We start from the raw sequence: 72089 nt of genomic DNA on the forward strand, positions 1-72089 counted from the left end.
ATGCCTCCCCAACACCAACACTTATTTGTGCACCACTTGATTACGTTTTCACAATTCAATATGTTCACAACAGCGAGATTCTGCAGTTAAAACCTGGTGTGAGAAATTGGGTTGTTGGTTGACTGGGGTGTGAACCCTGGTCAAGCAGCATCCACAATCCTGGTCAGGGTGAGGCACAAGCCAACCCAATATTAACCTGTGCTCAACCATTTGATAGCTTGGCACAGAGCAGTCAGCTTAACTTAGAGAAAATGTGTAAAGTATTTGTGCACTTCAAACAGCAACAGTGAAAGAACACCACAATAGGATCCCACCCCGTTTTAGAAGAATTTCATAAATAAACAATACCAAACAGAGAAAAAAAACACTCACAGATGGTAGAATCCAGGTGCTGGGTTCAAGGTTGTTGGAAGCCTGTAATGTCCCTGAGGCTTTGGATCAGGAGGCCCGCACTCTAACCTTTGGTCACAATGAGTGCATTGGGTTCAGAGATGCAGGTCTAGTCCTTCTCACCCAAGCCAGCACAGTGGCAGTCCTTTCATCAGCACAGCAGTCCTTGCAGCAGAAAAGCAGTCCTTCTTCCTGGCAGAGAAGTCCAATATTTACACCCAGTTGTGCCTCTGAAGTGGGGAGAAGCTTCTAGAGCAGGGGTACTCACAAACTTTTTCTTGGGGGCTAAATTTACAGTGTGGTTTGTGGCCGAGGGCCGCACCTTGGGGGCGGGGTCATTGGGGGAGGGGGCGGGGCTAGAGCAACAAAAAAAAACTGTGACCATGAGGGGGAACACAGGTCCCTGCAGCGGACGCCTTCGTCCACTGAGCCACCGGACCCGGCAAACACATATCTCTCTCTCTCTATCTCCCTCCCTCCTCCGTCTCCCTCCCTCCTCCATCGTCTCCCTCCCTCTCTCCTTCTATCCGTCTCTCTCCCTCTCCGTCTCCCCCCTCTGTCTCCCTACCCCCTCTGTCTCCCTCCCTCTCTCCCCCTCCCTGTCTCCCCCCTCTCTGTCTCCCTCCCCCTCTGTCTCCCTCCCTGTATCCCTCCCTCTCTCTCTCCCCCTCTCCCTCTCCGTCTCCCTCCCTCTCCGTCTCCCTCCCTCTCCCTCCCCCCATCCCTCCCCCTCTCCCCCTCCCTCTCCGTCTCCCTCCCTCTCCCCGTCTCCCTCCCTCTCAGTCATGGTTACCTTTTTCCTTTTACACTCATTATTCTGAAATTAGTGAGTGCTTTTGCATGAAAAGGTAAGGCCATGACTACAGGGCCCGGAAGGGACCCGTTTCAGTGCCCATTGCTTATATTCTTTCAAAACATAGGTAGTATGGTATAAAAAGACCACATTCGTAAACACACAGTCGCTGTACACATTTTGTTTTCCAATTCACCCATCAAGCAGGTATTTCAGTACCTCCAGGCAAGGTGCACTTTCCCACACAGGGAAAACTATGTTGTTCAAAGAGAGAGGAGTAAACAAAAGTATCACTTCAATGGCAAACACTGTAAAGTGGCACTAATGTGTTTAGGTGTAAATAAATCAATCTGGCAACCACTCTGTCTTGCTTTAATTAGTTATTTATTTTTCACATTTGGAATGTTTTATTTCTCTCCACCCGGAGGCTGCACTTGTGTCAGAGAAAGACAACGTTTCCAGCAAAAATGTTATTCTTTTTTGGATCCATTTCACAGGGGAGCAAATAAACGAAAGGAGGAAATAGAGGGTGATATCCATTTCTTGAAGTCTCGGTTTTCATTAAGGAGCGAGATAGAATGAGAGGGAAGACTCGGAGGCTTAGATGTTGTCACCGTGGCGTGTGCGCGCAGAGCTTAATTTATGGGGACTTGGGGAGGCTGAAGAGGATTGCTTCAAGGCGCAGCTGTCTCCCTCCCTTAGAGTGAGGGGGCCCCTGGAGCGTGGGGGCCCCCCCGCACCACGGGGGCTGTGTTATGCCCCTGGCAGCTGAGGCAGCTTCCCTTCCAGGGCACACACACAGCCCCACCCGAGTACTTCACAGGTCTTTAAGAGACCATTTGCATGATAACGAGGCGTTGTTGTATTTCACCTCTTAGCGCCCCAGCAGCTCCACTCTGACTATCGCTTGAATCCCTGGGCCCCCACAGAGCAGAGTCTGTGTTTGCTGACACTGTTAAACAAACACCGTATGATGTCGGCAAGGTCGGCGGGCCGCCAGGAAAGGCTTGCCGGGCCGCTGGCGGCCCGTGGGCCGTACCAGGAGTACCCCTGTTCTAGAGGCATGCCTTTGAAGTGCACAGGTGCCCTGCCTTGGCTCCAATCTAACCACAGCTGTTATGCAGCTCTTTGTGTGGAGACAGGACACAGCCTATTCAAGTGCAAGAGGGGCTGTGCCCAGCTTTCCCTCTCCACCCTGCCAGTGATAGCCCATCCAGGCATATCCAAGCTCCCAATTGTGTGTGGCTGTCTAGGAGGAATACACAAAGCAAAACTGTAAACTACACCCAGTCATGTGACCCAGAGACAGGCTGCAGGCACCAAATGACTAAGGCTGGAAAATGCCAGCTTTCTTTATGAGTGTGACAGTTTCAAAATTGTAATTTAAAATCCATCTTCACCCTAAGTTAGGATTTTTCATTACAGTTCCAAAGACCCCAAACATGAATTAATTACCTGCTCCCATTTGGAAATTACAGCTTATTAAATGTAATAAGCTTACTCCAATGTTGTCCTATGGGAGAGGTAGACATTGCAGTAGTGAAATCGAATTTATGGGTGTTTCACTCCCAGGACACGTAAACCTTCAAAGTACATGTCTGAGCTTTCCAGGGCCTACCCTACGGGTGACATATGTATTAAAAAGGAAGGACTGAGCCTGGCAAAAAGGCTTATTTTACCAGGTCAAAATGGCAGTTTAAAACTGCACACACTGGCTGCAATGGAAGGCTTGAGACATGTTTAAAGTGCAGCTTAAGATGGTGACACAATCAGGGCTACAGGCCCACTAGTAGCATTTTAATTTACAGACCCTGGGCCCTAACCTGCAGATCTTCAGGAAGGACCTCAAGACCCCCACCCCCCCCCTTCCCCAGCGCCTTGAGACCCTCACAGGTGAGTAGTGCGCTTTATAAACCCTTGATTGATTGACAGGTAGTACCACTTGACTAGGGACTTACAAATTAAATAAAATAGGCCAATTGAGTATGAAGCAATTCTATCTTGTTTTAAAGAGAGAGCACAGGCACTTTAGCATAGGTCGCTACTGTCTGGGTTGGAACTTGCTCAAAGTTTATTCCACACAAAAGATTCTCTGGACAACACATGAGTGATTGGGATGCATGTGGAAAAAGCATGTTTGTCTTCCCATCTGCCTCAGAACTGACACCACTGATCTTACAGGCATTATTGTATTGGTCTCATATAGATGGGCTTTCGGAACTAAGAAGTAGGATCTCATTGAGTTTAAGAGAGATGTTATTTGCCTTGGGATCGGATTGGTTGTGGTCAGGAGTTTGCAACCTCTCAGATGGATAAAGAAGAGTCTCTCCTGTGAAGGATACACTTTTATCGTCAGTGTCTACTACTGCTATAGCTAATGAAATGATTATTCCGAAGGTGATGTTGATTTCTTGTGATTGATGTATAATTCCAATAGGGTGAGAATAGAGACGCATTTCGAAATGCTGACAATCTTACTGAGATGTTGAGATCGATTATCTAGATGAAGCTGGATCTTCTTATTCCTGGTGTACGCTGCACCAGCAGCTATGCATTTTGCAAATGTCCTTGGTGCAGACTTGAGGCCGAACAGAGGAAAATTCTACTTAAAATGATGTGTTCTGACCACAAACCTCAGCGTCATAAACTTTTCCTTCTATATCCATTTGCTTGCCAGTTTGTAGCCTAGAATGTTTCTGAATTCATTCATGGATTCCTTCTTTTTCACCCAAAACAAATGGGAATAAATACCCAATCTTTTTTGGAAAGAGGGATCCCTCTCCCAGTCTTGTTTCTCCAAGATGACTTCTTGATATAACTTGCCTAGATGTTGAAGACAAATCCAGTGGAATCACAAAGTGGAGAATAATAGAATCCAAGGCAGCAGCCGTGATGAATAATATTGTGCAGCCAGTGGTCACCTGTGATGGATTTAGACTCTTCAATGAAATTTGCAACGCTTCCCCCTACTGGATTGGGTAAGAGAACGGTGACTCACAAATTGTCCCATGTGGTAAGTTGACCCACTGCCACGAGCACTTGATGACCGTTTACATATTTGGCGTTGAAAAGGCCTCTGGTTGTAGCTGGCTCGGGGGCCACTGAAGGGATTGAACCCTCTGCACCTTCACCATCTCGATATCTGCATTGAAGCAGTTTCATCATCAGTTTGGCTGCCAAATAATGCGTTTCCACAGAATGGAATATTTTAAATCTTCTGTACAGATCATGACAATATTTGTGTGGCTAGTAAAAATGTGTCCACCCCTGCAGCACAGATGATTTGATACCATCATGTCTTCATTAACGATTTTCATGAAATCTTGTCGTTCTCTGGGAAGAACATTTGCTAGTTCATGTAGTGAGTTCCACAATGAACCCCTATAGCTGCCTAACAAACCACTGACCCTGGTAGTCCTCATAATGGTAGAAGACATTTGGCACATTTTTCTCGCTATCAAATCCAGTTTCTTACTCCCACTGTCTAATAGGTCAGTGGATAAAGGAGCAGTGGCATATTTCCCCCCCAGCAGACATATTTACTAAGTCCAGTGGAGCAACCATTGTAAGAAACAGAAAATCCTTCTCTGGATACTTGTATTTCTTTTGTAACCTAGGAGAGCTCCTTTCGTTGAGGCTGGTGCAAAGAACAGTTCCAGCAAGGTTCAAGGAAACCCAGGACCAGAGGATGGTGGTAGTCTTGTGGTAATATTTTGGTGAAGGGCATCAAAGATCACATAGTATTGGAAGTTACGGCCAGTATGGGGTGCTTAGCTTATTAGCTTCTCTAATAAGGACCACTTGGAAGCAGTCCTCGGTGGAGGAGACTCGGAGCATTGACAATTATCTTCCTTAAGAAGAAGTCCAATAGGAGGATAAGAGAGTTCTAAATGATTTCCTTGCTGAAGAGGTATGCCAAGACCTTGAGTGACAGGAGCAGCACCAAGACTTTGTATAGACTTTTTTGTGTCTTTTTTCCGGTTTGTGAGAGACATCCACCATTTACAGATTTCAGCCCCAGAAACCCTTTCAGATGGTCACCATCGTCAAATTCATTTTTCCCCTTGGGCGACTTCATTTGTGCGTTTTGTTGTATCTTAATTTTTATATCTTCGCTTTGCAAATGCACCTCCTCCTGGGGAGATGGGATAATCATGTGAATATAAATAAAAGAAATTTACAAAAAAAAAAAAACAAGCTGCAAAACTACTCCTTCCAGCAAGTGACCTTTACATTTTGCAGCATTAATCTTTTCTGGGTTCACATGCTGAGCACGAATTTTGTAGCAGTCTCTTGGGAGGCTGGGATTGTTTGTGTGTATTTGCAAACAAGTGTCCTAACGCCTGTTGCATGGCCTTCTTGGGCCCACTTTAGTTTTACATCAAGTTTTAGGTTGACATCGTTTCAGCAAAGGGGCTCCTTACTGGCTTGAATGTCTACTCAGTAATGTTTTTCGTAAGAATGCAGACAACTATGTGGCTGCTACGCAAATATTGCTTAGCGACACATTCCTTAACCTCTTCAGTGCCCATGACGAGATAGTATGGTCATGGAGCACGGTTGCGCTGTGCCCATGACGAGACTATCTCGTCATGAACCCCACCCACTAGTGCAACGCCCGGCACAGGAGGGGGAAGGACATGGCACTGAAGGGGTTAAGTAGACCTTTTTCCTTGTTGAGCAGGCTCTTGGCTACTCCTTATCCTGCAGTTGTGTGTCAGAGCGGAGTTATTTGCAGTCCATCCTTCAATAGTCACCTTTGTAACTGGAGAGCCATTGTTACGCAATCGATTGCAGAAGGCTAAATCAATTAATGCATAACTACCCATCCCACATATAGGGCATTTTAGCTTGCTGTTAGACCTGACCATCTTTGGTGAGTTATTCCTCAACACTTTTTGCTTTCTCTACCCTATGCCTGCTCAACTTCTTTTAGTAGGCACTTTACGTGGTAAAATTGGTATTCACCCAATAGGCCCATTTACTTGGCACACTCCTCATTGTGCACTTATTAAAGTAGCACTGTAATACACGGCTTTGGAAGCCGTGCTATTTCAAATTGCCATTCAGACCTAGCAAATTAAAACCTTCCGCAAGGCCTAAACCTTCTCTAATGCTTAGAAATCACACCTAAGGTAGGCCCCTAAACTCTCACATGGCAGGCTCAGGTTATTTATTAATCCTGGGCAGAGTTTGCGAGTTCTGTGAAACTCCCCTGCACTATGCTGAGCTCCGCAAGCGGCGGAGTTTCTTTAGAGAAATGCAGTTTGCGGTGATTCAGTGCCAGGTGCTTGTCCACACTGTGCAATCATTGCGAACGACATCATGCACAGCACAAGCGGGCACTGCTTCCTTTCTGCCACTATAGTAGATTTTTACTCGAGTAGCAGCTTTCTCAACGCGAGCAGTCTGGAGCATACACAATCTCTCACTGAGAAATATAACCACCTGTGTTGAGACATCGCCCCAAAAGATGGATTTTCCACGGGGGAGACCTGGAGCTCCAAAATAGGAGACGAGTAGTTCAGTTTTACATGCCTTGCCAGGGGAAAAACCTTGTTTTTCACTGCAGCAAGGCCATCTCCCCCACAGACTAACATGGAGTTACCTTATTACACTTTAGTGATAACTTTAGTTTGGGACCAGATCAGAAAATATTGCTTCCACCAATGTAAATTGTAATGTAAAATACTCTACAATTGTAAAGTTGGATTTTTAATTACTAAGCTGAAAATACCACATTCATAAAGTTTGCATTTTTCTTCCTTAACCAAATGTGCCTTTATCCCAGCATCACACCTGTTTGTGGCTCTCCTGATGTGGTGATTTGCATTTCTTCCAAGCAGGGGACAAAAGGCCCTTGGATGCGGGAGGGGGGCATACCTCTCCTTAACTGGATGGGGGGGTACCCAGCCCTTCCTGAACTTCAAAGGGTAACATTTGAGCTGTGCCTGCCCAACTTCTAAAGCTGCCTGCCCTGTCACTAGTAAATACAGCACACAGACCTACCTGTGTGGGTCCCTCTGTAGACTAGTGTTAAACCCAGGAAGGTTAGACAAATGAGGCATCCCCTACAGATCGGCTGGCACCGGGTATAAAAGTGGCACCCTCAGACCAGCAGTACTCTCCTGGACCTATGAGGAAGAAAGACTGCCTGCTGTCTGAAGGAGGAAGACTTGCCCCCTTAAACTAATGAACCCATTACTTAGTTGTTGAAAGTAAAGAACGGACTGATCACACTTAATAAAAAACTGAATTTGCTCTCATTACTACCTTTTACTTGTGGATTCGTAGGTATGGCTGCTGTGAAACAAGTGCCTGTATTTTGCTAACCCTCCTTAATAATGCCAATTAGGAAGGTTGTTTTCAGTGTTGCGTTGTGCATTGGTTTATATGGCGTTTATTAGTTGTGTTCGTGCTAGATTAAGGTTCCACATAGGTATGGGTGCAATCCTTCGTGCCTCTTCCAGAATTTTTTTTCTAACCGATGTGTTACAGATTATTCGATTACTCCCCTTATTTTTTCCTCCCCATAGTTTTATATAGCGCAAACTTACCCCAAGGTATCACAGCGCTTTACACAAGCACCAGTTACATTACACAAGGACACATTAATTTTTTTTGTTGGGCACAGGGAGATTACGCGATTGGCCTAGAATCACAGGATGTTGAGCATCATTGCAGAGATTCGAACCTGGCTCCCCAGAATTGGGATAGATCACCCTAGCCACATCCTCTCCACTATGTGAACCTTCAGTAAGACAGCCGTTTAAATAAGGAGTAAAATACCTTTGTGTTGTGTTCAGCCCTTGAAATAGTGTTACACTAGTTCATAGATATTCATAAACATTTACATCTTCCCAGGGCCAAAATGTATGGCCAGTGATGTGGCCATGGACTGTATGCGTGCTAGACCGGGGGGGGCGCAGGGGGGGTAGAGGAAGATTATACATGTGGTAGCTGAACAGCACAACATGACACTAGAAAACCCAGAACTAATCCAAGCTTCCCCACTTAACCAAAATGTGTGATCCTAGGCAAATGTTTTATTTTTCTTTCCCTCCCTTCTTCATAATCACATAAGAGAACCGTGAAGCACACAACTTCAGGGTGTGCTGTACAAAATTTTCTTCAGTGTTTGATTTAACTATGATGTTCGTGTATAAGAGGAACACAGGCCACACAAAGTGCACATTGCAGCCGATTTATCTTAGTTCACTATTGGCATGGGGGTGGGAGAACGAACACATAGTTGTATTATTTAACATCTTACTAATGTTCGTGCAGTGTTAACAGCAGCCTAGGGCTGCTGTTGACCAGGGCCCTGCAGTCCCCAGGCCATACACTGCACAAGCCTGTACACGACTAACCTTGTGATATTAAGTATCACCATGGTGCCTGGCAGCAGATTTAAATGCCCAAAGTCTATGCCATCAGGAGCTAGTTTCAGACTGACTACTACATTGTTTATTAATAGGCCCCAATGTTATGGGAGCTCTCAGACCTCTCCCTGCAACATGTCCATAAAGCTGAGAAACCTGCTGATCTTGCCCAGAGGAGCTATGAAGAGGTCATGTGTGCTTTTGTGCATCTCTGTATTAACAGTAATGGCAGAAAGGCGCAAACAAAAATCCATGCACATTTTAACAGAACATTCGACTGCGGTGGTAAATCTGGAGAAGTTGTAGGCATTTTTTTCTGTTGCAGGCAAGTCTAATTGTGGTGTGCCCCACCTTTGAAAAACGCCCTTTACTGCCCATTCTTTTAGCCCCCACTTGTGTGCAATGCTTGCCTGCTTCTGGTAGAGCTCCCTGGGAAGTAGCACCATAGCTAGCGTTAGCCTTCTCTCCGTGTGCCTTCTGGTCAGCACGTGAGACTTTGTTCCTCCTTGTACGTTTATGAAGAACAGTATATTTTGAAAAATGCGTAATATCCACGGGAGGGAAAAACAGGAAAACCTATGTCTAGATTACCCCGATTACTGTAACTATCACTTTATACAAGGTTTGCGGAAGTTTTCAAATCTTAATTTCTCATTTCTGCATTTTTTTTATTACACAAATAGAACTTAACAGAACAGTTTGCAGGCCTTTTCAAAATAGAGATTTAATACAAATATACACTTGGGAAAAGTGCTCCAGGACATCCGTATGTAGGCGGGACTATTCAGTGCTTATGATCAAGAGATCCCCTAAAGGAGAAGCAAGGTATACTAAAGCACTGCCAAAGTAGGACAGCGTAGTCCAAGTGGAACTGTGGCACGATACAATGCCCAAACACAGGCAGCGCTAGTGGATATAGGCAGGAATGCATACCCACTACACCCCGAGCTCTAGCGTCTGTTGGCTGTGGAAGCAATTTACAGGCCTAGAGGCCAAACAAATGGTCCAGAGGAGCATACTATGCCTACTGCAGGGAGCATCCACACACTAACACTTACAGCTCACTAACAAAGAGGCAAGTCTCCTTACGCTCAGTATGAACTACTGCCTCATACGATTTGGCAACAGCAGCAACCCAGTAAAGGTTTCTTCTCAGAGTTGAACATGCTGCTCTATGGACATGCCAACACCCTTTGCAATTCATAAGCGCACAGTTCCAGGAAACCGCTCTTTCCACACCAGAAAGAGCAGATGAACAGGGCTTCCTCCCCCAGGTTGCTAGTTATTCACACACCTCAAAAGCCTCCTCCGTTACATAATCGTTCTAGCTTTTGAATACTTACCTCACCAAAAGACTATTCTTCTTTGGAACAATGATAAAGGATGAGGGCTCACCACCACAGTCAAACAGGTTAAATCCTTTGGTGTCAAAGATTCTGGGGCTTTGTGCCCATCGCGAGCTGCATAAACGGAATGCTATATTTAATCTGGAACGTATACATACAAATCTGTGCCAAGGAAGATCGATGTGAGCTCCACTAAAATGGGCATTTTCCATGGTTGTACCACCCTTTTGCTTACATGCCATCTTGTCCAAATCCTTCACAGTTTCTTGAAAACTCCCATCAAGCTTAACCTCTCCTGCTCAACTGTGAACTATGAGCTAAGCCCTAAAGCCCCTCTAGCCCTCATTGAACCACTACCAGTGGCCCAATGTTCAGTCACCCACCATCAGGCTGCCACCCACCTAAAGCAATGATGCATAACCAACTAAGAAAAACCCGCAGGGAAACCAAAGAAAAAGATCCATGATGTTTATTCTGGTTTTCAAACGGCACTGTGAGGGATTACACCCTCTCCACATTTAGGCAGCATGAAGGGCACGCCATCTGTTCAAGGGGCCTTTGGTCGGGATGTACTTCACACCACAGCCATCGGGCACAAGGCGCTTCTCTGCACACATGCTCTCGAACTCATCTGCATTGAATTTGGTGAAACCCCATTTCTTGGAGATGTGAATCTGGGTTAAAAAAATATAAAAAAGGTAGTTTCAGGAAAAAGCTCACGTTCATGAAAAAGTATTAAACAAGACTTTGAAGTATTACTCAAGTAAGAGGATCCGTCCTACATAAGTGATAGAGGACCCATCACAATTATGTGCACTAACTTGTCTCAGGGGTCCCTTAGAGCACTCCATACAAGAGATGGAGCACATACACAACCCCAGATGTCACTGTATGCAGACATTGCACACCACCTCCCCACAGTAAAGGGAGCTGGTCGGCTTAATTGACTGCAAAATGAAATAGACAATACTACCCTGGCATTGAGAGCATGCAAAATACTCTTCTTGGCGAAGATCATGCATAGTATAAATACTATCTATACGAATCTCCAATAGTCGCACAAGTACTAGTTGACTCACCTTTTGGCGCCCGGGGAACTTGAACTTGGCTCTACGCAGAGCTTCAATCACATGTTCCTTGTTGGACGCCTTGGTGCGGACAGACATGATCACCTGCCCGATGTTCACACGGGCTACAGTGCCCTGGGGTTTGCCAAAGGCTCCACGCATTCCGGTCTGAAGTCTGGAAGGAAAGAATAGCACTTGGTTAGCCATGTCCAATTGCCGCTATATGGAAAGTGCCCCACTTCGGCTCCTTTCAAGTCCCCTCCGGTTCAGCAATAAACTCAAACAACCAGAGCTATGAAGTGTGCAGGGAAGAAAAATGTTACTTACCCAGTAGGCATCCGTTTGTGGCATGTAGTGTTGTAGATTCACATGTCGGCCATCTATTGTTAGTCTCAGAAAGGTGACATTTTTTCCTCTGAAGAAGTCTTACAAGTCACAAGGCATGTGGACTCTTGCTTGCAATGTGCATGGCCTTCGACTCCACTGTTAGATTGTACAGATGTTTACTGGGCAAGCAGTACCGTTTGAGGCACGTGTGGCTGTAGTTAAACAAGACTGCAAAGCAGTTTTCTTCCATACGCGGAGGCTAATCTGTGTGGGTTGCAGACTGAAATAAGGTTTTTAGAACCGCTTTACCCACATTGGCTTGCTGTCGTGCCAGGACTACACAGTAATGTTTTGGAAATGTGTTGCCAGAGGTTAGGAAATGTGCCTTTTTCTTGCTGTTGCACCCACGAGTCAGGTGGTTAGTGGACCCTTTGTTGGGTCGGTAGAGAACAGCTTATTTTTGTATCTAACCAGGGTGTAATGACAAGTCCTTTAATGGGTCCTTAAAAATATCTGTTGTGTGTCTAAGCATAACTTTAAGCACCAACATGCACTGTGCCGAGCATGGAGGGGATGACTGTCTCCTATAGGAAATCATCCTCCACTGGTTCAGTGTGGATTAAACCTTATGATAACTAGCTGCCCCACCTATGTCATAATATGTAGAGGTATCATCTGGAGGGGAAGTTTTTGCCAGATGCAGGTTCGGGTCTGTCTGCAGGTGGATCTGTGGTAAGTGTCTCACAAGTCATCTTGAGGTGGAGGTAGAACATTGGTCCCATCATTTCATTGGTCTTCAAAATAATTAATAGAACCATCTGGGGAATAGTGTGGGTCTGCAGGAGGTGATAGTTCTGGAGTGCGCTCCCTTGCTGCCTGTGGTGGACTGGTGGCCTTGTCCACCCTCTGTGCTTTGGTGGACAGAAGCTTCCCAGAGTTTCCTCAATAGTTAATGGTCTTTGGCTGGCTTCTATTTTGTGTGGAGGTGTAGTGGGGATGGGACCGATGGAAGAGCGAATCACCAGCTGCTTGTCTGGATTCGAGATGCTCTTACAATCCTTTAGTACAGATTCCACAGTTTCGGAGCGACCTTTTGTTTGGCAAAATCAATTCTTTGGTTCCAAAGCTGCTAACAGCACAGAGGGTTTGGATGTTGAGTGCCTCTGGTCCAATGTACTTGGTTTTGGTGCCACAGCAGAGCGAGGTATCTGCGCTAGGGCTATCGATTCAGAGTTTTGCTCATGGTCAATGGGAATGGGCCTTGTGCTGCTCTTTTGGCTCCTGGCCTAGGTGTCAGGTACAGTTACTCAGGGCAGACGATAGCCCAAAGGCAGTGGTGGCCCGTGCGAAGGCTTCAGTCAGGCAAACGCCGATGGCCGACCCTGTGAGATGGTTTGTTGAGGCTGTGGCCGGGATGGATGGAGAACAGTACTTAGTTTGTCCCAGTCGAAGGTTTTTGATTGAACTTCGACACTGAACTGTCACCATGAGAAGGGAGCCCTCATCCCCTGCCGAGGCCTGGGTGTGAGCCCTGTGGCGAACTACTTCGGATCCAAAGATGTCCTGAGTGTGAACTGTGCGTCTTGACATTGAGTCTTGCGCGTCAATGTAGTGTAGTCTTCGAACTGAAGAATTTACACAGACTTCTGATGACCTGGGGAAAGGCACGCGTTACATACCAGGTGTAGAAAATTGGCATGGGCAAAATAGAGAGGCATCCATCCCATCACCAGAAGGGATGGGAAATAAGGACTTGCTCCGAAGGCCTACTGGGCCTTGGTCGGCTGGTACATCTGGACGAGCGACCAATGTAGGCTATGAATAACCACAATCAATAAACACTTACAGTAAAGCCTAGATTCTGGTTTCGACGAGGTCTAGTTTGGAGCAGGAGTATACGACTTGACCAAACAGCAGAGAAAAAAAAAAAACATGGAGTTGAAGACCATGCACATTGCAAGCAAGAGTCGTCAACGTGACTCGAATGACTTCAAAAACACACTTCTGAGCCCAATACTAGATGGCGGAGTTATGCCAAGGATGTGTAACTACAGCCACACATGCTTCAAACCAAACGTTTCCCTGCATTTGTCTCCAAGGTCCCTTCAAGCTCTCCATACCAGAGATGGAGCACATACACATACCCAGGATGTCACTGTATGCAGCCATTGCACACCACCTACTGATTGCGGCAGGAGCTGGTCGGCTTAATTGACTGCAAATATCAAAACTGTCTCCACATTGAGGAAAGTGCACAACTGAATAACGAACTCCACTGAGAATGGACAGGTCAATTCAATGTGAGTACCATGTACAAGTCTTTCCAGTGGTAGACTAAACTAGAACAAATCTGGCACACTAGATCACATTTAAAACCCTAAGCTATTATTTACACCGCTAGTCTAATGAGAAAATGTTGCCATGTGTGCCACAATCATGAATACCTCATAGCACATTCACATGCTGAAGCGGTCCTCACCTATCAGCACCGGCACAGGACAACATTTTGTTGATGCGGATGACGTGGAACGGATGCAGGCGCACTCTGATGTGGAAGCCATCCTTACCACAGCTCTTCACCATGTACTTGTTGCAACAAATACGGGCAGCTTCCAGTGCTAGGATTCAAAGGAGGAAAGAATAGTTCAGGCAAAAAAAAAAAACTGACTGAAACTTCAAAGTGATCAAACCCACAATGGCAAATGATGTTAGCATACATCAAAACATACTCTGCCCTCAATAGTTAGGCACGTACCATTAATCGTGAACACACTAAACATGCCATGTGGCGGCCTACCTTAAACTAACTAGGTACTGCTGTAGCACACTACGCCTGCTGCATGTTAATGAACCCTTTTGCTCACTAGACTGCACCCAAAACACGACAGTCCGATGAAGCAGATTAACCGAGTTAGACAAGCAGCAAGCTGTGGGAGCCACAGAAAACGAGTACTACAGCAAACAAAACTTTAACCTGTATAACAGGGAAGTGTGCAACAAATGTCCACTGGCACTCAAACCAGAGGAAACCAGCTGGCTGGATCCTGTGCTTACCTTCAGAGGACAGCTGCTCACATTCATCAGACACCATGTGGCCGCATAGAGGGAACTCGTCCACCTTTGCCTTCTTTCTGCCCAAATCGAAAATCCTAATCTTGGGATCTAAAAGACAAAGCGAGACCACAATTACACCTGTACTTAAAACCACCACAAATCAGTTGATATTTAGAAACGAAAAACATGACAGCTACCCTAACAAGATCACAAGCATTTCACTTTCAAGAGGCACTAGTATTCTAGAGATCCAATGTGTGCAAACCATCTAGAATAGAATTATGCTCTCACGGATGTGCATTGCAGCCCACCCTAGCAGTTGTTGGAACCCACTGCCAAGGAACAGTCCGGATTGATAGAGTCCAACGGAAACTACGTCAAAGATACACCCTTTCTAAATGTATAGGTTAGTGAGTACATTGTGATATACTCGAGCAACACTATCAGATACAAGTTATTTTCAAACTTGATATGTCCAGTCATCAAGAATGGACCAACATTAAACTTATTTCTTTGGGAACTAAGTCAGATCCATCACTATGACAAGCGGAACTTCAGTGTACGGCAGGACTGCACAAACTTCCGAGTATCACAAAGATGCATAAACTACATTATTTCAGAAGAAGGTTCGAACAGGTTAAGTAAACTATTTTAGGACTCACATTAAATTGATTACTGGAAAACTTTGAAGGAAAAAAATAGCTTACCAGGAACACCCCTGCAGAAACGGGATTTGGGGTAGGGCTTGTTTTTGCAGTATCTGTAACTGGATAACATTTTAACTAATTACTTGTTTGATCCAAAACAGTAAAAGTACAATGATTTAATTCCTGTGATGCAGTTAGCTCGATTTTCTATAGCCCAGTTCCCACACAACCACCAACGTGTTTACCTAGTTCTGTTTTTAAACATGTACGACTTTAAAACCAAAATCATGCTCCTCTAAAGGAAGACTACAGCTTTCAGTTTCTTCACTGTATACAACATCCCACCGACACTGTACATGTCGACATAGGTCACTGGTACGGACTTTAGAACTGAAAACAAGTATGGCAAGAGCCTAAAGGAGGCGTGTAAACAAATAAAGGTAAATGGAGGGGAAATTGGGAGCTTGGCAGGTCCTGCAATCAGTATATGTACTCTGGGAAGGGAGAGGTTTTACCCATGTTTCATATAATTTTATTTTCCAAGTCTTCCCTGTAACCTTTTCCCGATTGGGGGGTGTACTATACCATTCGGTCCATGGGCAAATCCTTGTGGGTCGCAGACCCAGCACGTTACTATTCACATTAGGTGTCCAGTGACTGCCACTCCTCCCTGCGGCACCTCCCTCTTCGTCCGATGACCCAGACATTCTGTGCATCCCCATCCTTTTGAATGAGATGGAAAACATCTTGCTCTTCTCTCCTTTCTCAGAGATAACTGAGAATTATCCAATGGTGAAAATCTGCTTTATTTAACCCCCAAATCCATACGGGATTAGATCACCCATCTCAACATTGGGCAAGGGAGAGTCTGCCTGCCATTAGACAGTGTGATGTTCATATACATTATCTTCACCTGGTAAACCCAAATATTAGTTCGGTCCATGGAAAACCATAATCAAATCGAAGTACTAAAACCCTGTTGGGTGTAGCCTTCGGATATCGCCAAACATGGAAGTGGGACCTTCAAGTTGCAGCCCAAAGGTCTGAGTGCTCAAACATTGCCCCAAGTCTATTTGGGGATAAATACTAGTCTGGTTAGTTTAAAGCCGTTTGAGTACAGGTGGAGATTTTCATTGGCCTTAACCAGATCTTATACTAATATATAGAAAATTCACGGCCCAAGTCTCCCTCCCATAAAGTTGCATAGCTATGCCCTTTCACATGGGAGAAGTTTCGATACTCTACGTATCTGGGGGCCTTAGAGGCTACCTTCTCCAACAGTTAACTCCCCTGATGCACAAATGAGCCCCCCCCCCCTTTTTTTTTTTTAGAAATAACGACTGTTGTGGGCTCCTTAATTCAGGGTAAAGAAAGCATGGGTCTCCACCTAGTTCCAAGCCCGTAGAAATGTATTTATTAGTTAGGGAATAGTTTAGGCAGTGGCTCTATACTGACAACTCAGCAGGCAGATTTGAAATTGCTCACTTTTCGGAGGGGCTGGACATAGACTGCCAGCTGAAATTTTGAATATTTATAATTCTCTGAATTTTGATGTCCTGAATGTGGGCTCCACAGCTGCCTTGGGTAGAATTCAGATGCCCCACTTAGGACTACTGTAATTGTATACATCCTGGTTTCCCAGTGCCTTCCAATATTGACACCCTCCAACAGCTGCTGGTCAAATAATCAAATGTATGGCTCTATTATACCCACTAGGAATTCTACAAAGCTGGAACCATCATGAAATCAGGTTACATGCAGATAAGAAGTCTTCTGCTAAGAGTCCCGCTTTAAATGATTCAGATTATACAACTGACTGGAACCATCAAGTGTTCACGGCAACAAACCTTAACAAATGTGTCTCCAAGGTCCCTTCAAGCTCTCCATACAAGAGATGGAGCACATACACAGGATGTCACTGTATGCAGCCATTGCACACCACCTACTGATAGCAGCAGAAGCTGGTCGGCTTAATTGACTGCAAATATCAAAACTGTCCCCACACTGGGGTAAGCGCACAACAGTAAAAATGAACTCTACTAACGAGAATGGACAACAAGTCAATTCAAATCTGGTTTACCATGTAGAAATAATCATTGTAATGGTAGATTCTAAATTGGAGTAAAATCGGGCACACTAGCTATGCCAGGGGTATTCAATCTGTGGGGTGCAAGCCGGGGAGGGAGTCATTGGAATGGGAGCGAATATTCCTCAACTACAGTGTCGTTCAGGGACTCGTGAGCTGTAAAAGCGAAACCTGTCAGACTGCTTAATGAGCCTTTTTGCCAGCGTGCTACTTGTCCGAAAGAAATGCAAATGTGGTACTGGCTTTAATTGATCAAATCACTTGATGCTTCGTTTTGCGTGGTAGTGCAGAGTTAACAACCGAGTTGTTGAGAATCAGCATGAAACGGGTTTAAGTCCCCTGCCCTAAGCTAATACTCTAACGATAGTGGACAAGTCACACAATGCGATACTAAGACGTTCATTTAAAGGCACGTGGTGGCAGCTGCATCACGACGGTGCTTATATGTGAAGGCCCCATAAGGTCGTGACAAACAGACATGGATGCTCGCCTAAATTGCGCACAGAAAACAGATTTGAATCTGCAATTATTTCATATTCAGCACGTCACAAAAAGTAGGCTGTCAGAAAGGGGAAGCTACTTTTAATTAAAGCGTGATTAGCACGCATCTTTTTTCTACCGACACACAAGCCCAAAACTCCTATGTCACGAGAGCAGTAGTGGTCTTAAGGGTCTGTGCCATCGACAGGCACGGGCCACCCTGGCACGACTGGTGCCGTGACAGATGGCTCCTGCACACACTGCTAATGGTACCGTGTCCGGTTCAACTTAAAGAGCTTCTGGGGGTGGGGGCTTTCTGGGGGTGGGGGCTTTAAAACCCGGGCCCGGGGTCACCTCTGCAGGGCTGACTGGGACTTTGTGCATCCTAGGCCAATAATATTGCGTTCCTATGACACCTTCTAAACACATACTTGTACCCCGAGACTAACACCCTCCACCCCTTCATAGACTCACCCAGAACAGTCCCCCAAACCCTCCCTTACCCGCCCGCCTCGCACAAAATGGGTCTCCACCCTTCCCTGGCAACGCGTAAATTACTCCCCGCTCAAGACAGAGTCCCTCCAAGGACCACCACCTCTTACCCTCCCCGCGAGCAGCACATGGTACACCCAGGGCTTGTCACTTACCATCGCGCGGGACGGCGACCCATGGCGGCTGCTGCTGGTCACCTGGGAAGTAAGAGAGAGAACCGTTAGCAGAGTGCGTGAGGGGTCTGGACGGTGCACAGATGATGAAGCAGGGGACTGAACCCCGACAAGGCCGGGCCAGCTCAGCTCAGCCGCCGCCATTTCACTCACCTCGCCGAGCGGAAAGAGAAAGGTCCCGCGCAGGCGCACTGCATATAAGTCTGGGCCTGTCCCATTGGCATCCACATCCGGCGTGGCGGACATGTTTGAACGGGATCGCTGCAACTAGCAACAAAACGTGGGTGTGAATCTAACAGCCATCTTTCCACGGGCAACTTCTCTTATAATAAATGTAATGCGTGACGCTGCACCTTAAAAACAGACTTGCTGAGGGAGTTCTTAACACCAGACACAGGAGCGGCGTCCATGTTAGAACGGGAACCTTCCCGTTAAATCAGGTCTGAATGCAAACACTTTCAATGAGACTATTGGGTCTCTAGCATTTACCATGTAAGGACGTGGCTGTTTCATTTAGAAAGACGGTCTGCATTTAAACTAGAAGAAAGAACAAAATAAAAGTGTCGCGAGGACCTCCGGCTCACTTCTTAAACATATAGGGGACGTTATTATTATTAGTAAAAATAATTATTAGTATTCTTGTTATTATTATTTAATTTTATGCAACTACAGGACCAAACAACTAAACACATTTTACACATTTGGTTTTTAAAGTTTACAACCAAAAACTGCATCAATTCTTTTTGTTTAAAGAGTTTCTGAAGCAATTTGGCAGTTGAAACTTTAAATTTTAGGAGCAGTAAAGTCCTCCCCAGCCCGGATGTATGCAACTGAATACGCCACACACGACACGAGGCTCTGGATTGTACCTCTTTATTACTCAGCATACAATCAAACTCTGGTCTCTGATTACATCATAACCATTAATACCCACACCATAACACCTTCCAGCAAGTTCCGTACTTCTTTATTAAGTCTGCCCAGAACCACAAGGGTCCTAGCACACATAGTCTCACGACACTACAGGAGCCTCCCTATTTTATTTTACCGACATATGACATTATTTTACCTTTCAGCGCGTATGTGCACCAGCCTGCCAAGTACCACGCATCAAGCGTTAGAATAATGCATTTTAGTGCTGGTGTCTGCATCAGCGCACTAAATGCATTAGTCACGCATACTTAAGGACCTCAGACCACCCCAGGCGTGTCGTAACAAGGAGCAGCATTAAACGAGCAGTGGTTCTGCCACAAAGCGAAATTTAAACCATTTCTTATTTTGTCCTCTGGTGCAGGAAACCAGGGTTCGAGCCTCGAGGTCGCGTCCACATCATGTGATTCTGGGCAAATCACTTAATCTCCCCGTGCCTGAATGTGTAATGTAAATACGGTGCTATGTAAAGCGCTCCAATACCTTCGGGTCGAGTTCGCGCTATATATAAATGTGCAAAAAAAAAAACAAAAAAAAAAAACAATGGTACAGTAAGTCACAACATTGATTCTTTGAAAAACAAACAAGTCCACTAAATTCAATGTGGTTAATTGTTATATTAGTAAATCATATTTGTTTAAGGATTAGTGATACAACCCAGGACATATACACAAAAAACATAACTACCAAACATAGTTTATCACAATGGTGAAACACAGGGGAAGTGAATACACTGGTGTTTTACACATATATCAATGTACAAAATATACATAACCAATGATACATGTACAACATAGTTAGTTACCACAGCGTAATGGGCTTTAGCTCTGACAGCTCGAGCAGCCAATGCACCCTAGGTCTCACAACGTAACGGAAACAAGGAAAGAATAGGGGAATTGCACTCTTTATACAATCTCAAATGGTTAATGCAATCACTACAGTTGTAATATGTGTAATCAGAGAGAACTAGAATTCAGTCCTGGCGAGGAGCAAGGCCCAATGAAGAAGCATGACATCCTCCGGGGTGTGTGAGGGTATCACAAAGAAAGACCTCCCTTTCCTCTTTCCCACACGTGTAGTTAGGAACTGTACACCTTGCTGATCCACAGTACCACTCGGGAGCCTGTGTACAGGACCTCTTTCTAACCTAGCTCCCAGTCTCTCTCAATTTTTGGATATATTAAGCACGGTTGCTCAGCCGTGGGACATATATTGCCCATAACCCTACAGCGGCAATCACTCTCCTTTCACTATGGAACACAACCAAGGTTTGTCTTTCGGAGACGACTGTGTCTCCGAAATACTGAGAGCACCATCAATACTCGATCATGAGGGAGGAGTGGCCAACAGCAGGTCCAACGAAGATTGGACCTCAATTACTAACATGAAGCGCCAATTGATGAAGATCATGATGCATGGGGCTATAATGACTGAATACCTACGTGCCAACATAGCCCCCAACAGACTTATAGTCACCAACACACCAAGGATATTTTTTTAGGATAAACAGTTCAAGGAAGAATGGTTGCTTGTGGCTTGGAAGTGTACCAGAGATCTCCTGGTCCTCATTATCAAGACCGCCAAAAGACTGGCAGACGAACTTATAATGAAGATCACCATTGCAGAAGGGGCTTTAAAAGCAAGCATTACCAACGCAGCCTTCAAAGCCAAATTGGCAGAGATCACAAGAGAAATCAACGATAATAAGGACTACTTAATGCGGCAAAAAGTTGTCAAACTCCAAAAGGACATAACACAGTTTAGTAAGGAAAAAATCTATCCTTACCTCAAGGAGGACTACAAACCCCCGGGAGATGACTACTCCTCGGATGACAGCAATAATTCCCACAGAAGAACTTTCTCCTCAGGAAGCAACTCCAGCTCCGATAGTCGCGGTGGACGCCAATATAACCAACAACAAAGACCGCCTCCGAACACAATGTACAGTTATGGCCCACACCCTACCAAGGTCCTATACCTTTTCAAGGACCCCAGATGTGGCAATACCCCAACTATCCACAAGGGCCTCCTCCACTATTTGCCCCCTTCCAACCACAACCTTTTTTAGGCAGAAGTTGGGGCAGAGGGCGCAGCAGAAAAAGAAGAGGAATGCAGAACCAACCCAAACAAGTGCAATGGCAAGACCAGAAACAGCAAATGCACATGGAACTGAGGAGCCATCAGGAGAAGAGAAACTGATCGTGAACCTCTCGGACCACCCTCTTTCCACCGCAGAAACTACCGTACTCAAACAAGGCTTGGGCTTCGTCCCTACTCCTAAGATTGATCACTTCCGCACCAATTGCGAAGTACAAAACCTATTCAGGAAAATCTGCCTCAAAGCTTACTTTGGGAACCAACCCGAATATACACCTACTGATTCCGGCTTACGCAAACCCTCGACCTTCATGCCCAATTCTAGCATGGTTCCACCAGAGGTGCTCACCTTTGAGAGAGCTGTCCTGAAGGAAATATCAGACAAACGGTCTCACCCACCATTTTTCAACACCTCCAAAATAGAAGCTGAGGCTATTAAAACCTTAGCCAACAACCCTACCATCACCATCAAGGAGGCTGACAAAGGTGGAGCGATTGTTATTATGGCCACAACGGACTATCGCACTGAATGCCTATGCCAACTCAATAACCATAGGTACTACACCCCACTCAGACAAGATCCTACCCCACGTCTACTCACACGCATCACCTCCATGGTTACAGCGGCACTCAAACAAGGTTGGATAACCAAAAATGAGGCAGATTTCCTGATCAACCAAAATCCAAGACCGCCCTATTTCTACACACTGCCCAAAATTCACAAAGGGGTCTCACCTTCCCCTGGGAGACCAATCGTCTCGGGCATAGGGTCAGTCTTGGAACCCCAATCAAAATTCTGTGACCACTTCTTTCAACCGTTGGTCTGCACTACACCCACCTTTTTACAAGACACCAGAGACGTTCTCAAATTAATTGAGGCGACCAACCAGAAGGGCACCCAATCCGATGTCCTACTGACACTAGATGTAGAGGCCCTCTACACCAACATACCTCAACAGAACACTCTTGAGGTTGTGGAAGAGATACTGCACAGCAACACCTGGTCCTCCCCTTCCCCCATCAGCTTCATCATGGAATGCGGACACATCGCATTAAGTGAAAATTTCTTTCAGTTCGAGGACCTCCTCTTCCACCAGATCCAGGGCACGTCCATGGGTAGTACTTTTGCCCCTAGTCTGGAATGTCTCTATATGTCAGACTTCGAGGCTAGGCACGTGCTCACGGACTCCAAACCCTTTTCAGACAATGTCCAACTGTGGCGTCATTACATCGACAACATTTTAGTCTTCTGGAAGGGCCAGATCAATGAGATTCCTGCCTTCCTTACATGGATCAATAGCCTCAACCCCTAACTTAAGTTCACTGCCAACAGCTCTGAGCAGGAACTCCATTTTCTTGACTTAATGATCCTCAAAAAACCAGACAAACTCGAGACCGTTACATATAAAAAAACAACTGACAGCCATTATCCGCTCCCCTACCACGGCTTCCACCCAAAGGCTCTGAGAGAAAATCTGCCATATGGCCAGTTTTTGCGTATTTGCGGAAACTGCAGCAATGTAGATGACTACAAAAGACAAGCGTCAGAATTAAGTACCCACTTAGCCAAAAGACCCTCTTCGCACTATAAACAATACCCAGAAATGAGCCCGTAATATACATAGGCTGACTCTCTTGGAAACACATGGAAACACATGCTAAACCTGACAATGACCTCATCACATGTGTTACCACCTACACCTCTGAATCCAACATGCTGAAAAGGGTGATTAACAAACACTGGAGAATACTTAGATGGGAGAACTCTCCCTGCAGAAACCAGGGTTCACATTCAATATCAAAGACCTACTCATTAATACTAGACCCAAACAAACAACTCAACCAGTCACTAACACACTTTGGAGTCTTCCACCAGTAATAGGACACTACCCGTGTGGACACTGTTTTGTCTTCCCCCTCACACGAGCTACCAAGTCCATTCAACTGTCCAGTAATTGGACATGGACGCAGAACAAGCACACTAACTACAACACACGCAACTGTGTATTCTTGATCACGTGCCCATGTAACATGCAGTATATAGGTATGACCACCCGCCCTGTAAAAACAAGAATCACCGAACACAGGAGTAATTTCCGATGCAAAAAGACCAACACCAAAATGTGCGCTCACTACGTAGAGCAGAACCACACAACCAACGATATGCAATGGACCATACTTGAAGCTTTCCCAAACATCACTACAGAAGCACTGTTTAGGAAAGAACAATGCTGGGTTTTTAACCTGGGGGGACACACCAGGGGCCTCAACGATGACATTCCATGGGCTGAATTGAACCATTAGGGTGGACCAAAAAAAAAACCCTTCTAGCACTCTGGGGGTTTCACCTTTACCCCCGCATCTCCTTGATCCCCGCCCTACTACCCAGACAGGCACATTACCCACAGTACCCAGCCACTAGGAGCCCCATCGGCAGTGACTGCATCACCATCACTAGTTCCAACTATCCCATTATCCAGGTGATGTTGACACTTTCATACACTGCCAAGGATCGTGCTTTCCAATACTCCAGCACTCCTGCCTTACCAGACTTACCACAACTAGCCCACAATTTTTTTGGCTCACCTAGAACTTAGCCTCACTTTTGTCCCTGTGGCCAGTCAGGATCGTCTCAATAAAGTTACCACGATCCTCACCCAAGATGGTCGCCGCGGTTTACATACTAGCATGTCCACGCTCCCCACATCCCTATAAAAAGCTAGCACCCGGGAGCGAGCGCTACGGGGCCTGGAGCACAGGGTAGGAGAACAGCAAGTTGCCAGCATCCCACTGTAAGTATTTGGAGGTACGGAGGGTCCAGCCTTTCTGGTAAGCGTAAGACCTCTGACACAATCGGGCACTGACACCCATTATTTCCTGCAGCTACAGAGCAATGACATGCTCTGCCTCCCCCGTCGGCCTTAGGCTTGGAATCTAGGGGTGAGTACCTACAGCAATGTTGTTTGCATACCAGTATTGGCGCCTTGGTGATTTTTGTTTAGTTTTTTGCCTTGACCTTTCTCATGGCTACTTTGGCGCGAGTTGTTCCTTTTAGCCGACATAGCGATACCACATGCACGCTAGCCAGTACGCCGCTTCAATGTCCTCATAACAAGTCCTAGGCAGGGCATTTAGGTCTGTCTACCTCCAGGCGCATTTTCTGGAAATCACTTGAGCACTTGGCGACAACTATCTTAGATAACTAAACCAGGTGCATGCACCGGCTTCTACTCTATAGCCGGCCACATGCACTCATTTAATGTACACTTTGGTAACACTAACCACGGCGTCAACGGCTTACACCACCTGGTAACGTTGCCACGCTATACTAGTCCACGCCATGGCGCTACCATATCACTTCGCCCCGGCGAACCACACGCGCACCTCTTGGCGTTAACCAGTGACTCAATATGCACAATCTGGCAAAGAAGTGCACCATGGCCCTGTAGCACGACGGTCTTGGCATACCCGAGACCCAAGCACGGACGCATGTCATGTCCACCATTAGTTCTGACGGGTGACCTTGCCTCCCATATGTTCACTTATGCCATCATCGGTGGGCAACCACTAGCATGACCCCGCACGTCACTCTGTGTGTACCACCATGGGCCTCTACAGTTTTTCACCCCTACGAAGGCAACGCAGTTTACCTCTTATACTCGCTGACTAGGGCCACATGCCCATTATTGTTTAGTTGCCAGCGTTCTTAGGGCACACGATATTCTATGATCGCCCACACTCCACGTATCAGGCACTGTGCTTCGTAACTAACGCACTATAACCCACCATAGTGCCCTTTTAATGTCCGACTGTAATTTTAACCATATGCTTGTCTTCTTTGTTGCTCTCCTAGTTTATAAGCTTGTTTTTAATTCTCACTTGGTTGTCCCATTTTCCCTTTCTCCCCTTTCCATCCAGGTCTACTCATCACCCCAGTACAAGTCTACTAGGGTATTCCCTGCCAGATCTGGTTACTAGCCACCAATTTAGCAGAACCAGATGGTAGTGCACCACTCACATTTTAGTTTTTTAGTCCTGACAAAGTGCCATTAGACCCGTTAGGGGCTTAAGAGGCACGAAACATGTTGACCTATTTGCATCTTAGCAGCCCTTGAGGAACATCAGATCCATGTAAGGGCCCACACACCATCTTTTAATAAGGCTTGAGCTACCTAAACCAATAAACCTGACCAGAGTAGGACTGCTCCTGACCTTTTTTATCTCGCCTACCTGTGCACTACCCAGCCCTCACACCCGCACGCACCCTACGGCTTCTTCAAAAGACCTCCGACAAAGAGCCCTGTTCATGGGAGCCCGTCAGGCATTGCAGCGCCGGCCCGACGAGAAGCAAGGCCCAATGATGAAGCATGACATCCTCTGGGATGTGTGAGGGCATCACAAAGAAAGACCTCCCTTTCCCCACATGTCCAGTTAAGAAACTGTACACCTTGCTGATCCACAGGGGGAATAGTGACATGTGTATTACAGTGCTATGACATCCCAGCCTGTAACTGAAACCACTGTCAATATGCATATTATTGTTTTAAAATTGTATTGCACACAGTATACAAGAGAAGTTGCACTGTACGACCATCCATTTCAGAGGTTTTGCAGCATTAAAATTATTTTTAGAGCTTCTCATTGCTCAAAAGTGTATACTTTCTGGTATTTATCTCTTTCCATGCACTGTTTGCTTGGTTTTACTAGCAAGAAGGTATCACACAAAGGATAACACATGTGACAGTTGAATGGCACTCGTAAGTGTACAGAAACCATGGAAATGTCACAGATAGGCAATCTGAAAATGTGGGAGCTATTGCCTTTAATTTCTGATATTTAGAATTTCTCTCGTCTTCATTGCTTGATTTTGCTTGCGAGAAAGTGTCACTCATAGTCGTTGAATGTCACTCATACTAACACTGAAATTACGAAAATGTCGCACATAATAAGCAACCTGAAACCTTGGCAGCTATGGTGCACCCCTGTGTCACATGCCAACATTTTGAGCCAAGTAAGGGGAAGATTTTGAAAACAAAATCAGGTGAAATGATTTTTCCCATTGGCATCATTGACGCTGAGGAGATTTGAGGCAGGAGACACCTAAAATTAAGCCATTTTGGGCTTAAGAAATCAGGGGTCTCTTGCCAAAATTGGGTCTGTGGCATGTATGCTGTGTTAAAGCACACAGGACAAAGATTGATTTAAGTGCATGCCATATTAATGCGTGCCAACATTTGGGAAGCAGAAAGAGGGAGATTTAAAAATAAATAAATAAATGGAATGTAATATCCCCATTGGCTTATACTGAATTGGGGACAATTTCAGGTTGGAAAACTCTAAATTAAAGCCATTTTTGGCATTAAAATTCAAGAGTCTACCACCAGAACCATGTCTGTTGGTATGCATGTATTTTTATTGATTAATTTTATACATGAGCTTCGTCATGCTACATTCTTCTCCCGGCTGTGAAACATGCATGTCAACCTCTTGAATAAATAATGCGGGTGAAGTCAGGCCCGTAACATGGAATAAAAACGTGTGACACCCTCCAAATGTAGGTGACCTGCCAGGTATGGTGAAACTTTTGTCATCATGTTGTAGGGTGAGCTCCATGAGTTTAATTTTTGTGACTTGTACAGAGCGGCGAGCAGTAGGTCACAATTTTGAATCCTGGCAAGGCGACTGAAACCCGCTTCTCTTTCGTGTCTGACAGTACAGTCAGTGATGGATTGGTGGACTCCTTATTTTAAACTAACTGCCCTGGATGGAGAGTTACCAATTTTAACCACATGGGGCCTGTAGGAGTGGTGCGAGCAACTGATTTAAGTACGACACCTGCAATAGCCGCTCTGTCTTTGTTATGTCTTTAAGAATGGTAATCAACTACGCATTCACCGAGTGGGTTTACGTTCTGACTCGTCTTGCGCTAGGTGCGGCCAGGCCACAGCAGATTTTTTCCACGTGGTCTGGACCTGTCCCCAGCTGGCAAATGTTTGGGAAGCGACTGAAGAAGAACTTACGGAGGTCTTGGGGTGGACAGTTCCTCACAATCCACGGCACTCACTACTGGGGATAACAGATGGGCTAGACAGGTCCCGGAATGACAAGACCTTCTTTAACACAGCTATGATAGTTGCCAAGCGCGACATAGCGGCAGCATGGATTTGTCCCAATCCACCAGCCCTGGGAAAGTGGCGCAAGGGAGTGGACTGGTGCGCGATACAAGAGAAAACTCTATGCGCGGCACGCGGATGCTCCAAGAAATACCGGAGGGTGTGGGGTAAATGGATGGAAACTGTCGAAGAAAGCGAATGATACTCTAACTCTTTCTGTGGTTGTACGCCCCACGGGGTGCAGAACTGGGGTCATATAGACTTTGATGATGTAACTGAATATCTACTACCCGTGATTTTGCTGATTTGTTTATGTGTGTTGAAACTCAATAATGTTTGTATATAAAAAAAAAAAGAATGGTAATCAGCAGGGAATGAATGACAGTGTCAAAATGAACAGAAAGGACTGAAAACATTAGAAGGGAAGAGTTTCCTGCACCAATGAATCGCAGACCATCACCCAACCCTGTCGAAAACTGGATTGAGGATTGTTCAAGAGACAGTTGGCCAAGATGTGTCGAGATAGCTGAGAAGATCAGTGCAATGTCCAGTTCATACAGCACACCATTTGTAATCAGTCTTCTGAGATGTTTACCATTCTCTATGGGCTGTTCAAGCAGGCGGTCTGTCCCCAGCCTTCTGAGAAATGAACATCAAGTTATATGAGGCAAAGTCATATAATCCCTGAATGCTCAGTGCTTGTTGTGGCGCAATGCCTTCAAAAATCATAATCCAATTATAATTCTTTTCCAGCAATATTTATTTATCAATTTATATACTTCAACACTTCATTAATCACGTGTGTATCCATCTAATCGCCATTCTTTAGAATATGTAGTAATTCTCATATTGACCATGTCATGCCCAAAGCATTTCGGACACCAAAGTCCTTTTTCAGGGGCACACTAGTTTGTCTATAAAAAAGATAATAATTACATGCTAAAATAAATCACTCGTGATTATAAGAAAACCACAGTTAATCGTTTAGCAAAAATCATAACCTTATAGCCCTTTGTAGCGGTCTATACCGGTTATTAAAGGCCCGCTCCAGCGTTAAAGGCCCAAGCCGAAGGCGAGGGCCTTTAACAGGGGAGCGGGCCTTTAATAACCGGCATAGGCCAGCTACAAAGGGCTATAAGGTTATTAGAACATTCTGCCACTAGAGGGCAGAGTGTTCTAACAAATGAAACAAAGGCCTCTCAGAGCCCGAGGGAGTTTAAATCCCCTCGGGCTCCGAGAGGCCTTTGTAAAACAACATTGGAATGTTGCTTTGCTGGCTTTTACAAGCCCGTAGAAGCACGGAGCACTCCATTGTATTCAATGAAGTGCTCCACATTCCAATGTTCTAATCATAATTAAAACCCAAATGTGAATCACAATTCTGACATTGTGTAGCTGTTCCATAATATTAATAGTGAGTCAACCGAACATTATGTGAAACCAATGGGTTAGAGCATTGGCATTTCAATAAACTTCACACAACTAGCGGCTCATACGCAAACACCTGTAAACACTTATCAAACTGCGCTAATTAAAACAACTTCAACAGAAAAACACGCTCTCCCACTATGTTATATGCCTGCTTCATAACTCTGTATCTAGTATAACCGATTCACCAGTTTTTAAACACCAGTGCATGTGGAGGAGTGATTAAACAGGTAGGACACCAACACCGAATATTAGTAAAAACCAATGAGTTGGAACAGTAGTGGTTCCGTAAACTTCGCAACAGTAGCGTGTATGCGAACAACATTGACTTGAAATATATGCTAATTCTAAATCAGAGATGTTTTAAGGAATGGGCAAAGTGGGCTCTGTCCCAGGGCCACAGCCTTGCAGGGGCCCCTTGATAGAGCTAGCTCTGTTCTGCAGATAGTTTTGCCCTGATGACATTGAATAATTCTTAAACACATTGTTTTAAAAATATTTTCTTTTGATTTATTTTTTAATGTGGGTGACGTGTGAGAGTCTATTACAGACATTTTGCAGAGAAATGTTGTGTTTACCTTTCATGCATTATCCATAAAAAAAGTTAATTTTAGATCAAAACAGGACCTCACATATGAGAAATGGGAGGGTGTCAGAAATTATTATTAGTAATATTAGTTAGCTGCTACTGTGTTACAATATTGAAAACACACATCAATATCCCTGAATATAAGGTGTAAACACAGTTAGAATTTGGACCAGTCGGTCTCTGCACTGTAATTTGAAAAAGAACAATTGATGGACAGAATACGGAACAATGTCATACATTCACCCCAGCACAGAGATCTGGGCCTAAATCCATCGTTTTTTTGCTCACCATGCCACTCCAGTTTGGACCCAACCATATGCAAATCATTCTTGACCCTGTGCCCAATGGGAACAGTCCAGCCCAAACTGCCAAGGAAGGTCCTCCTTGGACTGGAAACAAGCATCCTAGGACCGGTTTCGGGGTTTCATCCCTCTTCAGCCATGATAGCTTGATTCCAGTGGCATGGAGAGCACGGGAGCCACGTATGGGCATACCCGTCCCACTCGGGGTGACAAATGCAAAAAGAACAATTGATGGACAGATGATGGATTTAACCCATATCCTTGTGACTAGGGGTGAATGTTTGCATGGTCAGCATTCTGTCCATCAACTGTTTCTTTTGCATATGTTGCCCTAAGTGGGAAGGGTATGCCCCGACGTAGGTCCCGTGCTCACCACACCACTGGATTCAAGCTAGCCTGGCTGATGAAGGGTGATGCCCTGAAACCGGTCCCAGGATGCTTGTTTCAGGTCCAGGGAGGACGTGGCTTGGCAGTTCGGGATGGACTTTTCCTACAAGGAACAAGTTTAAGACTGATTTGCTTATGGCCATGTCTGAACTGGGGTGGCAGAGTGGGCTAAAGAACGGTGATGGATCAAACCCAGATCTGTTGACTGTACCGCTTTGTTCGCCGTAAGTTGGCAGGGTATGCTCAGACGTGAGTCCCTTGCTCACTTTGCCACTGGATTCAAGCAAGACGGCTGAAATGCCAGAAACCAGTCCTAGGAAGCTTGTTTCCGGTCCAGGGAAGGCATGGCTTTTTGCAGTTCGTGCTGGACTGTTCCCATGAGGCACAGGGTCAGACTGATTTGCATATGGCCATGTCTGAACTGGGGTGGCAGATTGGGCTAAAGAACGGTGATGGATCAAACCCAGATCTGTTGACTGGGTGTGAGTGTTTGATTGGTTCTGATGCTCCGTCCATCACCACCCCCTTTTGTACCGCTTTGCTATAATAGGTTCACCAGTTTTCATATCCCCAATGCATGCACAGACGACGAACGAGTGAGAATATATTCACTCGCTGAGCATTAAAAAGAATTCAGCAGACCCAGGTCCCGTGACACACTCTAATACAGAGCGGCCATATTGTACTTGTGAGTGAATACATCAATATACACAGATCGCCGACTTAAATTGTCATAAACATAATGAAACATTGTCAAAATAGATCATAATATGGCATGTAAACAATTTTATGTCTTTTAGTGCCCCTCTTCTTTAGTTAATCATGATCCTTGATAACAATTACCTTTATAGACAGCATAAACCATTCTCATACTAATCATATGCGAGGCACTACAAAAAACACGTGACTAACATCAGACAAAGACAACGTGGGAAGGTGGTCCCTTGCATACCCGTATGGCATGTCCAAGGACATAAGCGATGCAAAAATGGAGCCCAGATCTGGTACCCACAGACCTCGTCTCAGAAGATCTGCTCCTGTGGGCTATGTTACTTCCCAAGGTCTTTAATGGAGCTACAGCCAACAACAATGTCCCCCAATCATGGCGATCAGCAGTTCTTGTACTTATTTACAAAAAAGCGGATCGTAGCTGCCCATCCAACTATTGCCCCATCACCCTCCTAGATGAGCAGGTAAAATTCTTAGGAAAGTAATAATAAACCGACTTCAAGGGTGGATGGACAAAGAAAATATTCTAACAGAGCTACAGGCTGGCTTCAGGTCTAGGGTGGCAACAATTGATCAAATTGTACAGCTATCTATACATGATATGTTACAAATATGTCAAAATACAAAAAAAAACACTGTACCTAACATTTATTGACCTGAAGTCAGCATTCAATCTTGTTGATTGAAGAACGCTGTGGGAAACGTAGGTTATGCAGAGAATAGAGGGTTCTATACTACGCCCTGCATACCGATAATACGGCTATGGTTAGGTAGGGGCCAGCTAGCGAATGCACCAAAACCTTCCCAGTTAGAAAAAGATGTTCAACAGGGAAGTGTGCTAGCACCCTTTACCTTTTAGTCTTTTCCTAAACAACGAAGTTGACCATCTATTCGAGAAACCTACTGACGTCCCAATAATAGCTGGCCAGAAAGTTCAAACCACCTATTCGCCGACGATGCGGACCAACTGTCCCAAACAGAGAACTCATTACATAGGTTGGTAAAAAGATTTCTGATTAATGCAATAAGAAGGCCCTTACCATCAACTGCAGTAAGACTAATGTCATGGTATTAGGATCATCCCAAGGACTAAAGAGGAAGTGTAAGACCTGGGGTCACCAAGCCCGAAGGGGGTAACGTGACTCGAGCGGCTGGGCATCCAAAGGCTTATGTGTAAAGCGACCATACAACACACTCATCCCCTGAAGCAGGAAACACTCACAATAAGGGACGCCACACAGTAAGATCAATTCAAATTAATCAGCTTTATCTAATCAAATATGCAAGCACAGTTCCTTAGATGGCAATAGGCCTCACTTGAACACATTATCATTTGCATCACCAGCATTTCATTACGGTCACATAGGCAGTACCTGAATACCTTAGCTTTAGATTCACCATTACTTCATCATAATGCAGTAGGCCACACCTGTATACCTCAGCGTCAGATTCCAGAGCGCTGCTTCATGGCTCCAGGGGCAATACCTGGCGAATCTGGGGGGAAGCGGTAGACACAGCGGTTAACCAGCGCTGCGCCCCTGCCACCACTAACGTCTCACTCTGCTGTGGCCCCACGCGCGGTATCTAGCGCGATAATGGGCTAACTCTACCCCGGCCCTCCCTAGTGCTTCGGAGCAGAGTGTGAGGATAAAGCGTTACTCGTACACCTAGAACATTGAACACTTCTGAGCAGAACTTGAGGATAAAGCGTTACTCGTATACATAAAGCATGGAACACTTCTGAGCAGAACTTGAGGATAAAGCATTACTCGTATACATAAAGCATTGAACACTCCTGAGCAGAACTTGAGGATAAAGCGCTACTCGGATACATAAAGCATTGAGCACTTCTGAGCAGAACTTGAGGATAAAGCGCTACTCGGATACATAAAGCATTGAACACTCCTGAGCAGAACTTGAGGATAAAGCGCTACTCGGATACATAAAGCATTGAGCACTTCTGAGCAGAACTTGAGGATAACGCGCTACTCGGATACATAAAGCATTGAACACTTCTGAGCAGAACTTGAGGATAACGCGCTACTCGGATACATAAAGCATTGAGCACTTCTGACACGCGGCAGTCTCAAGGAAAGGGGCGATCCCACGGAAGGGGAATCAGAGTCTCGGAGTGCGGTGCCGCTCCCGATCGACAGGGGGCGCACCGGATCCTTCCCAAGCCCTTCGGGGAGCAGGGGGGTGAGTCCCAGGCCTCCACACGGCCACGCTACCTCCCAGCCCCCGGGGGTTACCTCGATCTCGGCGTCCGGGGGGGTCCTCTCTGCAGCGGCGTCCGGCACAGCTCCGGGCCCCGCAATCTATGCGCGCAGCGGCGGGGGACAGGACACAGCCTCGTACGCCTCCGACAGCAGCTGCGACGGCAGTGCCGGGGCCCCGGGCTTCTCCGCGGGCCCCGACTCGATGATGGGGCACACTTCAGGCCTCCGGGCCGCGGCGGTGAGAACGCTTTAGGTCCCCGCGCCAGGGAGGACTGCGAGCTCGGCGCTCGACGGGGGACTGACGCAGGGGATCACAGGCCAGGTCGGGGAGCGCAGGGGTCTCAGCGCTAGTACCTGGTTGATCCCCAGCAGTCCGGCAATCCGTTTTGGCACGCAGTTTAAGCATTCAGTTTTGGCATGAAGTTTCAGCATTCAGTTTTGGCAGGAAGTTTCAGCATTCAGTTTTGGCATGAAGTTTCAGCATTCAGTTTTGGCATGAAGTTTCAGCATTCAGTCTTTGTGGCGCAGATGTCTCTGGCGCCCTTGGGGGGTTCTGTTCCTGGGGGGTAGGGATTGAGTTGGTGACTCGTTCCTTCCTAGTCAGGCTGGGCAGAGGTTCCCTGGGTCCTCCTACTGCTGGGCAAGATCAGTGGGCTTTACAGGATCCCTCACTCACTTAAGAGGCAGCACCTAAATCCTGTCACTCTCAGAGGCATAAGTCCCTGGCTAGGCCCTACTGCCTAAAACTCCGGCGTGGATTCTCCAGCTCTGCTTTACCCCAACTGACTAGAAAATGTTCCCTCCCTCTGTTAAGTAGCCCTAGGTCAGGTGACCTCTGTCCAAGGCGGCAAAAGTAAAAACACACCTCCCTTCTAGAAGGTTCCAGCACATTCCAGGAGCTTCCCCATTCTACCTATGGGACAAAAAAGGCGGGCTGGTGTCGCAACATTGTTGTGGGGTTCCGGCCAGCTCCTGGCAGCTAGGGTGCTACTAGAAAGACCACTCTGCAGTAGCAGGGACCTGTGGCAGCCATCTTGGGAGAAGGGAGCACCTGCACCTTAACACTGGTTGGCAATGAAAAGGCGCCCGGAGACCTAAGTCCAACATCAAAATGAGGGTGGAAAACATGAGGCACGATCAAAAATAGAGGGGGAGACCACCCTAGGGCTGACAGGTCTAACAGGAAGACAACTAAAAATGACAAAGCTGACAATGATAGATGACAAAGTCATTGAGCGTGTAAAGTTCTACGATTATCTTGGTGTAAGGTTTACGGAGAAACTTAGCTGGACGGTCCAAATGACGAAGACCAGAAGAACCATATTACAGTCCTCTGGGGCGGTATTAAAATGATGTCAAAAGGCGGTATTAGTACCGTACTCCAGGTATATACGTTCAACGCGGTAGCCGCTGCAATCTATGGGGCTGAGCTCTTGGGTTATGGTAATCTTTGATTCGTTGTAAGTGGTCGAAAATAACTTTTTGAGGACACTGTTAAAGTTGGGCCCAGGTACCCACTTGCTAGCGCTCTATATGAAGGTTGGGCTGACTCCCAACTCGAATCTGGCAGCAATAGAAGCAGGACAATACTGGATCAGGCTGTTAAGAAATTATAGGGCCACCATATATGTACGGTCCCTGGAGGATGGTTCTAGATGCAGTGGTCCGAGTCGAGGAAATTGGTTGGCACACATGAGGCCCCTGTTAATAGAAATGCAGCTGGGGGCCTATCGGCAGATCTGAGTAACATTGGGCATGACACCATTGAGCTGAAAGACGCAACTACAAACGTAGGTGGCAATCAAAGGTAGCTATGCTACAACCTGGCGACATATTGAGCGATTACATCGGGAGCAGAGCAGACCCTGGCTGGAAGTCCTATCTGGATCAAATCTATCCAGAACTGAAACGTACAATGCATCTTAAATTCAGATTGGGCATGTTTCCCAGCAGGGATTACCTTGTTAGATGTGCCAGACTTCAGAGAGGAAGCAACCTCTGTGACTTTCTGCACAGGGGGGAAAGATACAGTTTTGCATTTTTTGCTTGTTTGCACAACATGTATTATTGCTCGTAAGAGATGGCTATCGCCCCTGTTTGGTGTTGCGATGTTGGCTCCGCCAACGCGGCCCTAGCTTTCTGTTAAAGGATGGATGATGAGATTATTTTTAAATCTGTAGCTTCACATCTCTGGGCAGTTTGTCCGCATGTAAGAGAGGTTTTTCACTAGCCCCACAGCAATGTATAGTCTCTATGGAGCCGTGAGATGAAGTAAGAGGCGTGCGACTTAGAGACTCTATATGTGATGGGTAGTGTTCTATATAAGGCACTTGTGTCTGCACTCCAATTCCCTAGTGCACATAGGATTTCTGTATCACTACTAATTATTGCATGGCTACTAATTTTTTTAAGCAATTGTCATTGTCAGACCTGCGTTTTATTTGACATATGCACTTTAGGGTATCAGTACTTGCATTTTGATGTTTTAGAGAACATAAGACTTGTGTACTGAAGTCAAAGACTGCATCGTCAATAAAAAAAAATGAGATTACTTTTAACACTACAAGGATTCATTCTGCATGTTCAACATATGCATTTTATGGAATTGTATTTGTAATTGATAATTTGTATGTACTGTAACTCGGGTAAAGGGAACATGCAATATCAAGTTGGTTGAGGAAAGTTGAGTGTTAGAGTGTGAGAATGCAAATCTTTTATAGAGAGGTAGACTGTTCTCACTGTTTTAAATGTTTTAGTTTGAACAGTGCAGATTCAATAAGGGCTTGGCTTTTAATTACAGTTTCAATATAATGGTATCACAGACGAACCCAATTTTAATGTGTAAAATGTTATATGTGTTATTGTATGTCTTAATACCGAAACAATATAGAATAGATTGATTGAACTCAATGTTGCTGAAAAGAATTAGAATTGGATAGCTGAGAAGAGACTCATCTTTCAATCACTTTTCCTAGTTATGGTAAACCTGATACAGGCAGAAGTTGCTGAGCACACTGATGTGCTTAGAAGGTTTCTTCAGAAAGGGGTGAAGACGTGGCTGATTTAAAAAAAAACTAGGAAATGTGCCCTGTGAGAGAGATTAATTGATTAATGATGTCTAGTGGAATATGATTTGGGTAGAAAACTCCTTTGCAATGTTGCCAGGAAGCACATGAGTGAAGTGGTTTACAGTATTCACTTTGCCAATGGTTTTGAGAAGATCGCTCTCCGAGACCTCCATAAAGTGGGACTGGCTCATCTGAGCTTTATCGTTCAGGTTGAGGATATCAGTGCAGATGCTTTGGACTTAGAAAATAATCCTCCACCATTGCTTGCGGAAGAGAAGTTGGTCTGTCTACAAAATGGGGACAATAAAGTCCTAAGTAAAACACCAATAGGTTTACAACAGAGTATGCATGCCCTAAATAAATATATGGTAAAACAGGGTCTTGATCTGAACTTAAATAAAACTAAAGTGACTTAGTTAGTTGATTTTAAGTTAAAAAATCATGCGTGGTGGTTGGAAGGAAGTAAATTGGAGGAAGTGAGCTCCTATAAATATTTGGGGTTTATTATGGATAAGCAAATGACCGGTAAACCCGACTTGTTATCAATTCAGGCCAAGGCACAATCATTAACATATGGCTTCAAAATACTAAAACAAAAATTGAATTGTTATTTACTGAAGGTTATGGAGGCCTGGTTACTACCTTCAATATCATATGGTACAGAAATTATGCGGGGTTTTGAAATAGATACGTTGAATAGAAGTCGGTTAAAGTTAGAATTAAAAAATCAGAAATACCAATGTGAAAGTGATTTTATAAGATTGTGTTGGAGATTGAGAGCAGCTGAAAAAGGGTCCATCAGCTATTTATGCTGAAAGGAAATAGAGGATCAACTGTCTAGTACTACAGAGGGACCCTGGGGAAGTCATTTATTCTTATCTATCAAGGATTTAGGCATACATGAAGCCTGGGAAGTGCAAATGGGAAAGGCATCTTTCAAGCCTGTACTAAGATCTGCAGCACGAATGTCATCAAATGTAACAGATAAAAATGCTTTTGCACTAAGGAGACATCCTTGGACAGTAATACATTTGTATTGCAGTATAGGTGCTCAACAGTATCTGGCAGATCATTTCTCATTAAGATGGAAACATCAATTTATGTTATTCCGGTTTGGTATTATGGAAACTAAAGACCTCGTACCATCCTGGAAAAAACAGCCAGAGTACCTTTCTTGCAGACTATGTGGATATAAGAGCGAATCATAAATTCATCTATTTTGTGTTTGTCCCATTCCCTTACTACAAAGGAAAACTCTTCTGAAATCATTATTCAGAAAAATGGGAATTCGCACATGCCGGCAAGCTGTTATCACCTGGCTAAGTGGCCGCTCAGCCGCTCGTGCATGTAGGGGAGTGAAGTTTATAACCCCTTTATTTAGGGAAATTTCAAATATACAGGACTAAGAAGACTTGTTATACTTTGTTTTACAACAATACGGCCCACGAGTAATGAATTATTGTTGGTATTTAAAATGTGTTGTTTTTGGTTAAATTATGTCTTTCTGAAAACTAGCACCTGAAAATGTTTTTAGCTCTTTTATTTTAGCTAATCTGTGATCATCAATATGTACTGTTGTAATGGTTTTAACCCCTTCCCTGCTCATGACGGAACCACTCCATCATGAGCCACGGTTGCGCTGGACTCATGACGGAGTGGTTCCGTCATGCTGCGGCCGTTGGCCGCCGCTCCGCCCACGCGGCCCTAATTCCCCGCCTGTGCGGGCGATTAGCGCAGTGGGCGGAGACGTGACAGAACCACTCCGTCATGAGCACAGCTCAACCGTGGCTCGTGACGGAGCGGTTCCGTCACGAGCACAGCGCCACCGCGCTGCCCCCAAACCCCCCCCAGCGCCGCGGCAGAATTCCTGCCGCGGCGAAGGGGTTCAATAACTAAATACAATAAAGATTCTATTTCAGTGATGTCTGATGTTAGAAGTGGAGAACACTTGTAGGAAGGTGGATATCTGACTATGGTTACCCCCAAATTTTTGCCTAGTGTCTAGCTGGTTTTTCGACTTAGTTGGCCTGAGATCCTGCCATTCAGGATCTCAGCCTGGCTGTTCTCTCTTTAAAATGGACTCCATGTACCCTAGGTACATACCCAATTGGTTGGATCACCCTGTGAGCCCCTGTACCAGTGTACACTAGGTACCCAGGGCATTGGTGTATCTAAGGCCTACCAGGGGCTGAAGCATGTATTGTGCCACCCCTGACCTGGCCTAACAAATTTGACACAACTGGCTGATCACTCAGCTGGGGTAAGTTGGTGTAACCACCTCTTACTTAGGTGTAGTATACCTATACCTAACCTTAAATGGGACACATGTTAACCTATAAGTCACTCCTATGGCAGGCCTTAACAATCCTGAAGGCAGAGTGCTTGGTTCCATGTGAGATGGTGCTCTGGCATGAGCTGAGCCTGTCTGCAGTGGTCGGAACAACTTCCTTCTACTGTTTCCAGATATCGTCATACCATATACTCTTAAGTGCATTATGAACCTCGCGGTTAAATGCTAACTTTGGTTTGGCTTTATCAAAACATGTCGAGTAAGGTGTCATACGAATTGGAATACTAACCCCTCGCCAATTCTGGCGACGGGGTTAGCATTCCACCCTTCTAGAGGGACACGACATGTACAGTACCTGAAACCCGGGTAAAATTAGACATAGCCTCAGCTCCACAAAATGGATGCTGCCACCACAGACACAAGTCTGCCCTCCTGCTGCTGGGAGTCCTTCCAGCTTGGGAGGTGTGGACAAAGGGTTTCCTGCCAGGGGAGGTGCATGCACCACCCCAGACAGGATTTTGTGTATTGGTCAGGTAGGGCTTGAAAGAAACCAGACATGCCTGTGGCTCACAAGGAGCCTCGGTGCATATGCCAGTTCAAACCGGTCCTGGGGCACACCAGCCCTGGACCTGGGGCGAGCTGGACAAAGGATTGGGGGTGTAACCACCCCCCTTCCTGGTCCCACCCATAGGGAGGGACCTAGCAGGTAGTCCGGCCCCTAGAATCCGCTTAAAGGTAGGAGCTGTGTCCTAAGACTTCAGACATCCTGGAATCAACTTGAAACTAAGAAGAAGACGGGAACTTCGACATTCTGCTGCAGAGAAGACTGAAGGAAATCTCCCCTGTGGTCAGGGAGTGACCCCCTTGCTAACGCAAGCACCATCCAGCGAATCAACGTCTGCTTTGCCGCCGCCTCCCGCCTCCCGCCGGAGCCCAGAGACTGACAAGACCTGGACCTCCAGACCTCTCACCGCCCGATCCACAGTCCCTGAAAAGAGGAGACCCGTGGAGGCAACGAGACACGTGGAGCCAGCCATCTTGGAACGACGACAACAAGCTGCAAGCGCAACAACCGAGGCTCCCTCCAAGTTGTGCTTTGGGATCTGAGAAGCCCAACACCCGAGCAGCATCTGCACCGAAGGTGAGCCCTCCAGCATCTCCACGATCTGCGTGGGGCCCTTCTGCATTTTGCCACTCGACGCGCCTAACCGGTTGCTGGCCCGCTGGCTAGTGGCCATCTTGGCGACGAACGTCAAGAAATACACCGCTGGTCTGGTTGCTCCAGACTGGTCCTTGCTCCCTTCCAAAGGAGCAGTCCCTCTGACCTTGCTGGTCAGAACCATCAGCTTATCTTGTTCTCCACAACAATTGCTTTTGCCAAGGCTTGTTTGCTTCGATCAAGTCGCCGACACCGCCGACAGCGAGAGCCTGCGTGGGACAGCTTGTGAACCGACTCCTGGATGTCGTCGACCTCCAGGGACCACGTGGCTGCAGAGACAAGCTACACCTTTCTCCCTGTTTGCACCCGACATTGCCTGGTACCCACCTGGTGCCACGCCGGTCACTGGCTAGTGACTGTGAACACTGTCCCCTCTGCTTACAGGTCTTCTACAACTCCGATCCACTCTTGGATCCACCGCATCTCTCCCGGACCGACCGCCTGCAGCATCTTTGTCTTCAGGCTCCACGGAACAGATAGAAGAAACCCGACGCACTTCGACACCTATGCACCCGCTTCCTGTGGGTGAGGTAAAGTGGGCACTCCGGTGCCCAAGTGTAGAGTATCATCTCTAGTGTCTGTGTTTCCAATCTTGAGTTCCTAGTCCATCCGGAAGATCCTTTTTGCAGTAACTTTGTACTTTTTACGCACCCATTGAAACCTATGGGAGCACGCGTGTGACTATTTGCCCTGCACACGCCACCCGTGGACCTCCTGGTCACTAACTGAAGTTAGCTCCTTGTAGGCCCAGCGATTCTAGAGGCCCTAGGCCTTTTCCCCTTTCTGTTCGTGGTACTTATACCACTATTTTAGTATATGGTTTGAGCGGCCACCAGGGCCTATCCATATAAAGTGCAACTTCTGTGTATTCTAACGTATTCTTGTTTAACGATTGTGCTCCTGTGCTCATAAAGAGACTAGGGATTACTTTGAGAAATAAATACATATATATTTTGAATATATATCTGTGTGGTGTCCTTTCATTGGTATAAAAGGGGGTTGCATTTGGTAAAACAGCTGGCTTAACACGCTTCACGAGTTTAGCCTCAAAGACTGCTTAGCCTACGCTACCACTAGGGCAGCTAGTCCGAAAAGGTTGACTTACAACCACACCATAAGGGTTGCTTGGCATGGTACAAGGTGATCACTTTAACTAGTGAGCATCATATACCAGGCCAACTTCTCACATTGGTGAGCAGCGGTGGGATTTGAGCTTGCTGTGTTTTACCATTGTAATCTCTTAGTTACCAATTGAAAGATCACATAGGTACCTGTAGGTACATATAAAACAAGATTAGATATACATAAGTTCTACTGAACTTAGTTGTTGTAGAGCAAAGGGAGTAGCACACCCTGACTACAACTACTAGATAGGTTTAGTAGGTAAACCCAAGTGTAGGTAGATTGCAACACATCCACCCACACTTAAGAGCAATGGCTGGGGCAGAGGGGTCCACTGTACCCATCTCTGTTGAGAGTGACCCCAAGAGGGCACCATCCATCTTTGCTACCCTAAATCAGAATGAGCTCAGGCATTTGGCAACTCTTAGAGGCCTTAAACAGCCCAAGAACCCTACCTCTGCTGAGCTCAGAGAACTCTTGCAAAATGATGAAAATCAGAGAGAGCTCAAGAAAGCTTCCCAGTTAGCCCCCTTAGGGACAGGAACAGGAGGCCCCCCTTCTGAAGATGCTACAGAGGTACCCCTTTCCAATAGCCATCCCTTAGATGAGAATCATACTACAGAGGAGGAAAGTGGTGAGGATACAGAAAGTAGTGATGATGAAGGGAGAACTAGCCCAGTGCCAAGTGTTATACTTGGCCCAGCTAAACTAAGGCTATTGGGGACTGACAATGGGATCATCCCATTGGATCTCCCCAGTGGACTTAACCAGGGGCTTGGGAGGCAAAGGAATCGCTCAGGTGACTCTAATGCTTCTCATGCCTCTAGAGGCTCTCAAGGTCACTCCAGGAAAAGGATGACCACCCCTCAGAGGAGGGAACATGAGGCCAGAATGCAGGAAGCCCAGCTGAGGATCAGGAAGCAGGAGCTAGAAGTAGCCCTGATGGAAGAGAAACTGAACAAAGCTAGGCAACCTAGAGAGAGTGGGTCTATACCCACTGGTGGCAGCATTGTCCCTAAGGACAAAGATAGGGTCTTTGATAATAGGAACCTGTCTAAGGTTGTGCCCCCCTACAAAAGTGGGGATGACATCCACAAATGGATGACTACTCTTGAGAGAGCCTGCAAAGTGCAGCAGGTTCCTGAAGACCAGTGGGCAGCAATCCTCTGGCTCTCCTTTGAAGGAAGAGGCAGAGACAGACTCCTCACTGTTAGGGAAGAGGATGTCAGAAATTACAGAGCCCTGAAGAGTGTCCTAGTTGATGGGTTAGGCTTAACCACTGAACAGTACAGGTTAATGTTCAGAGACACCCAGAAGACACAGACTCAGGACTGGTCTGAATATGTTGAATGTGCCACTAAGGCTTTGGAGGGTTGGTTGCTGGGAAGTAAGGTATCTGATTATACAGGATTGTACAATTTGATGATGAGAGAACAGATTTTAAGTACCTGTCATAACCAGCTCCTCCATCAACACCTGGTAGACTCAGATTTGACCTCTCCCCAAGAATTGGGAAAGAAGGCAGATAAATGGGTCAGGACCAGGATCAGGCCTAAGAATCAGGGTGGTGACCAAAAGAAAGATACCACCAAACCTCAAGAGAAGGGTGGGGATAAAGCAAAAGAGAAATCTTCCTCAGGGCCCCAAAACTCCACACAGGGTGGTGGGTCCCAAGCTCCCTCCTCTACCACAGGTAAAAAGCCTTACTGCCATGAGTGTAAAACTCCTGGGCATTGGAAAACTGACAGCAGTTGCCCAAGGGCTAAAAACAAAACTGTTCCTCCAATTACTCCTGTCACAACACCTCTTACTGTCAGCAGTAATCCCCCAGGTGGTGGGAGTGCCCCCAGAAATCTGGGTGGGTTCACTTGGGGAACACAGGGGGACCCTGGCTAAGCCAATTCCCCTACAGCAGCTACTCTTGTCTGTGATGGTGGCATGGGGTTTGCCAACTTCACTGCCTGTCCCAACACTTTGGGTAGGTACAGACAGGAGCCCTACATCAATGGTACCAAAGCTGAGGCCTACAGAGACACTGGAGCTAGCATCACAATGGTGGCCCATTGGCTAGTTCCCTCTGAGCAGCTTTTGCCTGGTTTCTCCTGCCTGGTTTCTCCTACCAGGTGACTAACATTGATGGCAAACAGAACAGTCATCCCATGGCAGAGGTATGTCTCAGCTGGGGAGGTGTCACTGGCCCTAAAAGGGTGGCAGTGTCCCCAACCTTGCCTGTAGACTGCTTACTGGGGAATGACTTAGAACTCTCAGCTTGGGCTGGAGTTGAACAAGACACCCATTCTAACATGGTAGGCCTTTCACAAAAGGGTAGTGGGGTTGTGCCATTCACAACCCCTGTCCAAATAGATTTCCTCCCTGGAAAGGTTGGAAGGGCAGTGGTAGCCACAGCCCAGGCACAGACAGACTTCCCTGTAGAGACTGGCAGAGCTGTGACAGTCACAGCTCAAACACAAACTGAGTGCCCCCCTGAAAAGGTTGGCAAGGCTGTAATGGTCTCAGCCTATACTCAGACTGACATAGGTGTAGTGAAGCCTGAAACTATGGATCACTCCACACAAACAGAGAGTAGTGGGGAGGAAGAAAAGTCTCCCTCTCCCCAGACATTAGGAAAAGGTCAGCCACCTCAGGGATCTTCCCCCACCCCTTGTGAAGGAACTGCCACAGAGGTAGCCAGGCCTGGCCTGGCAGAGCCTCTGATGTCAGTGGCCCCTTCCAAGGTGGGACCCAGTCTGGTGCAGGTAGCCTGCCTCTCTCTACCCTGCCTCAGTCAGCCCAGGGCTGCAGAGGTCAGGGAGGCCAGTGGACCCCAAGAGAGCCCCTGTCCACAAGAACCCCCCATCAAAAGAATGAGGATTGCCTGGCTAGTAGTCCTAGCCAGGTGATGGGTAAAAACATTCCTGAGGGATCTCCTTTACAGGTAGTTAGGGACCTCCCCCAGAGGGATTCTGTTGGGCACAGGCAAACATGGGACCTTAGGGCCCCAGACCTGACCTGTCCCTCCAGTAAGCCCACAAAAGGGACCCAGCCTCCAGCTTTAGGTAGCCAGAGGCTGACCCTGAGAGCACAGTGCAACTCAGTTAAGGAAAGAAAGGCATCCATGGTGGAGGATGATTGGAGGAAGCTGAGGCCTCACTTTGAGGACACTCACTTCAGTACTCCATCTCAACACCAGCCTTTTACTTTGCAAAGACACACCCAAGGTAGAGATTCCCTATGGTGGAGACCCTCTGATACCCTTAGGGTGAGGGATTGCTTAGTGGACCATGAGACAGGGGGTAACCATGCCAGTGCTGGTTCCTCCTTATATGGCCACTTGGGCAATATAGGCTTACCTGGTCAAGGTCAGCCTTATCTCCCTTCGTTTGGGGGGGGGGTTGTGTAGGAAGGTGGATATCTGACTATGGTTACCCCCAAATTTTTGCCTAGTGTCTAGCTGGTTTTTCGACTTAGTTGGCCTGAGATCCTGCCATTCAGGATCTCAGCCTGGCTGTTCTCTTTTTAAAATGGACTCCATGTACCCTAGGTACATACCCAATTGGTTGGATCACCCTGTGAGCCCCTGTACCAGTGTACACTAGGTACCCAGGGCATTGGTGTATCTAAGGCCTACCAGGGGCTGAAGCATGTATTGTGCCACCCCTGACCTGGCCTAACAAATTTGACACAACTGGCTGATCACTCAGCTGGGGTAAGTTGGTGTAACCACCTCTTACTTAGGTGTAGTATACCTATACCTAACCTTAAATGGGACACATGTTAACCTATAAGTCACTCCTATGGCAGGCCTTAACAATCCTGAAGGCAGAGTGCTTGGTTCCATGTGAGATGGGGCTCTGGCATGAGCTGAGCCTGTCTGCAGTGGTCGGAACAACTTCCTTCTACTGTTTCCAGATATCGTCATACCATATACTCTTAAGTGCATTATGAACCTCGCGGTTAAATGCTAACTTTGGTTTGGCTTTATCAAAACATGTCGAGTAAGGTGTCATACGAATTGGAATAATAATAATAATAATACAGATATTTGTAGAGCGCGAACAGCTACCTCCAGAGAGGTGTCCCGGCGCTAGCGAGTCCTACAGCCTAAGGTGAGTAGTCAGGGGGGGATCAAGAATATTGCCTAAAGAGCCAAGTTTTTAGGAGCTTCCTAAAACTAGCTTCTGTCGTGGCAGATTGAATGGCAGGGGGCAGAATATTCCATCATTTTGCCGTGCCGACAGAAAAGGACCTGCCACCAAGTCTGGCTTTTCTCGCACGTGGAGTAGTAAGCTTGAGCAAAGAGTTTGAGCGCAGCTCTCGTGTTTGGTGATAGCGGGAAAGTCGAAGTTTTAGATAGTTGGGGCACGTACCTTTTAGTGCTCTGAAAGCCAAGGTGAGCACCTTGAACTTAACCCGAATACTAACCCCTCGCCAATTCTGGCGACGGGGTTAGCATTCCACCCTTCTAGAGGGACACGACATGTACAGTACCTGAAACCCGGGTAAAATCAGACATAGCCTCAGCTCCACAAAATGGATGCTGCCACCACAGACACAAGTCTGCCCTCCTGCTGCTGGGAGTCCATCCAGCTTGGGAGGTGTGGACAAAGGGTTTCCTGCCAGGGGAGGTGCATGCACCACCCCAGACAGGATTTTGTGTATTGGTCAGGTAGGGCTTGAAAGAAACCAGACATGCCTGTGGCTCACAAGGAGCCTCGGTGCATATGCCAGTTCAAACCGGTCCTGGGGCACACCAGCCCTGGACCTGGGGCGAGCTGGACAAAGGATTGGGGGTGTAACCACCCCCCTTCCTGGGCCCACCCATAGGGAGGGACCTAGCAGGTAGTCCGGCCCCTAGAATCCGCTTAAAGGTAGGAGCTGTGTCCTAAGACTTCAGACATCCTGGAATCAACTTGAAACTAAGAAGAGGACGGGAACTTCGACATTCTGCTGCACAGAAGACTGAAGGAAATCTCCCCTGTGGTCAGGGAGTGACCACCTTGCTAACGCAAGCACCATCCAGCGAATCAATGTCTGCTTTGCCGCCGCCTCCCGCCGGAGCCCGAGCCCAGAGACTGACAAGACCTGGACCTCCAGACCTCTCACCGCCCGATCCACAGTCCCTGAAAAGAGGAGACCCGTGGAGGCAACGAGACACGTGGAGCCAGCCATCTTGGAACGACGACGACAAGCTGCAAGCGCAACAACCGAGGCTCCCTCCAAGTTGTGCTTTGGGATCTGAGAAGCCCAACACCTGAGCAGCATCTGCACCAAAGGTGAGCCCTCCAGCATCTCCACGATCTGCGTGGGGCCCTTCTGCATTTTGCCACTCGACGCGCCTAACCGGTTGCTGGCCCGCTGGCTAGTGGCCATCTTGGCGACGAACGTCAAGAAATACACCGCTGGTCTAGTTGCTCCAGACTGGTCCTTGCTCCCCTCCAAAGGAGCAGTCCCTCTGACCTTGCTGGTCAGAACCATCAGCTTATCTTGTTCTCCACAACAATTGCTTTTGCCAAGGCTTGTTTGCTTCGATCAAGTCGCCGACACCGCCGACAGCGAGCCTGCGTGGGACAGCTCGTGAACCGACTCCTGGACGTCGTCGACCTCCAGGGACCACGTGGCTGCAGAGACAAGCTACACCTTTCTCCCTGTTTGCACCCGACATTGCCTGGTACCCACCTGGTGCCACGCCGGTCACTGGCTAGTGACTGTGAACACTGTCCCCTCTGCTTACAGGTCTTCTACAACTCCGATCCACTCTTGGATTCACCGCATCTCTCCCGGACCGACCGCCTGCAGCATCTTTGTCTTCAGGCTCCACGGAACAGATAGAAGAAACCCGACGCACTTCGACACCTATGCACCCGCTTCCTGTGGGTGAGGTAAAGTGGGCACTCCGGTGCCCAAGTGTAGAGTATCATCTCTAGTGTCTGTGTTTCCAATCTTGAGTTCCTAGTCCATCCGGAAGATCCTTTTTGCAGTAACTTTGTACTTTTTACGCACCCATTGAAACCTATGGGAGCACGCGTGTGACTATTTGCTCTGCACACGCCACCCGTGGACCTCCTGGTCACTAACTGAAGTTAGCTCCTTGTAGGCCCAGCGATTCTAGAGGCCCTAGGCCTTTTCCCCTTTCTGTTCGTGGTACTTATACCACTATTTTAGTATATGGTTTGAGCGGCCACCAGGGCCTATCCATATAAAGTGCAACTTCTGTGTATTCTAACGTATTCTTGTTTAACGATTGTGCTCCTGTGCTCATAAAGAGACTAGGGATTACTTTGAGAAATAAATACATATATATTTTGAATATATATCTGTGTGGTGTCCTTTCATTGGTATAAAAGGGGGTTGCATTTGGTAAAACAGCTGGCTTAACACGCTTCACGAGTTTAGCCTCAAAGACTGCTTAGCCTACGCTACCACTAGGGCAGCTAGTCCGAAAAGGTTGACTTACAACCACACCATAAGGGTTGCTTGGCATGGTACAAGGTGATCACTTTAACTAGTGAGCATCATATACCAGGCCAACTTCTCACAACACTCAATCGATAATAATTTCTCATCAAAGAAGTGAACAAACTGCACATTTGCTTTTGGATTCTCGAATTTGAGGCTTGAAGGAGGATTTGTAGATTATTAGTAGATAATTTACCAACTTCAAATAGAAGGTGAGAGTGAGTTTTGGAGTTGTCTCATATAGATTTGATGTGAGTGGACATAGCTACATAGATGTGTTTCTTACAGTTCCTTCTAGCAACCCTGAGCTGTGACAAGTTATGTAAACTGATGGAGATTGTCTCCTTTTGTTCTCCGTTCCTCTTAGAGATCTTCTTTACTTAAATAGGTCTTTGAAGAACCATAGTTGGAGGGAGGGATGTTGAGCGGGGAGGTTGGTCTCTTCTTTTTATGTTTCAGAGGTCTTATTTCGACAATTATATCTTGTATACAATTATTGTAATTAACTGTAGACATATTGATATCTTGGTTTGGTCAGGGGAGATGGCCCAATCAGTCAATGGGAATGGAGTCTCTTGTGAGCTCTTGGAGATGATAAAGTCAATAATGGTACCTTTGGAGTGGTAGAGTTGCAGTAGTGTTGCCTTGGAGCGTTAGCTTGTAGAGAAAAGTAGCAATAAGTTTACTCTTGGGTCTTTGTGATCAGCCCAAATGACGATTCAGATCCCCAGGAAAATGTTAGCGTCTGAAACCAATAGCTGATTGGTTAAATATTTCTGGCATTCTCTTAGGAAAGTATTGTTATCACCACAGGTTGATAAATGAAATTAAGAGTGATTGGGAAAGTATTGGATGACGAGATTTCCAGGAACTGGATCTGACAAGAGGGATATTGATCAAGTGGAATCATTTTGCACTGAGTCAAACGCTTGTAAATAACTCAAATTCTGTGACTGACGAAATTCAGAGATATAGATTAGTTTCCTTAGCTGTTCTCTGTACTACCTGGGGCATGTAGTTTTAATGTTAACTTTGCTAACTTTGAAACTAACTGTTTCTTTCTTTAGGTTGCGTGCTTTTGTAGGAGCGAGATGCAGTCCCAGAAGTGAGTTCCCAACTCAACCTAAACATTGTCGCCGCCCGAATCCTGCCTAAAGATTCAAGATGTGCCAGTCCTCAGGGGAAAGGGAAAGAGGATTGAGTAAAAATAATAACACCCTCAATTCAGCCTGGTTCCTTTCAGCATAGGCACTTCACACTGGATCCCTCTCAGGACGCTAGTGGAAATGCGTATATGTACATCTATTAAACCAAAAGAGATTGTGTAAACTATAGCATATTTCAAACACAAGGTTCCTTTTAACAAACTCCACCCCTAATATCTAGCTTACGTAAAACTTCCCTGTTTCCCACCTATGGTTCAGGTTATGGGGAAATAACATGGGGCTTCAGTGACTTCTAAAGGAAAAAATAAATAGTGTAACCATATGAGACATTCCGGGGACAAGGTCTATTTTTAAGTAATCCATTTTTATGAAAATCACTTGATTATCTGATATATCACCCAAGGAAGTTATTCACAATAATCAAAGTTAGGAATTCTATAATCATTCCCAGAAAACTTCCAGCTTTTGAGGCCAACAACAGATGCAGACTGGGTCAGAGGAAAATTAAATTAAAGCCTTGAAAATACAAGCAAAAAGTTAAATAAATAGTCTCTTAGAGGTTTGAAAATGCACATTCCTCATCAATTTACATTGTCCTTATTTTTCAATAACTTCAGAATCTGGATTACAGAGGCCCAGTATCCCGTACGGTAAGTACTATTCCACGCAACATAGATATTTACCAGCTTTTATGAGCAGCCCTCTGTTGGTAAGAGCTATTTAACCTTTTGTCTCACATGGTCCACGGTTGTCCTCTTGAACACCAGAAGTGCAGGTGAGGAACGGGCAGCCAGAGCGTGAAAGTTGTAGGGACCAAGACTCAGGACGTGCCAGGAAAGAAGAACTGAAGCAACGGAAATTAGGTAAATTAACCGGGCCCTTAGAAAACCACTAGCAGTCACCGTGGAGCTCTCGGATGTGGCTTTTGTAATCTGGCGCATCAGAGAACCATGGCCGCGAGGTTCACAGATTTCCAGGAGTTGGGCTCTGGTGCACTGGACGCGGGAGTAACAACTAGACTGGGTCTTGGGCGCTGGATTATTCCCCTCTCAGGTGACGGCTGCGCCCGCCGCGCTCACTATGGAACAGCGGCAGTCGTGACAGCTCCTTGTTCAGAAGTAAAGAAAGGCATGCTTGATAGTCAGCCTGTAGTCTAGCCATAACATTCCCCACATTTTATGAGTTGCCCATTATTTGATGCAGGGATGCAAGGTAGGGTCCCTTCCCCAAATACCAGGCACCAGACATGTTCCACCCAGAATGGGTAATAACTTGCAGCCTTAGGAATATCTGTTCCATTTCCAAAAGCCACTTCCTCTTCCAGGCTGAATAATAGTCCTTTTACCAAGGGGTACTTTAGGTTGGGGGTATAGGGCAGGGCAAGGGCGCACCAGGGCAGGGCAATACTCAGGGCAGCATCCCGGGCAGGGCGATACTCAGGGTAGCATTATCTCCCCCCCTCCGCACAGTAGAAAAAGAGGCAGGTAGGGATTAGAATGGGCCCATACCTAGAACCACTGCCTGCGGTGAATCCAGGTTCTGTGTTTCTGGATCAGCAGTAAACAAATCAGGGGGCCTATTTATGTGGCCGTTTGCATCTCTCTTGTACCAGGCAACGTTGTGCAAGACCAACGCAAAGACAGATTTTTGAGGCCATGCAAAGCCACTTTAGGTGGCTCTGAGTGGATCCAAAAATCTGGAGTAATGCAAGCAGCACAAATCGCTGTGTTGCATTACTCTGCACCAGATTTACAAGAACTTGTAAACTTGGGGATGCACCAAACGTTTACACCTTTCCAGCGGGGCGTAGCAAGGAGAAATATCTCTGTTTCTCCTCGTTTCTTCCTCTTACTATGTGTGCTGCATTTTGTAGCACACATAGAAATAGGAATATGCCCCCCCAGGATTGTTTTTTGTGCAGGAAGGTCTCCCGCCCTGCTAAAAAAAAAATCCTGCGTTGGTGCTAGGCAGCCAAAAGGGCCGCAGTGAATGGGAAAGGACAGGTATGCCCCGTATTGCCTTAAATATGGCAGATTCATGTCCTTTCCCTGTCATGCAGTGCAGCTTGCTGTGATGCACTGCGTGAGTTTCCTATAAATGAGCCCCTAGGTATTTATGAATAATATATATGATAATTTCTAGTCCAGAAACACCAGCCTACTGGTAGTTGCTTGGAGCGGTATCCTCAGAGAGATACATCTCCAAGAATATGAAGCCCTCAGAAATGCTGACCACATGGGTCCTGGATGAAAAACTGTGATTTTTATAATGTGTCCAACCATCCATTAAAGTTAACTTTTCATGATGTTTGTTTTATAATTATTAGGCCAATATTCAGGAACACCCATCCTAGTCCTGGGGGTCAGCAGGAGTCATAATCCTTAGTCCTTCCTTGCAGGGCATCAGGTGGCTTCTCCTTCGAGCTGGGCGTCCTTTCAATGTTGTCTCTCTCAGGTCTAGGCTTCTTTCCCTTGTACAGGGGTTTTTAAGTGAGGGTGGGACGTTTTACAGGCCTGCCTTCCCTGGCTAAACCGAGGGGCCACATCATGCCTCCACCCCTGTCACAACCCTCCTGCACAGCATTCTGGGACAATGCAAAATGCGACTTCAAGTTGTCTCAGGTTAGAGCTCCTCTGAGAGCCTCGGCTCCACCCGTAACTTACACACCTGATCCCCTCCTGTGTTGGCTCTAGAGGTCTGGGCTCCCTCCTTTGATCCAGTGGGCCTGGATTGCCCCAGCCAGGTTCAGTGTGACAAGTTAATTATCAGATGCAGATTTCACCCTCACCTATGCCAGGAGCTGAGGTCAATCCCTGTTGATTGCCATTTTGTGTGGAGAGGACATTAATCTTGCTGCTGGTGAACAGGCTAATTAAATTGGCCCATTAGGGGAGACAAAGGCCTGGAATCTGCAAGTTGCTGGCTTCCATTACTCTCAGGCAGGGAGGCGTGCCATGCCTGGAGTGTGGGTGTGCCCACGCATGTTCCCATGCTTTCTGACACATTCCCAGATTTACCAACATTGGTAGGCCTGGGAATGTGTAGGAAAGTGCCCCTTTTTGCATGGTTACCCCCTAACTTTTTGCCAGATATCTGATGCCAACTTGACTGAGTGTGCGCTGGGATCCTGCTAATCAGGCCCCAGCACCTGTGTTCTTTCCAAAAACTATACCTTGCAGGACCGTGGGGTGGGGGGCCATGTTCATCGTTTTAAAAGCACCAGATGCCACGTTCCTTGTCCCAGCAATTGTCAGGCATTAATAAAAATGACAACTCCGGTGATTAATGTTCTTCCTGGAGAGAGACCGGAGCTGACTCATCATAGCGCAGAGGGTTAATATGCTTGCTGCAAAGAACGCGTCCCACTCACATCACAAAGTGCATATAATATAAATAGGTGAATATGGGTTACCGCTTTAGTCAGAGATCCTTTTGATACATGCAGTTTGTAAGTTCAATCAATCAATCAGGGGTTTATAAAGCGCAAGCTACTCACCGGTGTGGGTCTCAAGGCGCTAACGGAAAGGGGCCGGGTGGCGGGGTCCGCTGATCCTGGAGGTTCACTGAGTTCCATCGAAGAGCCAGGTCTTGAGGTCCTTTAGGAACTTGGGAAGTGAGGCCTTCTGTCGGAGGTTGAGAGGGAGGGAGTTCCATGAGGTGGCCACAAGGAGGGAGAAGGACCACCCTCCTGTTCTGCTTTTCTTGATCCAAGGAACCATTGCGAGGGAGAGCTGGGCCTAGCGGAGAGAGCGCTGAGGAGAGCGAAATGCGAGGCAGTGGTTCAGGGTGGCAGGTCTGATATTGTGGAGGGCCTTGTGTGCGTGGGTGAGATGCTTGAAGGTGATTCTCTTCTCGACGGGGAGCCAGTGTAGGTGTTGGCTGATGTTGCTGTGATGCAGTAGATTGAGGACTAGTCTGGCAAAAAGTTGGACAAACATCAGTACATTAATATAAATCTAAAGTCAAAAGTAGTGGCTATGAGATGGGTCTTCTCAACGCACATTTCGGCACTCAGGAGACCCACTTTGTCCAACTTTTTTTCTTTGGTTTATTGGTGTTTTATATGATCTATATGAATTGTTGACATCATGTTGTATTGTAATCATGTATTGTCTACTTCTTTGTGAAAAAAGTCCTTTTTAAAACAAACTTAATAAAATTATATATGTTTTAATATAGCCATTATTTGTAAACACTGAGTTCTCTCTATCATGTCTGTTCTTTTTTTTTTTTTAACCATTCTTTTTATTGAACAGTAACCGAAGATTGGTACATTACAGAGGAGCCAAGCAGTGTATATTTTACAACGTGCATAATTGGAAGGATATACAAATCGTACATATGAGTGGAACATTACGGCAAACTAGGGTCATCATGGTCAACAGTTTGAGGTGGCGTGCATATTTCCCCTCTACTGGTATTCCACGGGCTCCAAACCAGTGACCACTTCCTAGGGCACCCTCTTGCTAAGTACACTGTCTTTTCCCTAAACATACACCAGTCGAGATTCCTCTCCCAGTCCTCCAAATCATGTCTGTTCTTTATGAGTTGCTAATGTGAGTGACCATTTTTTGACTGCTTAGGGTTTTTGCTTTCAATTGTATCATTACCACTATACCATATGGTTATCAGCTACAAATTGGGCAACAGGCTGGAAAGTTACCACCAACCACAATCGATCAGTTTTAACCTAAATATCTCCTTACATGATCATTTATCCTCAGAAATAGGTCAGTTTACAGGACAAAATCATAAAAAGTTACAATGGTTGGTAGCCTACACTGAAACAATTGAACACCAAGCAAGAGAATTATAGGTAGACTTATATGCTATAGATCAAGATCTATTGAGCCAGTGGGATCAATTTGCAAAGAGCCTAGTGGAAAAAAACTTTGTCCAGCCCAGAAACAGAGTACCAGCTGCCACTTCATTACCAAAATTAAGGTCACTCTATAAAAAAGCGGTATGGGCCCAAACAAAAACCGAGCTAGATCAGTACTGGTGTAAAATCCATTTTTCCGCTAAACGTAAAGACGCTAGAGAGTTTTGGAGACTGGTAAACCAATCCACCGGTAGGAAATTTAACAGCAACGTCAAACATATCTGAAGAAGCGTAGGAAAATCATCTGGGCACTATGTCAGGGGTCACAAATACAGTAATTAGACTATCTGAAGAAGGAACGTGTAATGATACGAGGGAAAACTTGCAGATAGAGATTCATCTTAAAACTGTGGAGACAATTATCAGCAACAGCCGTAGGGATGGTGCTCCGGGCCAAATGGCCTCCCACAAGCTCTTTACAAGGCAAATCAGCAATATTGGGCAAAGAAACTAATGATATTATTTAATCATATCCTGGTGAGCGAAGAAATTCCTGATAATTGGAGGGGCTCAATTCTGGCCCCGATCTATAAAGCTGGCCTTACCACGGACCCCACAAATTATAGGCTAATAGCCTTAATGGACTGTGAGGCAAAGTTTTACGACAAATGCCTGTTGGCAGAACTAACGTCTTGGGTGGCTTCCAAAAACCTGCTGCCAAGAAATCAGACTGGGTTTATTAAAGGCACGGGCACTATTATAAACATTCCAATGCTAGCACTTACAATTGAATTGGCACGCCGTCGCTCTCTGAATCTTCATTTGTGTTTTATTGATTTTCATTCTGTTTTTGACACAGTGCAAAGTAATATTCTTTGGGATAAGCTAATGAAACTGGGAATTTCACCTAAACATCTGAGAGCAATTCAATTGTTGTATACAAATACTTAAACAAGAGTAAGGTTGGGCCAGGGCACAACCATTTCCCAAAAAATATTAACAACGAATGGTTTGAAACAAGGTTGTGTCTTGGCCCCAATCTTGTTCAGTCTGTATCTTGCTGATATCCCTTCAGGTTTGAGTAGCATTAACTCACACTCTCCGGTGGTGGCTGGCTTCAAGGTCTCCCACTTACTGTACGCTGACGATATTGTTCTGCTGAGCTATACAAAGGGGGGGCTGCAGCGGTTAATTACTGAAACGGCTTTTTACGCCTCGTCCCATGGGTTAAAGGTCAACTTAAAAAAGGCAAAAACTATGTTTGTGTCAAGGGGCATAGCAGCTCACCCAATACTAAGCATAGAAGGGTCTGTGCTGGAATCAGTTTTGGAGTACAAATACTTGGGTATTATACTAGACATGAGGGGCTCATTTAAGAACCAGTGTGCGGCACTACAGAGAAGGAATAATTTGTTAACTGCAGCATTTGCTTCCCTCCGGAACAACTTTAAAGGGCTGTCCCTCAAGCCACTATTACAAGTAATGTCAGTCAAACATGTTCCATTTCTGACATACGGTGTGGAGAAAGGGAAGGCTGATAACAGGACATATAAGCTTGTGACAGGTACCTACCGGCGCCTGTTTAATCTCCCTCAACAGGCATCACTATCACAATTAGAGTTTGATCTTAAAAGACAGAATCTAAACAGCCTAGGGGCATATTTGAAATTCTGCAATAAACTTAGAAGCGATAACAACTCTACACTTATGACGGTCGTCTGGGAGGCTATAAGTGACTGTAAACACACAGAGCCCATGAATACTTCAAATTGGCTTTATCTATGTTTAAGGGAGAACAACAATGGGCCTTACCCCTCTCTCAGGCAGCATGTAACAGAGTCATCAACGGGTGCAGTAAGAAAATGTCTTCACTGTTGGACAGAGAGGCGTTGACGAAAAGATCCCATGCGTGGATAGTAATTGCAAACACAAGGAGATGATGGACGGAGCGCTGAAACTTTTCAGACACTCACCCCCAGTCACAGATCTGGGTTAAATCCTTCATCGTTCTTTAGCTCACTTTGCCACCTCAGTTCAGGCACAGCCATATACAAATCAGTCTTGACCCTGTGCCTCATGAGAACAGTCCAGACCGAACTGCCAAGCCATGTCTTACCCTTGACCGGAAACAAGCATCCTGGGACCGGTTTCTGGCATTTCAGCCGTCTTCAGCCAGGCTTGCTTGAATCCAGTAGCAAAGTGAGCAAGGCACTCACGTCTGAGCATACCCTGCCAACTTATGGCGAACAAAGCGGTACAAAAGGGGGTGGTGATGGACGGAGCATCAGAACCAATCAAACACTCACACCCAGTCAACAGATCTGGGTTTGATCCATCACCGTTCTTTAGCCCACTCTGCCACCCCAGTTCAGACATGGCCATATGCAAATCAGTCTGACCCTGTGCCTCATGGCAACAGTCCAGCCCGAACTGCCAAGCCATGCCTTTACAGAAAGATAGCCTTCCAGTACAAAACACTATGCTTAGACTAACTTTAAACATTTTCCCACTTTGTATGTGTGCTGTACAGTGCAGCACACATACGCAAAGTCGGAAAATAAAGGAGAAAATAGCATTGCTCCTTCGTAGCGGGCGCTATTTTCTGATGCGAAACCTTGTCTAATTTTTTTGGTACATATGATTTAGCATCAGAAACCTTGGGTGGTTGCATGGGAACGCCTATGCACCACTCATGGTACACCCGTTCCGGTGCTAAGTAATGTAAAACAGCGCTATTTTTCAGGTGAAATCCAAACATGTATATGAAACAATTAAATGAATACCCCAACTCCCTCCCCCCCACCCTTCCCCCCGGATCGCACAAGATCCGCATAGCCCTGACCGCGAAGTAGAATCATAACAGACGGCCCCCCCCCGCACCATATCCCCACTGTCCACAGATGCACATATGAGTTATCCCAAGGGAGGAAGCACTGTTGCCGATGGCGGATCTAATAACAGCCCCCGATAATCCACCCACTGTTTCCAGAACTTGTAGTGTTTGTGTGGGCACCCCCTAGCAACAAAAATAGGTTGTTCCAGCCCCATGCAGAAATCTAGCCCATACTTCCATGCGGCAACTGATGGGGCCCTTGGCGCCTTCCATGCCCTGGCAATGTTCCTTTTCGCCAGAGTGAGACCCAATTGCATGAGGTGTTGCTTATAAATGTTGCCTCCTATTCCCTCCATGACATGAAGTAGGGCCAGCTGCGGTGTGCGTGGGGGCTCCCACCCCAGGACCTCTGGAGGGCAGGCAAACGCCCCCTCCAAAAATGGTGAAGGGAGAAACAACGCCAGACTGTATGGATAAATGTACCTTCCTCCCGACTGCAGCGCAGACACAGAGGAGAAGCGATCAAACCTGCCCTCCAAAGGCGCACTCGGGTAAAGTAAACCCTGTGTGAATACTTGAACTGGACTAAGCGAAGTCGCATCGATATGGCCGCCCCCCGTGGGGCCGCCAGGGCCTCAGTCCAGTCCTCCTCCTCTAGTGTGCCTACATCTTCCTCCCAATCCCCCCGGAGCTTCTGTAGTGTGGGGGAGCAATGTGTAACCAGTGACTGGTATATCCGGGAAATCTTCCGGTCAGTTAGATCCCCCATGAAGACTTTTGCTTCCAGTGGACTAAATTCGGGCAATGACTCCAGACCCTCCGGACTGGGGGACAGGGCATGTCGAAATTGAAGATAGCGATAAAACTGGGACCGGGCATTAGAAATTCTTTCTGAAGATCTTGAAGAGATTTAAGCATCTGGCCCCGCATAACATCACCCAGGACTGAGATGCCTATGCTGTCCCACCCCCTGAACCTCTGCAGGGCTGCCAGCTGGGGTACACGCCCATTTTCCCAAAGGGGGGTTTCCCGGGTCAGTGTGTTCCACCACCCCATGTGTCGCAGTGCCTGTCTCCAGATCTGGAACACCACTTGGGTAACCAACGGAAGCAAGCCCTGCAAGGGCGCCGAGTATAAAATCGCATGTCTAGAGTGGTGCCCCATAAGTTGCCGCTCAACTGCATATGCCGGGTCTCCCCTATCGCCATACCACCACTCGTTAAGTACCAGCAGATGCGATGCCTGGTAATAGGAAAGAATATCGGAGGACGCCAATCCCCTGCAGTAGGTGGACAGAAAGCATGTGTGTAGGGCTTCACGCACCTTTCCCCCCTCCCACAAAAACTGTCCAATCGCCGCATTCACCTGGCGGAACCATCGGGGCGGGATCAGATATGGATGGTTTTGCAGTTGATAGAGGAGCTGTGGGAGTGCCACCATCTTGAATATCGCCGATCTGTCGTATAACGATAGGTGCATGCGAGACCAAGACTTGAGACTCTTGCGGATCCGCTCCCATACTGGAACCAAATTACGCTCCCAGGAGTCTGCGGGTACATCCGATAAGAACACACCCAGATATTTCAGTCCCCCAGCCGCCAACTGAAAGGAGGAAACCCATGCGCCCATTCCCGACTGCTCCCCTAGGACCCATAATGTCGATTTACGAGGGTTCATATATAGTCCCGAGGTCTCCCCGAAAATTTGCATAATGCGCAGTAGCCATGGCCCCATCCTGTCTATATCAGTCAGAAAAAATAGGACATCATCCGCGTATAATGCGATTCTATCAGACAGGCCTGGCGCCCACTCGAATCCCCGGACATGCGCACCAATACGCACCCATGCAGCCAGGGGCTCCATGGCTAGCGCAAATAGGTATGGAGACAGGGGACAGCCCTGCCGCGTGCCCCGTTTAATAGAGAAAGTGCCTGATATCGCCCCAGCCACTCGCACCGATGCTGTCAGACATGTATATAAGAGCGTTAAATATGAGAGAAAGCGGGGTCCCAGATTAAGTCTTCTCAACAAGGCGAATAAATACACCCAACTGAGGGAGTCAAACGCCCTATCCATGTCTGCCAGTAGAAGCGCCGCTGGTTCCCCCATCCGCCGGGGGGGGCGCCATTGCCACGTGCGCTCGCCTAATAGTGTGCCTGGTCGCCCTCTGAGGCATGAGCCCAGCCTGGCCGGGGTGTACCAGAGTGGAGATGTGGGGCACGAGGTGATTGGCCAAGACTTTGGCCAGAACCTTTGCCTCTTCATTTAAGAGGGAAATCGGACGATGCGAAGCGCGGTGCTCCGGGGGCCCGCCTGGTTTGTGGAACACCACCACCTCCGCGTGTCTGCAGTCTGGGGGTAGGGAGCCCCGCTCCCAAGCCTCCTCCACCACAGGTCGAAATTGGGGGGCCAGCTGTAGAAAATAATGCCGAAAAAATTCACTGGGGAATCCATTGGGTCGCGGTGCCTTCCCGGGGTTGAGCTCCCCCCGGGGTTGAGCTCCCCCAAACTAATGCTGTCTTTTGAAGTCAGCCATCCGCATCCAGAGCTGTTTAGCCCGTATTGTCTTCCCTCCTAAGTCTTTGCAACCAATGGATTCCCAATATTTTAAATCTACATTGTACCACTGAACACAAAATAAGGAATCAGATACAATTGATGTAGGAACCAGGGTGTTCATAATAGATGAGGAAGGGGCGGTGATTCCCTGATATTGTAATTTATTCAAAATATGTTTGCGGTCCCTGTTGGCCTCCGGTTCACGGGATATTGTTTTTGAACTTCTGGCTCATCCCGCAACAGGATTACATGCGGAACTATATTTTAGTCCCAGCCATATGATTTATGTATAGCACTAGAGCCATTTGTGCCACCCACTGCTTGGTGTACCAGTCATTAAGGCACCAAAGAAGAGAAAGCTCACATTATTACTTCCTTCCCAAGAAGAGCATTGATCTGTGCACACAGGACTTCCTTGCTTGCAAGCCAACAGAGAAGGCAACAGTGTTCACTACAAGTCCACACTAGTGGTAGCTGCAAGCTGTACGTAAATCCAACGACGACAAAAATAAAATGACCATGTAACAGACCTATGCAGTCATTTGTCAAAAGATTTTACCCAAAACAAAAGTGCGTTGGTTTATGTGCTCATGTATGCATCTACATATTTTGTGTCTGTGTCTCCCATTTTTGCTGGAGTGTTTGTGCCTGTGGGGGTGAATGCATGAGTGCATGTGAGTGTGTGCATTTGTGTGGATGGGCGTATGTTTCGTTTTCTGTGTGTATGAATATATGTTGGTATATGTGTGGGGGTGTACAGGTATTTGTATTGCTGTGCTTGTTTGTGTGGGTGGGTGGGTGTGTTCATGTGCCTGTATCTATATTCCTGCACTTAAATAGTCTTCTAGGGCAGTCACACATATCAGGAAAAAACCCTACAGATACTTATTGACTTTAGGCCGAGGCAGGCAAAATGTACCTCAACCTTCACAATCGTGATCTCTTCAGGCCGGCCCTGAAAGTCCTCCAGTGGCCACTGGTCAAAGCGTGGATCAAATATCAGCTTCTCTGCACAGTTCACAGGTCCTACTTGGGGCAAAGCTTGAAAATACCTGCAGAAATGAGTTCCGCACTACACCTCTGCTAGACATATCGGCTCAGCGCCCACCCACCCGATCCCTCAACAATCATTCAAGAGGATGAAACACAAAACCTCCCTTCTGAGGGTCTTGAGATCACTGCCCTAATTTAAAAGGGGCCTGTCTTACTCCCAGGCCTCTTTGGATGGTGGGCTACAGAACACCTTAGCAGGACACGACAGTGTAAGTTGAGGTGCAGATCCCAGGGAGGCGACAAGGGGATAATAAGACGTCATAGATCACGAGAGCACTATGGGCCCCTCTCCTATCCCAGTTATATTTGTGAAAAACTGTGATTAAAGAAATAATATCCAGCCCACTTTCATCTCTCAAAGTGGAGATTTGTTATTAAAAACAAAAATGAAATGGCTCTGACATGCTGGGAGACTTCTGCCAGCGATTGGGGGTCAGCTTTGTATTTTTCCTGTTGATTTCAGGCCACCGGGTTTTCTCGTTTTTTTGCGGTAGTTTCTGAACACCAAAAGTGTCCATTGAAAGGATCACCCTAAATAGAGTGGACCTTCTGACGGGAGCAGAGGACCCAGGATAGTTGAACACACACAACCCTGCCTTGAGATCTGCGCCTAATTACAACTGATCAGGGAAAACCCTGGTAACAGAACTTTGAAAGACTCCCTTGCTAATTACACAGGACAATATTAATTCATTTAACACCGCCTATTATCGTTAGCACAGAGTGCAATATAATTTCATGTCATGTTGCACCATTAGTCACCAGTAAAAGGTAGAACAAGTTCAAACATATTTATGAGGAGCTTCTGCAGGATGTTATTGGCTTCATCTCATAGCTGCGGAAGAAAGGGAGGCGGACTCCGGCAATGAACAGAAGTGGAGACAATATATGTTATTGTTGGGTGGGAACAATGAAAGGGGACCCCATGGCTTGCACAGATCTCAAGACTACTGCTTCTATAGCACAAGCTGTTAGGACGACTTGTCTTTGGTCTCGGTAGTTTTATTACAGAAGGGAGCTGTTAAGGGCATCGGACAGGTTTAGCTACTCCTTCCCGTCGGAAGCCAGGAGCCAAGCCATGGGGGCTGACTGCTGGTGGGCTGGGGTGGGGCAGCGACATTTGGAGCAGCCACGCCAAGCCCTGCATGAAGCCCCCACAGCGCTGCTGTCAATAAAGATAAGCAAGCCAATAAAAATATTGGAATTAAAAAGTGTTGACACGTTAGCTGGAAAGAAGTTAATGAACTACGGTCTCCCCACTCGTCCCCACTCACGCACTCAAGCTCAGCTGGGTTGAGTGGGGTGGATGTGGGAGGGGGAGAAGAGCTGCCACCGCTTGCCAGTGAGGGACGGAATGCAATTACAATAAGGAGGGACGGCATCGCTGCTGAGACATCCTGTGTTTCTGGGCAAGACACATCTCTGTGCCTAAACAAGCATTTGCAATGCAATAGGTCTCGCATTTACACAATTTTAAGGTATTGGCATTGTAAATGACAATGCGTTTTATTTATGTTTAAAAAACCAAACAAATAAGGAAAGACCAATAACGAAAATAGTGCTCACCCACTAAATAACGGAGACCGTGTAACAAGCCAAGTAAAAAGTCCAGTCGTTATGGGCGATAATAAATGCAGACAAGGTGGTACCAAGGCAGGACTAACAAGCCTAGGTACGAATCAGAGGCCAGCATTTTCAAAGGACAATGACACAAGCCAATGACAAATATGGGGGGAGAGTGGGTGGGGCTTCCAGTGCATACCCTAATACAGCATGCCTCACAGAGCGAGTGGTGCATGTGCGCTGCCGTTAGGCTCAACCTAAAAACTATAGTCTATTAGACCGAAGAGCCTGCTTGTCTTCCTAACTTCAAACAAATTGTTTACTTGATATTCAGTGAGAATGAATGCACCACAGGGTAACAAGAGAAAACTGGAACAGCCCAGTGCAAAAAATAATGATCTATGTAGTTCCACATAACTGGGAACTCGCTGCTTGCAAGGGGGGGTTGTACACTATTGATAAAGGAAACTAGAGAATATCAGAAACTCAGGGGTCAATGTCACAAATCTATGCTTCACTTTTAGTGCCAACAATTTCCGCGACCGTCTGGAAACTTTGAAGATGACTCTAGTCCACTCACTTGTCCAAGGGCCCTTTAACCCACATTGAATTATACCACTCGTCCATGACACTTTTTTTATGACCACCTTTCTACCACATGAGTTACAAAATGTCTGATCTTCAGTTGCGAACAGAATGGTATTAAGGGCCCCAAAGTCAAACCCCTGGTTCTCGTCTCTTCCCTAAGAAATTCCAATTAAATTTCACATGTATCACCTAAACGGGAGAAACGCGCTCAAAACCAGGAGCAATTGTTTAACCTTCTGTGCGTCTCTTCCTGCCTACAAAAACACTTTAATATACTTTACAACAGCGAACAAAATTAACAAACACAAGAATCGAGATTATATCTAATGTATCTGCAAGAACTGCCGATCGGGCCCCCCTGGGAGCCATGGGGGCTGCTTGCCTGTTTATTTGAAATACAAAGGCCCGCGAAAGTGAAAGCAAACGAGTGCTTTCAGGCCTCCAAATGGTGCGCGCGCCCGGCGCACATGCACTGTATTTGGAGGCCTGAAAGCACTCGTTTGCACTTCCAGATCCCCCATTTACAAAAGCTCTTGCGAGAGCAGCGCTAAAGCGCTGTCTCAGGCGAGACCTAAAAAACGAGAAAAAAAGCACACATACTATGAAGCAAGCAGGGAGAGTGGGAGGTGGGGAGAAATAGTACATTAGTCACGTGGGGCGCAGCGGACGGGTATGGATTAACTTGAATCAATCGGTGCTTGGTCCCTGCTCCACAGAAATTACCGGGAATTACATTTATTTATTTATTTTATGCGCTTTTATATAGCGCGGACTTAACGCGAAGGTGTCAGAGCGCTGCACAATAGGAAAAGCAGCGTTACATGAGGAGAAAATTACAAGTGAGCATGTTACAAAACCAAACGTTACATTACATGAGGCAAAAGTGACAATTAAAAATTTGCAAACATTCGTGACAAGAATTTTCAATTCTATTAAGGACAAGGAGGCGAGGATTATGCTTTCTCATTTCTTTATTAGAAATGCTCAGCAGCCAATCAGAAGAACCGTTGGATAACGAAAAACTACAGTACATATGAACACCAGGGTACCACGTGACCAACCATAGAGTCTCACATATAAAAGGTAGTGTAGGTGAAAGTACGTCCTCTTTCTTTGGTGAGGAACAGTTCACAGGAAACAGGAAGTCCAATGAAAACGATGAATGCCAGGTAAAAGAATCCATCAGCAACAGCCGGCGATCACCCTGACGATAGAGAACACAGCAACCGCAGATCACAGGAGGCAGTAGACCATTCAAGCAGAGTAAGCAGGTGGAACAGAAAGACCGCTATTTCGGGTCAGAACCTGAAAGAAATATACAGCTGTAATACACATCCCATAAAGAGAGTGAAGTCAACAAGAAGGGGGGGGGGAAAGAGAGAAACCAATGAAGTGCATCAAACATAAATCATATGCAAAAACATGAGAATAAACAATGACCTTGGGTGGGATAATCCTCGCCTCCTTGTCCTTAATAGAATTGAAAATTCTTGTCACGAATGTTTGCAGATTTTTAATTCTATGTCAGGACAGGAGGCTCCGATTATGCTTGTTCAAAGCTGATCCACCACTACAGAAGCAATGTGCTCGATAGGTTTGTAATAAAATGTTTTGAACACAGAGTCAGAAGACCAATCTGCGGTTTTCATGATGTCCAATAATGAAACACCCATCGAGAACGCTTTAGAGGCCATAGCCCCACAAGCCGAATGAGCACCAAAAATGGAAACATCAATTCCAGCCTCAGACAAGAGCCATCTAACCCAGCTAGCTAAAGTAGCAGGGGTAACAGGACGAAAAGGTTTCTGCAAAGCAATAAGTAACTGACCCTGTTTATCTGAACGTAAAGGGGCAGTACATACCTCATAATCCCTGACACATTGAACAACGCAAAGGTTGGGTTGATGAGGAAAGGAAGGATAGGTAATCGAAGTAGTAGCCGTTTTGGTGCGTTTGGAAAGAAGAAAAGTGACACCCTCGGGTGTAAAACTGCGACCTGCCAAGTCCAACGCACGCACATCAGACACTCGTTTGCAAGAAACAAGACACAACAGCATAGTCAGTTTGGCTGAGAGTTGCTTACGGAAAAGCAATGAATTAGAAGGCCAAGCCTCCAAAAATTTTAAAACAATAGAGACATCCCAAAGCGAGACATACTTAGGACACGGAGGATTCGACAAACGAATGCCCAAAAGCAATTTGGAAATCAAGGGATGCTCACCCGCAGGTTTACCATCGATATGGACATGAGCCGCTGAGATGGCGGAACGGAAGTTGTTGACCGTGCGATAAGCCGAACCGGAGGAAGCGAGAGAGGCTAGAAAATTAATAATCAGAGCCACATCCGCTGAAGCGGGATCAACTTCCCGCTGAATACACCAGTCACACCATCGTTTCCATGAGGCTCTATATCGTTTGTGAGTACTGGGAGACCAGGCTTCACTGATGAATTTGGAAGCGTCGCGTGAAAGGCCTGGGAGCGACCAGCGATCCCCGAAATTCACCACGCTAACAGAAGGAGATTGCCCGATAGAACAAGGGGATGCGGATTGCCGAGGGGATCCAACAAAAGATTCCACTTCTGGGGAAGAAGGAACGGTACCACGCAACACATCTCCCAAAGAACCGGGAACCACGCTTGAGCTCTCCACAGAGGAGCAATTAGAATTAAATCTGTTTGAAAACGTTTTGTGTAAGCCAGAACCCTGGGAATCCTCATGAACGGGGGAAAGGCGTAACACAGAGTCGACGGCCAAGTCTGAAGAAACGCATCCGTGGCTAGGGCTTTCGGATCCGGCCTCCAGCTGAAAAACAGAGGGAGCTGAGTGTTTAGGCGAGAAGCGAACAGATCTAACTGACATTGACCCCAGGTTCGAAGGAGAATGCGAAAAATGCGAGGATGAAGCCTCCAGTCGCTGAAGTCGCGAAGATGGCGAGAGTTCCAGTCCGCAGTCTGATTGTGGCAGCCGGGAAGATATTCGGCAATAACTGTGATCTTCTGTTGCAGACAGAACTGCCAAAAATCTTTGGCGATCTCCGCCAAAATCTTGGACCTCGTTCCCCCCAACTTGTTGACATAGCGGACCGCTGAAACATTGTCCATGCGGAGAAGAATGCAACAATTGGACTGAAGAGGAGAAAAACACCGGATCGCAGAGGAACCCGCCAGGAGTTCCAGGCAGTTGATCTGAAGGGACAATTCCTGGGAGGACCACCGACCCCCGGTCGAGACGGGAACGCACCGGGCTCCCCAACCCCATAGACTGGCATCGGATTCTATCACCTGATCCGGAGAGGAACCGAACAGGGCTTGCCCATTCCAGGCCTCCATGTGGTCTAACCACCATTGCATCTCTCTCTTCGCATCCTCGGAAAGAGGAATCAGATCGGAATAGCGAAGACCTTTTTGGAGATGACGAATCTCCAACCGTTGAAGTGCCCTATAATGCAGAGGACCCGGGAAGATTGCTTGAATGGAGGACGCCAATAGACCGACAACACGTGCTAACGATCTCAACGACACAGTCTGTCTGGAAAGAACCTAGATCAATTCCCTCTTGATGTACCGAATCTTTTGATTGGGTAAGAGAAGTTGACAGGAAAGGGAATTCACCTGGAAACCCAGAAAATCTATCACCTGTGTGGGGAGCAAGACAGATTTCTGAGGATTCACGAGAAAACCCAGAGATTGTAAAAGGTCGATAGACCACTCCAGATGCGTCAAGACTGTGAGGGGACTGTCCGCCATGATAAGAATGTCGTCGAGATATATTATTAAGCGGACACCCCGAGCGAACAGACATTCCACGACGGGCCTCAGAAGTTTCGTGAAGCACCAAGCTGCTGACGAGAGGCCGAACGGGAGAACCGTGTATTCGTACCAAGTCCCCAGCCAACTGAATTGAAGGAATCGGCGATGAGGCTCGAAAATGGGAATCGAGAGATACGCATCTTTGAGGTCGAGCCGAACCATCCAGTCCCCTTCGCGAAGAAGATCGCACAATAGATGGATCCCCTCCATTTTGAAGTGTCTGTAAACGACACCTCTGTTGAATTCCTTCAAATTGAGCACCAGACGAAAGCCGCCCCCTTTTTTCTGAACCAGAAAAATAGTGCTGATGAACCCATGGGGATGGGGGATAGTTTGAATGATTGCCCCTTTTTTGAGAAGGGACTCGATCTCCGCCGAGATAAACTCTTGGTCCTGAAGAGAGAAAACTAGAGGACTTGGAGGGAGGGACTGCTGTTGGGACTGATAAAACTCTATTTTGAACAGTTTGCAGTACCCAAGCATCGTTGGAGATTAGACGCCAGTTGTGTAGAAAAAATCGTATTCTGCCCCCCAGAACCACCTCGGAAAAAGGAATCAAACTCACCTGAGGTGTTTGAATCGTGGTAGGCACCTTGGTTTCCACCGGAACGGCCTTTACGAAATTGACCTCTTCCTTTGCGGGAAGGATAGAAGTGTGAGCGTGAGGTTTATCCAGACTCCTGACCACCGCCTCTCTGGGACTGAAAACCCCTCTGGGAGGGCTGTTGAGAGCCACGGCCGAATGAGCGTCCCCTATGTCGTCCGGCCCTGGCAAAAACCGGACGAAGTGCACGTTTTAACGAAGCCTGAGCCTTATCAAGAGCGCTGAAGGTCGCAACAAACTTGGTAAATTCCTTAAGAAAAGGCTGGCCGAATAATAGACCCTGAGCAACTGGACCAGATTCGGAAGTGGAGAGTTCCGCCAACTTCGGATCTATTTTCAGAAGAATTGAGCGACGACGCTCACTCGAAATCGCACAGTTAGCGTTACCTAACTGGCAAATAGCCCTCTGAGACCACTCGATAAGGTCGTCAGGATCCACGAGAGAAGAAGATTCCTTGGCCTGAAAACCAACATCCAAAATCTTGGTGAGTGGGCCTAGTAAATCTAGCATTTTGTCCTGACAGGAGCGCCAGGATCTGTCAAGACCCTTCTTCGGATCCTTCGCGAATTTTTTAAGGTATGTGAGCATTGTAGGATCAATCTCCGGAGTGTCTGCAAGGTGATCAGCGAGATCCGGGCAAGGGCACTCAGAACGGAGGCGAGCCCTGACATCCTTCTCAAAGGGCTGCCGAATGTGCGCTTGAACATATTCCGCCACCGCAGGAGAAGGGAGCCAGGAAGATGAGTGACGATGATAAAGTTCAGAAGGTTCGAAGGTAAGGACCGGAGGATGAGTAGGAGCATCAACATAATGCTCCTTACGAGACTTCTTGCGTGGCGGTGGAACATCCTGATCCGAAGGAGAGGAATGAGGACCTTCAGTGTCTGTTAGAAGACCAGAGGAGGCAGAAGCGCCCACCGATGGCAAGGAGGAAGCCTTGTCTGAGGCTAAAGATTTAGCCAATCTTTTAAAATCCGACCTATGCGGATTAGCTGGAGATTTTGACAAACGGGAAGAAGGCAACCAACCCTGTTGTTTGGCGTAGTGCGTCAAATGACGTTTCAAAGGATTGATAGCATGGACAAGTGCTTTATTAACGGAGTGTTGCACCCCATGGTCTAAAGCCTCCACCAAATCCTGCTCTAGAAAACTAGAGTCGTCATCCTCAAAGGAGTAGTCATCGTCATCCAGATAATCTTCCATTATTACACAGTACTGTGTTATTAATGCCCACAAGATGACACTCAAGATATATAGTTATGCCAAAGGCACAATGCAGGGGGAGTGAGGGACCCCACAGCAAGCCAGAAGGAAAGGTAGAAACCTGACCCAGTATATATATTAAATTGTGGAGGGAGGGCTTGCTGGAAATATCACTCTAGGCAGAGCCTATGCGTTATTATGCAGCCCAATGCCTGTAAATGCAAAGGGTGTCGATGGGGCTGAAGTAAACGGAGGCTGTGGGCAGCGGTGCAGGAACAACAGGCTCAATCGTAAACTCCGTGAGGAAACACGGAAGATAAACAAACAAAATGGCCGCCGCGCATGCGCGGTTACGGCCGCCTTGTGAAATGAAAAAGAGGAGCTCGCGCGCAAGCGCGCGAGTCCTCCAGCCCCTGTACTCCCACTCCACGAAATGCCAAAGACACAGACGCTCCGACAAGCGTCCGGACCTCGGGAGGTGAGACCACGCTCCCAGACCCTGAACCGCGCGAGGCGTACAAAGCGAGCGAGCGCGAGGGACACAAGCATGCGCTGCCAAGCGAAATACTTAAAGGAGCGCAACAAAGTATCAAAGCAACAAAGTATCAAGGCAACAAAGTATCAAGGCAACAAAGCGCAATAGAGATAAACAAAAAGCACTTAACTGGCTGCGGAGCAGCAAAGAAAGAGGACGTACTTTCACCTACACTACCTTTTATATGTGAGACTCTATGGTTGGTCACGTGGTACCCTGGTGTTCATGGGTACTGTAGTTTTTCGTTATCCAACGGTTCTTCTGATTGGCTGCTGAGCATTTCTAATAAAGAAATGAGAAAGCATAATCGGAGCCTCCTGTCCTGACATAGAATCGTGCATGTATCAAAAGCAAACAAAATACAAGAAGACGTAGCAAACGTTTCACCTCCAATGTCCAATTAAGGAGCCTGTAAAGAAGAGTGTCACTGAAGCGCACGAATTGGTAAGTATGGGCGGGTTCCAAGACAGTTTCTGAATACAATAGTGTCTCGCAGGCTCGATCCATGCGCTAACTCAAACTATCTCAGGCAAACCCAAACAAGTATTGGCATAGCCAATAGGTCTCGCCTTTGGGACCTTATAAGTGTTTAGCCATGCAACAGTTGCATAGCTAAATACTTATAAGGTCCCAAAAGCGAGACCTATTGGGGCCGCGAAAGTTAAAGTGATCGCGATCACGATCAAACATCAAGGCGGCCGCGCGGCCACGAAAGTGAAAGTAATCGCGGTAAAGCCCGGCGCCCGCGCCCGCGCACATGCACTGTAGCTCCAGGCTGGCCTGGTAGCACTTTTTGGAGCCCTCTCAATAAGTCTCGCCAGACCAGCGCATGCGCTGGGTCAGACGAGACCTAAAAATAGGCCAACATCAAAAGTCAACTGGCAAATGTGCAGTACAAAGAATTTCCCGCTAGATGGGGATATTTACCAAGAGAACCGATTGAGGTTCCAACCTGCGGTGAATGCATCTGGCTGGCTCCCAGGAGGGTTTCTGCTCTTGGAGGCTGCATTTCTGAGTTCAGGACGGCCTCCATTTTAAAGACATAGAACATGTTGTTTAATACCGTCATTGCAAACAGAGAAGGCTTAAGATGCGCCCCCGAGTGCGCACATGTCAATTGCTTCCGGGCTTCTTGCTATTTCGCCCCCATGACCTCCCCCCCTTCGTTCACCCTGTCTGTGCCTGTCAGACGGCGCGAGCTGAAAGAGGCAGTGAGCTCTCGTTCTCTGTTTAATTTCGCGTGTCCCTCCCATTGACATTTTCCCTTTCCAGAGGCACTAGAACGCCTTTTATCGCACTTTTCTACCCCGCATTTGGCACACGTTTTGTAAAAGATCTTTCAGTTTTATTCATCAGTGATCCGCTCTGCTTTAAAAGCTATACATGAAACACGTGTGGCTGTTTAAGTCAAATGATTGAACCCACTTTACTGGGTTAAATTTTTGTGGAAAGCGCCTTGTTAAGTTTGAACAGTTTCTTTGAGGATAGCGTTGCACAAAGGGCCCTTTATGTGAAAAGCGCCAGGAAGACCCGGGGATGTGCGCGGAGTGCAAGTGACTCCAAGAGACAGCCCCGTGCGATGCGGAAGTTTGTTCTGACAATGCGCGCCTGCGGATTGTACGAGCGCGCTGTGCAGATGAGAAAAAAACACACGAACGTCATGAAAAATACAAAGGAAAACAAGTCATTAAACTGGAAGCGGCAACTGTGCTGACGGCAGAAATGTTGCATCACGCGGATTTCTGAGAAATGAACGCAGGGGGCGACGGCTTTGAAAAAAGAGAAAACATTATGTTGTATTGTAATATCTGTGGATGTATGGACTTTGATTTCTCTTTTTTCGCAGACATATGTATATTTTCTTATTTTTATGAGTTCTGTGAATGCCCGGCTGTATGTTTATCTGAATGAGTCCAGGGAAGGTCATTCGTCAGCTGTCCCTAAGGCAGTGAATGAAGCCTCGGGTGGGAACATTCCAGGGCAGTGACCACCGCCCCCCCCCCGCCCCCTCCTCACCCCCCACGGTAAGGACATTCCTAAACTCACACCAGGGCAGTGATCGCCCCATGTACGGTCATTCATATCCCGCAGCTCGCACGAGGGCAGTTAATATATCCCCGGGGAGGGCATACCTGGAGCTACCACGAGGGCAGTTAATATATCCCAGGTTTGGGCATTTCTGAGCTCGCACTGGGGCAGTTAATATATCCCCGGTGAGGGCATTCCTGAGCTCGCACTGGGGCAGTTAATATATCCCCAGTGAGGGCATTATTGCAGCTCGCACTAGGGCAGTTAATATATCCCAGGTTTGGGCATTATTGCAGCTCGCACTAGGGCAGTTAATATATCCCCGGTGAGGGCATTATTGCAGCTCGCACTAGGGCAGTTAATGTATCCCAGGTGAGGGCATTATTGCAGCTCGCACTGGGGCAGTTAATATATCCCAGGTGAGGGCATTCCTGAGCTCGCACTGGGGCAGTTAATATATCCCAGGTGAGGGCATTCCTGAGCTCGCACTGGGGCAGTTAATATATCCCAGGTGAGGGCATTCCTGAGCTCGCACTGGGGCAGTTAATATATCCCCAGTGAGGGCATTATTGCAGCTCGCACTAGGGCAGTTAATATATCCCCGGTGAGGGCATTATTGCAGCTCACACTAGGGCAGTTAATATATCCCCGGTGAGGGCATTCCTCAGCTCACACTAGGGAATGGAATGGAAAAGCATTTATAAAGCGCATGGCTACCCGGAGGCATCCCAGCGCTAGTACCAACAGTAGGGGGGGGAACCAGAAACTAAGGAAAGAGATACGTTTTTATTTGTTTCCGAAAGGACATATGGTCAGGGGTGGTACGCAGATGGAAAGGCAGAGCATTCCAGAGTTTAGAGGCATTGTAGGAAAAGAGCCTGCCACCACTTCTGGATCTCTTAATCCTAGGGACCTCAATCAGATACAAGTCATCTGACCTGAGTCCACGCTTGGCTTTGTATGGGCAAATCATGGTGGAAATTGATGACGGACCAAGTCCCTGCATTATTTTGTGCACTAAACATAGGGACTCGAATTTAATTTGTTCTGAACCGGGAGCCAGTGGAGGGCTCGAAGGGCCGGTTCTGCTGACAGTCTATTGGGAACTCTTAATAAAAGTCTTGCTGCACTATTCTGTACAGATTGTAGTTTCTTGATTGCTGAGAGGGGGGCGCCCAAATACAGGACGTTCCCATAATCTAACCTAGAAAGAATTAATGACTGAATCATTACTTTCTTAGCTATGGATGCGAGAAGAGGTAAGACCTTCCGGGCCATTCTAAGTAGGCCATAGCAGAGGTCTGCTGTTTTCCTAGCTTGCGTTCTGAGGCTAAGGTCCTGGTCCAGCCACACCCCCAGACTCTTGATTTCTGATTTAGGAATAGGGGCTGGGCCCATCCATGATGGCCATAGCTGGCTGGGATTGTAGTGAAGGGAGTTACCCAAAATCATAATCTCGTTTTTCTCTCCGTTGAGCCAAAGTTGGGAGTCATCCATCCAGTTTGAGATATCTTTCAAGCAGGAGTGGATGGTGTGAAATTCTTGATTAGTTTGGGTAAGTCCGACCACTAGCTGGGTATCATCAGCATAGGTAATAATTCGGATTCCGTAGGGTTCTATTTTGGCTGCCAAGGGAGACATATACACGTTAAACAACGTCGGGCTAAGTGAGGAACCCTGAGGCACCCCGTTCGGCAGATGTATGGATTTGGAAACCGTGTTATCATTGAAAACTTGGAAAGTTCTATCCTCTAAAAAGGAGGATAACCACTGAAGTGCTGTGCCCCTGATACCAATATTCCTGAGCCGCCGGATCAAAGTCAGGTGGTTCACCGTATCAAAGGCGGCGCTCAGGTCAAGGAGTATAATGGCTGCTGATCCTCCAGAGTCCAGGATCTTTCTGCTTTCTTCCATCACTGCCAGGAGCGCCGTCTCAGTGCCTAGGCGTGGACGGAAGCCGTTCTGGGAGGGATGGAGGAGGCCATGGGTCTCAAGAAACCCTGAAAGAGCTCCATTTACGTGTTTCTCAGTGATCTTACTGATGGCTGGAAGAAGGGATATGGGGCGATAGTTGCCTGGGTCAGTCGGATCCAAGATAGGTTTCTTTAGAAGAGCTCTTACCCTTGCCTCTTTCCAC

The 72089-nt window shown here is 46.7% G+C and overlaps 1 protein-coding gene and 3 non-coding genes across 4 annotated transcripts; all 4 read right to left on the reverse strand.

Annotated features, from left to right (window-relative positions):
* Positions 1-10365: 10365 nt before the first annotated feature.
* Positions 10366-18408, reverse strand: RPL10 (ribosomal protein L10). The gene is made up of 6 exons (XM_085629723.1): positions 18220-18408; positions 15067-15125; positions 14360-14467; positions 13785-13923; positions 10991-11153; positions 10366-10585 (listed from the first exon to the last, which is right to left on the reverse strand). The coding sequence occupies exons 1-6, from the start codon at positions 18240-18242 to the stop codon at positions 10430-10432; spliced, it is 648 nt and encodes a 215-aa protein (XP_085485849.1). The 5' UTR covers positions 18243-18408; the 3' UTR covers positions 10366-10429.
* Positions 10731-10864, reverse strand: LOC146797093 (small nucleolar RNA SNORA70). The gene has a single exon (XR_014970215.1). It is a non-coding gene; the product is annotated as a small nucleolar RNA SNORA70 (small nucleolar RNA).
* LOC146797094 (small nucleolar RNA SNORA70) lies at positions 13392-13526 on the reverse strand. Its single transcript, XR_014970217.1, has one exon. It is a non-coding gene; the product is annotated as a small nucleolar RNA SNORA70 (small nucleolar RNA).
* On the reverse strand, positions 16862-16990 carry LOC146797095 (small nucleolar RNA SNORA70). Its single transcript, XR_014970218.1, has one exon. It is a non-coding gene; the product is annotated as a small nucleolar RNA SNORA70 (small nucleolar RNA).
* Positions 18409-72089: the final 53681 nt, after the last annotated feature.

This window comes from Triturus cristatus, chromosome 10, assembly GCF_964204655.1.
Source record: "Triturus cristatus chromosome 10, aTriCri1.1, whole genome shotgun sequence".
NCBI classification, from domain to species: Eukaryota; Metazoa; Chordata; class Amphibia; order Caudata; family Salamandridae; genus Triturus; species Triturus cristatus.

Coding starts and splice junctions, on each gene's coding strand:
- RPL10 (XM_085629723.1), bottom strand. CDS start 18,242: ATGGGTCGCCGTCCCGCGCGATG. Junction 14,468..15,066: donor TTTCTGCAGGGGTGTTCCTG/GTAAGCTATTTT, acceptor TTTGTCTTTTAG/ATCCCAAGATTAGGATTTTC. Junction 11,154..13,784: donor TCCTGTGCCGGTGCTGATAG/GTGAGGACCGCT, acceptor CTTTCCTTCCAG/ACTTCAGACCGGAATGCGTG.